This window comes from Notamacropus eugenii, chromosome 1, assembly GCF_028372415.1.
Source record: "Notamacropus eugenii isolate mMacEug1 chromosome 1, mMacEug1.pri_v2, whole genome shotgun sequence".
NCBI lineage: Eukaryota > Metazoa > Chordata > Mammalia > Diprotodontia > Macropodidae > Notamacropus > Notamacropus eugenii.
This window is the reverse complement of record NC_092872.1, coordinates 635,847,056-635,919,144: the sequence shown is the minus strand read 5'-3', so window position 1 is coordinate 635,919,144 and position 72,089 is coordinate 635,847,056.

Below are 72,089 nucleotides of genomic sequence, written 5' to 3'. Positions count from 1 at the left end.
AGAGACACAGAACGAGAAAGAGGCAGAAACAATCACACACACGTACACACAACAGGGAGAAACAATTTCTACCCAAGATTAACAAAAAGTGAGTCCCTTTGAACTCTTTTTTCACCATTCCTCTACCACCTTAATCTAGACTCTTAATCATCTCAATTAATTAACACATACTTGGAGAAATATGATAAGAGTATAATTTGAGGAGGAAATTTTGAGGAAGGGGGAATCAAGAAAGACTTCACAGAGGAGGTAATATCTGAGGAAGATCTCCCCTACAAAAGCATCTCTGAAGGTTCAATGCAAAGTCTTCATCTCTATGATTTTTCCTGATGATTTTAACCTATCCTGTTCTCCCTCCTCTCTACACTTCATTGGCATTACAGTAAACATGGAACAATTTAGTATACAATTATTATCTAATTTGCATGAGCATGTCATATACTTCTTCCAGATTGACTCATAGTATCTAACAGAGCATAGGTTACAAATAACCTGAATAAAAATGAACTGATAAAAAATAAGTGACATCTCTATACATACAAAAATATTCATAGTGGCACTTTTTTGCAATAACAAAAGATTTGATTCTCACCATTTCAGTGCATGGGGGAGGGATGGAGGAAAGGAGAGAACTTGTAAATAAAATTAAAACTTGAAAAAAAACTAGAAAAAAGGAGATATCTACATACTGGGGAATTGCTAAATATGTTATGGTATATGATAGGGAAAGGTTTGGGATTATACCTGTGATTTCATTGGTATAATGAACTTCCAGGTGAGGGAATCCCCTCTACCTATATAGGTGAGCACCTTCTTCACAATTTATAATATTATATGTTATATAATTTTATTATCTCATTTATAATATTGGAGAGTTGCATGGATATTCCACAACTCACATTGCTGTAAAGAAGGGAGGGAGATGCTTTTTCTCAACTCTATTCCAGAGCAAAATCTGGTCATTATAATCACACAAGTTTTGGATTCACTTGCTCTTGGGGTTTTTTCATTCATATTGTTGTGATCATCACACATGCTTGTCCTACATTTCCTTATACTTGGTTTATGTATTGATTGATTTTTGCTGAATTGCTTTTTTTTCCCTTTGTTTTACTTACTACAAAGGATGGCTCATTGGATAGGGTAGGAAAGGTTGCACATATTCAGAAATAAAGATGATATAGGAACAAAGACACTGGCAAATCTTTTTTAAAGAAGTGATATCAGTAATATACTACTACTACTAGTATTAATACATCAAATATAATTATATTATATGAATTACTCTATTAATAATTATAATTAATCATGTAGCATTAATATAATGCTTACTTACCAGGCACACAGTCTATATCAGAATAAAATCTGACATCTGGACAAAAAAGGGCTATTTCTTCGTGACTGCTGCCTTGATCATGTTGTGAACTATGATGCAAGAGAATTGTCCTCAAGGATTTTTTTCCAACCACAAAGACAGTACCTATCCCCTTTATCTTTATCATCCCCTCGCTTTCTTTTTGTGGAGTGAATGAACATTCTCTATACTAATAGATTTTTTAATTGACATTTATTATTTTTTAAAAAGGTAATCTTAATAGAAAAAAGTTAAACTTTTTGAGTTAGCCTATTTTATATACTTTCTATGCTAGTCTCTTCATAATATTTTCATAATTTATAAGACTGAATCTCAAAATAGGATTAATGAGCACTTGAGAAAGAAGATCAGATACTGGTAGGATTGGTAGGCAATGTGAGAAGAATCTGGCTGTGTTCAGTGTGAGATAATGGCTTGAGTGTGGAAAAATTAGACTAAACGTGTGTGTCTTAGGTGAATATAATATTTACGTTTCTATAGAATCTCCCTTCAGAAGAAGTTAATGTAATTCATGGACTCTGCCAATTAAGTACTGTGTTTCCACACTGAAATTAGTACTTTAGGCTATCAAGTCCAACATGGGGTTTGGTAGGGTGTTAGTGAAGGAAGGGATTAATACAAGTGCCAAAAAGAAATGAGGTCTGAGGATTATCTATGGGCTTGAGTCATACTGTCTCTATCCATTCTCCCAGACAACTGAAACTGACACACCTCACTTTATATGTCATTTAGCCAATATTTTTCCCTACTTATTACTTCTATAGAGGCATGCCATTTTGGGTGTGCCCTTGAATGTGAGGGATACATTTCCTAAAAGGTCTTGCTTGAGTGGAGATGCTCTTCAGAGTGAAGAATATTTGGTAATAAACAGCCCTTAGTGTGAATTCTGATGTGAGGAATTGCTTGAGGAGGGGCAGGTGGTGAAAGATTTGGGGGACTAAAGTAGGAAAGTTGAGTGGCAAGGCAAAGATTAAGTAGGAGCCAAGGTAAAGAATGTTCTAATTACTGAATAATTATGCTCATTTCATACACCAGCAAAGTTTTGCTTAAGATTCTGCAAGCTAGGTTTCAGAAATATATGAACCAAGATTTACCAGAAGAGCAGTCTGGTTTTTGAAGAGGAAGTAGAGACCAAACTGCCAACACCTATTGGATTATGGAGAAAGCAAGGGAGTCCCAGAAAAACAACTACTTCTGTTTCATTGACTATGCTGTGGATCATAGCAAAATGTGGCAAGTCCTCAGAGAACTGGGAATAATAGATCGCCTTACTTGTCTCCTAAGGAACCTGTTTGGAGGTAAAAAAAAGCAACAGTTAGAACCAAACATGGAACAACTGATTGATTTCAGCTTGTGAAAGTAGTACAAAAGGGCTGTATATCATCACCTTACCTCTCACTAATACAAGTATTCAGCTTCTCAAAAACTTGTATTCTTAGAAAATTGCCTGGGACACTGAGAGTGTAAGTGACTTGTCCAGGGTCACAAAACCAATATGTTGGATGTGGGACTGGAACTCCGATCACTGCAATGTTTAAAAAAGGAAGAGACTTGCCAGAAATGTTTGCTCCTGTTGCAGAGGGTGTCATACGCAAAATTCAAATAAAAGAGGGATATCCTAAAGATGACAGATGACTGCTGTAGAGGGCACTGTTTGTGGATAATACTGTATTGATTATATCAAGCACCAAAGCATCAAACAGCCTTTTCACTTAGATCTTTAAACACACAAAAGACATTTGCCTAAAAATCCAAACTGGATAAACTAAATGAATAGTCTTCAGGGTCTGGAAGCACACAGACTTTTCACTTAGATCTTTAAACACACAAAAGACATTTGCCTAAAAATCCAAACTGGATAAACTAAATGAATAGTCTTCAAGGTCTGGAAGACATACCTGTCTTCTAATACAATCACATTAACATTTTAATTCTGTTGGTATCTCTTCTTCAATATCTTGTTTCCCAATTCAGCAACCTCCTAAACTCTTATGATCTGGGATTTCATGGCATCTCAGCCACACAGAAGTGCCACCACCTTGAAGGGCCCTTTCAGATTTCTTCAGATGTTAGTACCACCACCACCCCTTCCAGATCATTATTCACTTATTTTGTACATATCATATATTTATTTATCTGTCAATATATTGCATCTCTTGATAGAATGAAGGCTCAAGGACAGGGCCTACTTCACATTTGTGTTTGTATCCCTAGGACCCAGCCCAGTGCCTGGCACATAATAGACACCTGATAAGAGTTTATTGATTGAGAGACAGAAGCAGGGGAGTGCTAGAACCAGCTCAATTTAATATTTTCAATGTTAGCATTTATACTACAGAAATCAGCAAAAACTACAAATCAGGGCTTGACTTTTTTTTTTTTTTGATTGCCTAGACTTAAGAAAGTGTGTGTGTGTGGGGGGGGGGTGGGGGAATGTTAATAAGGGAGATTAAGATAAAGGTGTACTGTGCATACATTTTGGCAGGAAAAGCCAGGTGTTAAACACCGTTTGGATTGAAGTATTCAAAAGAGGAATTAGATTTGTTCTGTTTGGCCCTGGAGGGCAGAACCAGGAACAATGAGAGGATGTGTCAAATTAAGGAAAACCTTAGAGCTCTACCCAAGTGAAATGGCTTCCTCAGAACGTCATGAGTTCCTCCTCATTAGAGGTCTGCAGACAAAGCCCAAGTGAGATCATTCACTCACTGGCTCTCTTCTACAAAGGAATCTTATTCAGCTATGAGTTAGAGTAGGACTCTTCCAACTCTGCAATTTTCTACAATTTCTGCACAGTGTGAAATGCATTTTTAAGGACACTTTATCTGGGTGGCATAATTGTTAGAAACTGGGTTGCACATCTAGAATTTTCAAAAATTCAACCAAAACCAACCTCCAATCCTTAGGGATTTCCTTCCACTAAGACTTTCTTATCTATGTGGATTATTTTCCATTTGATTGTCCCTTCCTCACAATAACCTAGGGATCCTGCACCAAGACCTTGGTCTTTGGTTGAAGAGGCAGACTTTCAGCAATACCTCATTTGGAACAAAATCCCAACAACTCACAATAGTTCTGTCCCTGCTGATGGTTTGTTGTTGCGAGGATTTTTCCCCTCATACTAGCATTGAGGAAAGTAGTCCCAAGCATAACCTCATTCTCCTTTTCATGCTTCTTATCTTTGGCAGCCTCCAAACCACAGAAATATCTGTACGCCATTCTGTTTTCTTGGAGAGAGCACTTCCCTGGGGCTTTTGCATTCCCATTGAAATAGTCCATTCTCTCACTTAGAAGTGAATGTAATCCCTTCATTAACAAAGATAAAGAAGAATCTCTAAGGAGATGCTGAAGGAGCTGGTCAGCCTGCTTGAGGCCATTACTAACTGTTAGTTTGATCAGATTCTTAGTAATGTTGTCTGGAGGGAGGCAAAGAATATTAAATTCCACACCTTGGTTTCTGTTTTATGTGAAATTTTCTTAATATTTATGGGCAACATTTTCCCAGTGAACAAAAATTAGAAGTTAACCTAGAGATCAGAGACAGCTGAGCAGGAATGGAGAGAGATAGAGCCAGAGGCAGAGACAGTCAGACAGATAGACGTAGAGAGACAAAGACAGAATAACCTACAGTGTTACAGATGTAATCCACATTAGAGAGCATATGCTCTAACTATTCTCCATTTTGAAGTGTGGAATCTGAAGCCCAAAGGATCAGGAATCAATTAAACAGCAAGTTGTATTCAGTGCCAGTCACTGGGCTAAATACAGGGCTTACAAAGAAAGAGAAAAGACAGTCTCTGCCCTCAAGGAGCTCACAGTCTAATGGGGAGACAATATGTAAACAGTTATATTTAAATAGGATACATTCAGGAAAATTTGGAGATAATAGTATTAAGTATTATATTATAATGCACTAGCTTTAAGTGCATTTCTGATGCAGTAGCATTAGCAAAGTCTTCTTGTAGAAGCTAAGGCTTTTAGCTAGTATTGGAGGAAGCCAGGAAAACTAGGAAACAAAAACGAGGAGGGAGAGAGTTCCAGTCATGGTGTCAAACAGCCAGTGAAAATATGTCTTATTTGAGGAGCCACAAGGAGGCCAACGTCACAGAGCACATGGAGGGGAGAAAGGTGTAAGAAGCCTGGAAAGGTAGAAGGAAGCCAGGATTAGGAAGGACCTTAAAAATCAAAGAGAGGGGTGGCATGGGAAGATCAATTGGACACCTGAGTGGAGGATACACTAGAGCATGGAGAAACTTGTGGCAGGGATATTGTAGAGCCCACAAGTGAAAAAAAAAAAAGAGCGATGCTCTGGCACTTGAAAGGAGACACTGGTGCTTGCTTAAATAACTCAGGGTTGTTTAAGAATGTCATGAAGTAACGTCGGGGCTGGTTTTGACCAATGATGCCATGTCTGGTGCGCCTCCTACAAACCCTGTTCCTGGGGGAGTCTGAGGCCTGTGAGTTTAGAAGTTCTGAGATGAGTAAGGTATAGCGCCAATGTGACATTCACAGCACCTAGGGCAGCTATGACTATGCCCACATAATTCTGAATTGCAAAATACAACAGTGGAAGACAGAATCAAAACATTTATTTAAACACCAGAAAGCCGAGTCCCAACACCAGAAAGCCAAATCCATCATAGCAACAAAGAAATCCATACATAATAATAAACCATTCCCAAAGCCTTCCCCCTGCTAGGGCCTTCCCACAAACAAACACTCACGGCTCACTGCCTGCTTCCTCTCTCTCCCTCAATTCTAACTGTTGTGTTCAACTTCCTCTCAGCTCTGCTCCACCCATTTGGCAAGCTCCTTCTACCACAGATTCATGTGACTCAGGCTTCTATGTGACTCAAGCAGGTCACATGGGCTTATTAATGGATGGGAAAGATCTTTCCATTATGCAAAAATGCATTAACAATACATAAGGTCAAAGCCAATCACTGTCCATGTACTGGTGCATATAGAGTGAGTCTCCACCAAGCTGCCTAAAGAGGTACAAACCAGCCCAGGCTGGAAAAACAGGCATCCATGACATTCAGTTTTGGTGTTGACTTGTGAGTGGCCACAACACATCGAATCTGGGTGAAATAGGAGACAGTCTCAAAAATAAAACAAACAATCAAAAAGAAACAAACCCCATAGTACCAGTGATGATGAAAGTGGTGTAAGATGGGTTTCTGACTCCTACAGCCCATTAGAATTTTGTGCCTCTAATCTCTTCTAGTTTCTCTTAAAGAAGATACAGCTGGGATGGGGAGAAGGATGCATATGGCTAAGACTATGCAATTTTGAACTTATAAAGGTTGGAGATATTTTTTAAAAATATATGGATGCCAGGAAGAAACTCTCTAGCCCTTAATGCTGGCTTAAGGACTGTCTTCTGAAGGCTTCTATCATAACCATGAGAAGATACTTTTTCCTATTTGAACCAAAAACTCCTCTTTTCATTTCTAGAATTGGGTGATTTTCTTCACCCTGAGATACACTGAGGTGCTTTTGAGCTATAATGTACTCATAATACCACTCCCCTTGAACTCTTCTGACCCTTCTACCTGTTTGGGAGATTCTGGGACTTGAATCATGGTACTTTACTAGAAAATGCTAGTTTTGATTAGCGGACTCTCCTCTTACTCTTTTAATTATGATTTTTAGAAAATCCATAGGGGAACAGAGGAGCCAGATGTAGAATGATGTGGGGCATGGAGCATCATGATACAGAAAACTTAAAGCACAGAATCAGTCATAGAATTTCTGAGTTCAAAAAGCATCTAGGCTAACCCATACCTAAAAAAGGAATTCTCTCTGCAACATGCCCCACAAGTCATTATCCATCTTTTGCTTGAAACCAAGGCAGCCCATTCCATGTTTGGACAGCTAGGATTGTTGAGATGGACTTTGGTTTCCTTGCTTGAGTTTTGCCTTTTTGTTACTGTTTGCTCTTTTGCATGAAGCCTAAACTTGCTTCTTTGCATCTCCATTGCTAAATGGTTCCTAGTTTTACCTTTTGGCATTAAAAAGAATAATTCTAATCTCTTTTCCATAGCCTTCCAAATGCTTACTATTGCTATCATATGTGCCTCCTGAGCCTTCTCTCCTCAGGGCTAAGTTCCTTCATATACTTCCTCTAGTTCCTTCAAATACAAACCCCTTCACCATTCTGACTGCAGTCTTCTAGTCTTCCGTAAGCTTATCAGTGTCTTTCCTAAACACCCAGAACTGAATACAAAATTCTAGCTGTGGCCTCACTAGGGGTAGAATATAGCAGGGCTATCACCTCCTTCTTCCTGGAAGTTATTATGCCTCTCGTAATAAACTCTTAAGTTTGCCTAAGTTTTCTTGAATGCCACATCATTCTCTCAGCTCACATTAGGCTTGTAGTCTCCTGAAGCCCCCAGATCACATTCAGACAAACTACTGTTTAGCCATTATCCTCCCCCTTCTTTTATATGTGAAACTGATTGTTGGACTGAGTATTAGACTTGACATTTAATCTAATAAAACTTTTGTCTAATTTAGCCAATATGCGATGCTGTCAAGACCTTTTTGAATCTTGATCCTGTCATCCAGTGTCATTTATCCTTCCCAGCTTTGTGTCATCTGCAGATTTAGTAAGCATGTCATCTATGCCTTTTTCCAAGTCACTGATAAAAATATTAATCAAAACAAAAATGTTAACAGCACAGATCTCTGGAAATATTAAAGAGAAAATTCATTGTAGAGCAGGAGTAAGAACTCAAGTCTCCTGCATATCAGGCAAATAGAAAAGAGATACACCTCTCCAATATATAACTAATCAGGTAGATCAATTCAGATGTTTAATAACTCCTGGAATAGGTATGAATCATCCTCCTTTCCACTCTAATTATATCAGAACTAATATGGCTCTTCAGAAACCTTTTGTGTTTGATTCCTTCAAGTGCCCAACAAACCACATTCCATTACTGTGCATCTATACCCAATGTGCACTGGATTTAAAAACCATAATTTGTAATTGATCTAATCAAAAGTCATGGATGACTAAAGTACCTTCTTAAACGACATTGGGGGAGGAGGACAATTTCATATGAATAGAATATCTAGTTAGAAACAGTTATGGTGGAAATTCTAAGACCCTACATAAAAGCTTCATGTGAATATGCTCATATTTTCTGGTGATTTTTCCCAAGACCATTCAAATAAATGGAGATTAGAAGGAAAATACTAAGGAAAAATGGAAGACAGATGTGAACTCTTTACCAAGAAGGAGTATAAATAAAAAGGCTATTACAAAGTGACTATGAACTTTTGAGGAAATCAATCAGGTAAGCTGGCTATAGAGTCTCATATCATCTATCACATGTCCTATAGACCTCATGAGCTCTAGAAGAGAACTAGGCCCAGACACTAGCCAATAAGGAAAAAGATCTCAGAGGTCATCTAGTCCTATACCCTAAAAAGGAGTCTATTCTACAATATACCTGCTAAGTTGTCACCAAACCTCTGCTTAACAATAATTCTACTTGCTAAGGTAGTCCACTCTACTTTAGGATGCTTCTAATTGCTGGAAAGTTTTGCCCACATGGAACTTAAATCTGTCTTATTGAATTTCAGCAAGGGGAGGGGGCAAGGAGCCATTGTCCTTACTTCTGCCATGTAGAACCATGTTACTTCTAATCTTTCATCCATATGGCAATCCTTCAAATACTTGAAAGTAACTATCTTGTACCATGTTTTATGGTTAAACATATTCATTTCTTTTAACTGATCCCCACGATGTCTAGTTCTCTCACCATCTGTCATCTGGGTATTCTCCTGTTTGTCAACGTCCTTCCTAAAAAGTTGGCTCAGTACTAGACGTAATCTGACCAGGGCAAACTACAGAGAATCTATAATCTACCTCCCCCATTTTGGATTTTTCATCTCTAAAGGTAGTCTAGGAACACATCAATTTCTTTGGCTGTCACATCACACTATTGATTCATATATTGTAAACCCTGGATATTTGACGTGGTTATGGATGTTATTGTTTTCGGATGTTATTTGCCCTCATCCACTGACAGAACTTGACTTGTTGAACCCAAGTGAACTTTACATTTATCCCATTTAAATTTTTGTCTTATTCAGATTTAACCCAGAGGTATGCTTATAAATGATTGACAATAATGATTATTAACCTTCTCTCCATCACTTTCTTAAGTCTAGACAATACAACAATAAATCAAGTCCTGATTTGTATCTTTTGCCCATTTCCAAGCTATACATGTTCACAATGAAAATTTGACAATTGGCCCTCATGATTATATACTAGATAGCTCAGTGGATAAAGCACAGAGCTTAGAGTCAGGAAGATCTGAGTTAAAATCTGGCCTCAGATACATACTAGATGTGTGACCATGAGCAAGTCACTTCACCTCCATCTGCTTGAATCCACTGAAGAAGGAAATTATAAACCACTCCAGTATCTTTGCCAGGAAAATCCAGAGACAGTATGGTCCATGCTTTCACAAAGAGTTGGACACAACTGAACACCACCACCAACAAGCCCTGATTTAAGTCATCATTCTACATTGTTGGGATACTTTTGCATTTGGACTCTGTCATCCAAATTGTTTAGTTATCCTTCCCAGCTTCAGGTTATCTGCAAATTTTAAAAGTCATAACTCTTATACATTGATTCGTTCATTAATAAAAATATTAAGCAGCACAGGACCACTCTACTCAACAATCCCAAGTTAATATCAACCCCTGAATGACTACTCTTTGATTCCAGTCATCCAAAAAATTCTGAATTCCTTTGTCTTATCATCATTCCATCTTGTCCACAAGGATAATTTTAGAGACTTTGCCAAATGTGTTGCTGAAATCTACGAAAACTATATTTTCAACATTCCTCTAGCCTGTCTGGTATAGTAGCCCTGTACTTAAAAAGATAGTGAACATTTCCTATTTTTGGTTAAATCATATTAGCTTTTATTGTAATAACCACTGCTTCCCTTACTAAAAGTTCATGAACTAACCCCTTTATTTTTTAACATTTTAATTTATTATTATTTTTAACATTCTTCTCTTTTTAAATTTTGAGTTCCACATTCCCTCCCTCCTTTCTACCCCTCTCCCACCCACTGAGAAAGCAAACAATATGTCAATTATACATGTAAAATCATTCAAACTACATTTTCATATTAGCTATATTTTTGAAAGCAAGAAAAATAAAGTGAGAAAATTATACTTCAGTTTGCACTCAGAGTTCATTATTTCTTTCTATAGAGGTAGATAGCATTTTTTTTTATCATAAGTCCTTTGGAATTGCGTAGGATCATTTTATTGGTTAGAGTAGCCAAGTCTTTCGTAGTTCATCATCATTACAACATTGCTTTTGCTGTGCACAATGATCTCCTGGTTCTTCTGACTTCACTTTGCATCTGTTCACATACCTCTTGCACATTTTTTTAAACCACCCTCCTCATAATTTTTTATAGCACAATAGTATTCCATTACAACCATATGCCACAACTTGCAAACCAGTCCCTTTAAAGTGGTATTCTAGAATTTTGTAAGGAATCGAAATCCAGCCTACCGGCTTCAAGTTTGTGGATTCTACCTTTTTCTTTTTTTAATTGATACATTTTGCCTTTCTTTAAAGTTCTGTAGTCCCTCTCCTGAGTTCTATCACCAACTATCTATTAGACCTTTCAAACTGGATGTCCTGTAGTCATTACAGACTCAATGTTTTCTAAACAAAACTCCTTATCTTTGTTCCCAAACCTGCCTTTCTTCTGAACTTCCCTGTTATCAAGGGCAACACCATCCTCTCACAGTTACCCACATTCCAAACCTCAATGTTATTATTAACTTTTCACTTTCACTCACCTCACATATTCAACATATAATGAAATCTTGTCACTTCTAGCTCTACAACATCTCCCATATATCTTCTCCTTGACAATCGTAAAGTCACCACCTTAATTCAGAACCTCATCACCTCTCTCCTGAACTATTGTAATAGCCTCCTACTTGGTCTCCTGCCTTAAAATCCTACCCATTCTATTCCATCCTCTACACAGCAAAGTAGTTTTCCCAATAACCAAGTCTGATAATATCATGCCCCACCTCTTAACAAAAAACAGGGTTCCCTCTTGCCTCAACAATCAAATATAAACTCCAGTACTTAGCATTTAAAGTTCTTCCCTTGCTACTTTTCCAGTCTTCATATAAATTGTTTGCTTGCCTATAGTCTGGGATCCAGTCATACTGACTGCCTGACTCACTCACTGTTCTACAAACACAACCATCAATGTCCTGTCTCTGTTCCTTTTGCACTGGCTATTCCTCATGTCTGGAATGGCTCTTGGAAATGTTGCTTTCCTTTGGGACAGCACAAGTGACACCATTCACATGAAGCCTTTTCTAATCCCCTAGCTGTTAGTACTCGTCCTTCTTGCGTTCATTTTGTATGTTCTATTTATACACTTAAATTTTCAGCTGGGTTGCTATTGTTGCAATTTTGAATGATGTAAAATTAGATTTAGTGCAAATTGTAAAATACCAGGTCAAATTTGAAGCGAACAAAAATTCAATTAATGTGATTCATGTGAACTAGTTGAGGGTTTTTAACATGCTGATGCATCATCAATCTGCATTTTCTTATCTGCAATAGACAAAATGAAGAATACTTCAGATAGAAAGACTTCCAGGGTGAAAGCAAAGGGGGAGGAAATAGAGGAGGAAGAAGAGCCTGAAGGAGAAAGGAAGAGAAAAGAAGGAAGAGAAAAGAAGGAGAAGGAGGAAGAAAAGAAGGAGGAGGAAGAGAAGGAGGAGGAGAAGGAGAAGAAGCTTGTTATTACATTAGGATAAAAATGTAATGTAACTGAAAAACATGAACCTAGTCATGGTAACTCTAATCAGATGAATTTTCAGAATATCTGAAACTCTAGCACAGAATATTACAGAACACATAGGCAAAATAAAAGAAAAAGGGAAATGTTGTGGTTTGCAAATAACTATAAGGAATAGACATGTTACAATAACAGAAAGGAAGAATTTTTTAGGTGTATGAATTGAAGATTGCAATAAAACTGCCTTCCTTTTTGCAGAACAGCCATTCAGACAACAGCTTTAAAGTTATTTAAGGCAGTGAGAAAAAATGGAAGTGAAGTGGATGGTGAAGAAACTTTTGCTGAAAGCATTAGTTTGCCAATTACCTTAAAAATAAAATTCAATTGCAGAGGACCCAGCAATTAAATATTCCAATGTTCCAAGGAAAATTTTAATCAAGGAAGGTGGATACACTGAACAACAAATTTTTAGTATAGATGAAAAAGGCTTACTCTGGAAAAGAATACTCCAGAACTTATATTTCTAAGGGGAAAAAAACTCAACCTCGATTTAAAGCATCTAAGGATCGTCTAACACTTTTATTGGGAGGTAATGAAGAAGAGAGTTTTATATGAAAACCAATGCTTGTTTATTGGTCTCAAAATCCTTAAACTCCAAGAGGCTACAAATATTGATCACTTCCATTTCTTTGGCAGTTAAATAAGAAAGCATGGGTGAATAAAGCTGTTTTCAAGTTATCTTAACCCTATTGTAGAAAAATGTTGTAAGAGACAATGATATTGCATTTAAAGCATTGGTGATTCTAGATAATGGTACAGATCTTTCAACCACACTTGGCTTATTGTGTGAGAATGTAACCATACAAATTTGCTGAGAAGTGGCTAAAAACTCTGATCCTACCAGCATACATATGAAGATTTTAAGAAAAAAAAAACACTCTTTAGTTTACATAGCTAAAAAATTAAAACAAAACTAATGATGTCTCTCTCATATCATATATGTTTGTTCTTAAGAATGCAATATTCGATAATTAATTTTAATTTTTTAGATTCAGTAATTTTTAAAATTTTCAGTAATTTTCAGTTAAAATTTTGCTTGTGACTATTCTATTACTTTGTAATAAACTTAAATCAGAAAAACTTTTTATCCTTTGTTGTTATACTACATTAATAAACAGATAACATTTTTTTAAAAAAAAATTTCTTTTCATAATTCCATTGACCTGGAACCAATGACCATATTTTACCTATAATTATAACTTCCAATAATGTGAATTTTAATAATGTGACCACTTCACAGTACTCATATTAGTTGATTTGACACTAATTGGCATCTAACCATATACAGCTTATCTCCCCCATTAGAATATGATCTCCATGAGGGCAAGGGCTATTTCACTTTTGTATTTGAATCTCCCATGCTTAGTACAGTGCCTGGTATATAGAATGTACTTAAATGTCTATTGACTTGTTGACAGCAACCTGACCTTTAACATTCTTCATGTATGGTTCATTGATTCATCTCCAAGTTCATTTCATACTCTGAAAGAGAAATAAAGAAGCCGAGACATCAAATTCTCTGACTCTTGAGAACAAAATGAAAATGTAACTAGGAAATACTTAACAAAAATGAATAAAAATACAATGAAACATAGATATCATTAATTTGTGGTTTTCTAATGTAACATGCTGTCCACGGGGATAACTTCTATTTCAGTTTGACACTACTTATCTTGAGAATGTGCTCCAAATAAATAATAAGCAGAATAATATATAAAGGACAACAATTAGATTTCCAAGTAACCAGAACTTGCAGAAGAAACAAGACAGCTGATTATAAGTACAATATAAATTGATGCCAGGTCCACTGTAGGAATTGGGAGGGGGTTTTGGAAATATTCATGACTAAAAACTGGAATGTCTAAAAAAAGGCTAATAATCCTATCATCCTTGACAATCTATTCTTATTTGTAAGAAACCTGAAGGCTAGAGCCCATGTCTAACCTAGTGAAGCTGTAGGCAATGGCAGTTAGGGAGAGAACAAGGGAAAAGGAAAGTCTAAGACCTGACTTCATCTGCATTTTTGCTGAAGACTAGCCTTGTAAACCTGCATAAGCACTACATTAATGTATAATGAAGAAAAACCCTACAAGTACCATAATAACATGAATTAACCATAGAACTCTTGGCAAGCATGAGAAGTTTGTGAGATTATTCCAAAAAGGTAAGTAAAAAGAGAAAAATTGGTGATTCTTTCTGCAATAGACTTTAGGGTAGGGTCTCCAGGATAGAAGAAAGAACAGGGGCAATCAAAATAATTGATATAATAATATTTGTCAAATGCTATTTTCCAGGCACTGTACTAGGTCTTAGAGGCACAACAAAAATATTATTGAAACAACTCCTGCTTTCATGGACCTTACATTCTATAGGGTAAAACCATATGAATACCCATAATTATATACAGCAAGTACATAAAAAAATAAATTCAAGGTGATGGGGTGAGGGAGAGTGGAGCATTTGCAGCTAAAGTCCTCATATAGAAGCTAGTGTTCAAGATGAAATTGGAAGGAAAATGGGGATCAATAGGCAGAGGTGAAGAAAGGACTCCTTTCCAGGAAAGGAGCACAGCCTGTACAAAGGCATGGAGATGAGACAGAATGTTATGTATGAAGAACTGCAAGAAGACCAGTTGATCTGGACTGAAGAGTATATACGTTGGAGAGTCATATATAAGGAGGCTATAAAACTAGTTTGGGGCAAGGTTGTGAAGGGCCTTATGAGTCCACAGGTAGAAGAAAATGAGGTAAAGGACTCCAAGAAATCTCTCCATAATATAGTAGTAAACCCTCTATAACACTACATAGGTGCAACTTGAATGACAAGAAGCACATTCTCCTTCTGATTTAGGAACTGGATGACAGAGATCTGGAACACAAACATCTCCCAGTATAATTTCTTTTCTTAATCCATCTTCATGTGAGATGCTAGTAGGCATACCTCTTTCCCCATGACTTGAGAAGACTCTCAGAAAGAAAGGGAGCATAACTAAGAGACTAGTCCTTCCTCTTCCCTTCGTAGGAACTTACACCACTGGTACCCCACTCATGTGAGAAATTGGCCCTGTTACCATCCCACTTTTGCACACATACAATCCTGACCCCACTCCAATCACAAGGCTTCGGGCAAATCATAAATATCTCCTCAGGAGAAGACTTACTCAGTTTGAACAACTTACAACTGAAAGATACTGGTACTCCCCACTATAGTCATTTTTTTTTCTTTTCCTCTTTCTTTTTTCCCTTCTTAGTCTTAATCTGTTTCTTTTCTAATTATTGTCCTCCAGTGCCTCTGCTTTAACCTTGTTAGGAGAGCCTGATTGCCTTCTCTAGGGATGACAAAACCCTTTTGCTTGCCCTTAGAATTAAAATGGCTCTGTGCCTTGCTCTAGAAGCAGACATTTTCATCACTGATTACTTCCATGATCGCAACTGTAAATAGTTTCTCCGAGATTCTAGATGCATTTCACAAGTCCAAAAGAAAAAACCCACGAGATCTGAATCCAGGTGGACCATGATGTTAATGAAAGCCCTACAACTCAGCCTGCCTAAACTGCCTAGCTATGCATAGAGATGTTAAATGGTGATTATTTAGAAGGTAAATGTGTTTTTTATTAAAGATAACCAGTTCTCACAGCTTGGAAGATTGCTTTTTTCTGCCCTCTTTTCCATCCTCCAATTTAAACTTGCATTTTCATGAAGGAAACCAAATTGCTGGCCTTTCTATTTGAGGAGGAGAAAGGAGAAGAAGCAAGTGATAGCCTTATTACCAAGTGACCTCACACTTCTTCTCTACCTAGTGTCTTTTAATGGAAAAGGAACAATGGGGAAGGAAAACCTAATTGCACTTTATGGGAAACATATCTGCAGAAAATCTAGCCAGGCTGTGATACTTTGCTTCTCTGCAGGTGGAGTCAGGGGAGAAAAAAGGTTTCAGGGACCTTGAACTTCGAGCGCAGTCTGTTTTTTAAGGATTTTGGATTTTGTTGATCGATGAGGTTTAGGAAGTGAATTGGACTAAAGAAATTGGACTACAAAGAAAATAGAATTTCTCCTAATCAAAAGATACTTTAAATTACCACATATCAAATGCAAATTCTAAGATAGAATCAAATGGGGCATCCCGAACCATCAAATCTTTCCCTTAAACTAGTCTATTTTATTCAGCATATGACTCATGGCCAAGCCTTGTAGCAGGCTTTTCCCTAACCATCTCTAGTCATGTCATGGATTGGTCAGTATTACAGAATGTAATGAAAATTTGAAAGTTGTGTGAAGTAATTGCCAGGTGTTTTAAGGGATAATCACAATTCCCACCCTTTAGACCACTACTTGACACTATACCTGATTCTTTCCCAACAGGTTCAAGGCAATCTTGGAAGTATGATCTGAAATTTTCTCAGGAAATATTTAAATGCAAACTTTCTTATTAATTAATTAGCTCTGAGCCCCCACTCTAATTTGTAAAAAGCAGAGAAACCTCTTTTCCCAAAAGCTTTCTCTTATCTCAGTCTCAAATCTGTTTCATAGGCTTAAACAATACTACTGGTCATATAATTAACAGTATCAAATAATTCCAAGATATAAATAAATAGTCATACAATGTATTGGATGTGAGAAAGGTCAGAGTCAGTACCTCTCACCAATAGGTGTAATTGCTGATTCCACCCAAACAATAGTCCAATAATTTAGTTCTCTCAGGATGACAGTTAAGGTCTCTCAGGAATTCTCTACTGAATATCTTCTCCACAGAATAATTTAATGTGGTTCTTTTATTATCAGGAATGAAGCATTTTAATTCAGTTCTATCAACAGATCTCTGTAAGACTCTCAAATATGAATTAACTCTGTAAGTCCTTTATAGATTTGTAACCTCTCACATACTTTTTTCTGCATAATAGTAAATTATGTATTTTTTACAGATTCTTTCTCCATGAGCTGTGGTCTCAAAATATTCTTTCTCCATGACAGTTAGCTCTTCAAGACATCTCACAAAATATGTTCTCTTAGTTCTGTCTGAATGCCTTACACAGACTCCCCAAAGATGAGCTGATTGTCTGGCCCCAAGATTCTAACTCCTCTCTCATAAAGGTATAGTAATGGTATACAAAGTACTTATCAGACGGGCTAGTCAAGCTAGAGTTATATAGTCAATAAAACAGACGAAGAAGAAAAAAAGGGTGGCCATTCTGGGCAATGTATCTATCTAACTCATACTCATTTTTCAAAGTCCAGTTCTAGTCCAAACTGTCCCTGAACAGTTCAGGCTGCAAAGGCTTACACATGAATCCTCTTTCCAATTATTGGACTCCTCTCCTACCACATTTTTACCAAAAGCTCCCCTACATTGGTGAGGTCACAGACCCTGATGGAAACAAGAACAAAGTGTTCACCAGAACCTAGGCAACATTAGGACAAAACTAGTCAGATCAGGGACCACATGACAAATAGAAAATAATGTCCCAGGTCAACTTTCAGGGGTTAATATCCTTTCAGGTTCAATACATTAAAAAAAGCCAAAAAAAAATCCCTAAGCCAAAAGATAGAGACAAAGGTCACAGAGTAGCAGCTATCAAGGGTGAGAACAAGATCCTGAGAGTCAGAATATAGGCAAGGCATTAAATGTAAAGAGATCCAGCTAACTACCCCAATTGCAAGGATGCAAGATTTGTGCTACCATAATTATGCCAATTGTAAGGTAGCAGACCATCTGAGACAACTACTGAGATATCACAGGGTTGTTCATGCCAGCATGGAAATATGTATACACACATATATATATATATATGTATATATATATATATATACATATATATATATATATATATTTGCACTTTTATATGTACATACATCTCAATTTATTAGGGTTAATTGGGGAAGTTTACTTATGAAACTAGTCCTTGGAGGCAAGAGAACTGATAGTGGATCCCTGCCTTTCTGTACCACCACCAGATTATTTAGAAATAGAACAAAGAAAGTAGTGTCAGGGATGACCCAGGGTTACACCTAAGTTTTCCCATGAACCAGCTGGAGCTTCTTTTGCTGTGTATATTCATTCAAGGTAGTTTACATTAACTGTGAAGTCATAGGTCACCTTCTCACACTCTGACTTCCACATACACTTCAGCCCTCATGACCTGCTCATAAAATCTTTCCAACAGTATCTTCCATAACATTCTCTCAGTGGTACACAAGTGGCTTCATTAACAAAGACGAAACAGAGGACCCTATCAATGAATTGCATTGGAGGCATAATCCATAATAGCAATACAAGCATAAGTAGGGAAATAATATAACCCACAAAATTTACTACAATTGTTACAATTTTTTCCTACCCTACCTCAAGGGAGATGAAGAAGCAATGTGATTTGGTGATTACTGGGGGAACTGGGTTTCTAAGCTTAACTCATTATAAACCAGTTGCATTTCTGAACCAAATTCAGAGACAAAGGAACATGGCTTGGGCAATTTTATGTAACACATTGAGGGCAATGCAGAATGGCATTAGAATCAATTGCAAAATGGAATCAGAGTCATTTGATCTCCCTAATCTTCCCCTTTTGGTCAAAGGGAGACTTGTCATAATTTTCCCTGACAAGTTAATGTAAAAACAAGACTGATTAATTATAATACAAATATATCTAAAATTATAGACTAGTTTAGAGGGGAAATTCACGTGACACCAAGATAATGAGGAGATTGATTCGCTGAAGACCCAATCAGTATCAATCAGTTTTATATGATTATAAATTCTATATATATTCTACATATTATAAATTCTATATCTGTGAGCTGTAGATGGTAAGATTACTTGTATAATCATGGAAAGCTGGCTGGAGACCCTCCAGCCTTGTTTTTCCTAGTCATGGTGATCAAGCCCAATATGGCAGAAGTGACCCAACTACATGGAAAGTCCTCCCAAATTATTTTGGTACCTCCATACAATTTTCTCTTGTCCAACATGAGAAGGTACCCATTTTATGAACATCTTATTGGAGTGGAGATATTCCTTGCTTTGCCCAACTCATGACCCTGTTGATTTTTTACTTATTTTAGCCTATATGTCATATGTCAACCAATGGAATTTTTTCTGTATCTGATATAGTTGTTCTTGAATGCTTGTATATTTAACCCTTTAAAAAATAGGGCCCTTGGAAGGAGGGGGCATCTCAGATCATAAGGAAGATTTGAGGTCCACTTCATCAGAGCAGTCTATAAATCCTTTAATAAAGTGCCATTAGCTCAGAACTTTGCCTCAGTTTCTCTTCTTGTAGGCTGGATAATTTTTATCCCCACAATAACTGAGGGAACACAGTATTACAGTGAAATAGAAAGTCAAAGTAGTATAATAATGACCATCAGCATTAACATCAAGTCTTTTGTATTTTAGTAACCCATTCCCAATGGCTATTTTATTCAAGACATTTATTTTGGATTCCAGATATCTCATGTCATTGTCTGGTCTCTGGAAACATTCTCTTGGGGCGCTCTGGAAATAAGTCTACAATGGTCTCCTCTTCAATAGATTTGCTTCTGTCATTCTAAGTAGAGGTTCATTGCTTCTGCTAAAATCTTTTACAAAACAGATCTCAATACAAGTTAGTACAGCCTTTCAAATTTTACTTCTCCAATAACTGGTTCATGTGATAAAAGCTAGCTTAAACTTTGTAGTTCTATTGTTATTAACAGTAAAGCTATAATAAGAACACCAAGTTAAGGACCCACAGTTCACTTGAAACTTCAGAGAATTTAGGTTTTTACATGACCCATTAGAATAACTTACACTTGATATATAGGATTGTTTGGTCTGGTTGCTTTCTCAACAATTTTTCCACACCAACCAATTCTTATTCCTTTGGGAGGATGAGATGCTATTAGGGACCTAATCATATACATGAAAACATAGGCAATAATGCTCTTTGTAGGTAGAGGCTTTCTATCCCTACGTTCAGTGGTTACACAAATGAATTTGCTTATAAGAGACTGAGTTCAATTGTGACAAAACACTTGGGATGGGATGTATAGATAAACTAAGTAACTAATTCCCAATCATAGAGAGAGAACAGCATATCAAATGAGTTGTCTGTAGTAAAACTTGTTCAGTTGTTAACCACATTCAAAGGGTATAAATATTATACAAACATTACTCTCCACTAAGGTAACTGATCACAACAAAAATCTATTCCTTAAAACAAAGAAGAAGAGGTTTCTGAGTTTCACTTCACAAATTAATAGATTCATATCTTTATTTCGCAAGCTTTTTTGTCCAATTATTCTCATATTCTGAAAGAGTGAGCTACTTCAGGGACTTAATCTTCTATTTTACTATATAGCTATTACCAGGCAGATGACAAGCCTAAGCACTAACCTACTTAGTTTGGGGTATGAAATGCCTTCACATTCAGATTGAAAATAGTAATGTCTTACATTATTGCATTGTGCTTGTATCTTCTACTGACCACTTGCCCTAATTATAGAAATTTGCCATAAAAGGAAAAAGCAGGGACGAGATTATGACAGCGTCAAACTGATCCTCCAGTCCCAAACCTAAGGATACATAATGACATAACATGTATACTAGGATAACGCATCTTTATTTGATTTCAGGTAAAAGCATCTATTTGATTTCAGGTAAAAATCACAGGTGACAACTAATCATGCAATAGCCATTCTACCTCATAGCCAGACTCAGGTTTAATCAGGTAGAAGACATCCCTGTTCAAAATGATGTAACACAATAAAGAAATTGAGTCAAAAGTATTCTACTTTTGGTTCTGTCAAGGTCACCCTCTTGGCCATTTACCAGATTACAAACCTCCACCTGTCACAATTCAGGGTCACACTCCCTCTAAGCCCCTTGGGGCATTTCTCTCAAATGATGAATTACTAACTTAATGATCCATCAGGCATTTATAATATAAATTACAATTCCACAAGCTTTTTACCTCAAATAGTAAGTTCCACTAATCACAGCTTAGGGCTAGGTACGATTATTATCACTCTCCCAGTGCTGCAATAAGCAATAAAAGTTTACCAGGACTCACATACATGTATACACACATACCCCAAAATTCACAATATCCTTTACTTATTCCTTCTCTTCTTCTCCTCCACTTTAAATTCATCCTGATGTAAAGATCATTATTAGAGATCACTTCTAAATTATACACAAACTTATAAACTCTCAGAACATCAATTTCATTCTTTAAGAATCTCTATAACCCAAACAAACTTTTTCACAGGGTTGATGACCTTGCCCAAATGGACGTTTTCAAGAAACCTGGCAAGTTTACACATCAGGGGATTCTACAAGTTCCTTTCCTACACTATAATCACCATTTTCCTTCTTTGTTCCATAATTTCTCTCATACTTACAAGTTGCATTGCGCAGTTATGGACCTGATTAATAGGATTTGTTCCCCAAGGTATACAGCTCATTTATTTGGGAGTTCTCAGGAAAGCTTGGGCTTGCTCCACCTGTTACCTTAATAAGCTTCCCTTTTTGTGGGGAAGAAGCAAGATAGTTCTTAAAATTCAAATTGAACATAATCTATTACAAAAATGGGTAGGAGTCATATAATTTACAGCAAAATTTCTAATCTCAAGACCAGTGTAAAAAGTTATTGTTTAAGTGGTCAATACTTAACTTTAGTTTGCAAGACGACCTAAGTATCTAACTAAATGTTCCAATCAAATCAATTACTTTTTGGTTGTTTCCTGATTAAATCCTTTCTCTTTTTCTTGAACCAGGAAAGGGTTTATAACAGGCAGGCAATTTCTAAGGACCAAATCTGTTCCAAATGATTAGGCCCCCCTCTCTTTATTTTTCTTCACTTGAAACTTTACTGACACTGCTCCCAAAATCTGCCTTCTGATAATCATGTGAATGTAGGCCATTTTCAGGTGGAGCTTCAAATTACAGGGTTAGGTACCTTCAGATAACAGAGTGCACAGGTAGACATCTACATAAGAAGGAAAGCAGTTGGTAGGGATGACACTTGAATCTCACTCATCTGAACTAGTCAAAGAAGGGAAGAATGTATACAAACATACATATATATATACATACATACACACACATATACAGAGTTGGTTACAGAAATCCATTTTACCCTTAGAAGGAAATTGGAAGTAAAAGGACTAAGGGAAAGGTAGTGAAAGGGAAAGGGTAGATTAAGAGAGGAATTAGTCAAAAGCAAGACAATCTCTTAAATTGGGGGCAGGGGAGAGGAAAATGAAAATACATACCATTTGGGACCCCGTCCAATGCCATTCACAGGGGATCCCGTAAAACAGAAGTGGTTTGTGAATTACCACAACCTAACTGCCCAATGGAAAACCAACCAAAAAGGACCAAACGTCTTTAAAAATCTCAATCTGTATTTGACTGAACTATTCAATGGAGCAAAGTAGTACCAAGCATATGTTAATTAATTTAGCTGAATTCTTATCAATGACTTTGCCTCACCTAGCCCCTGTAGTCAAGACTACAATCCAATAGATTTCCCCCTTACCTCCAGTATCAAATATAGCATCTTCTGTTTGACTTTTAAAGCCCTTCATACCTTGTCTTCCTACCTTTCCAGTCTTCTGACATTTTACTCCCTGCCATGTAGACTACAATACATATATACGTGTGTGTGTATTTATATATATATGTGTGTATGTGTGTGTGTGTGTGTGTGTATACATACATACATAAAACAAAATGATCCCATTCCTACCCCTTCCAGTAAAGTCTAAGCAGACTGTGAGCTGTGGGTGGGTACAGCCTCTAAGGGCAGAAGTCCCATCCTGAATGGGATCACTGCCATAGTCACTCCATGAAGAAGACTTCTGTGGGAAGCTTCCCATTCTGATTCCTTGTTCACAAAGGAGGAACCGCTCTCACCTGGGTATGTACATTCCAGACCGTCATCCCCATCAGTCTCATGAGAGATGATTAGGATCCTTGGCCTTGAGATTCCTTGCCTGGTGCATGACAGAATGGTTGCCAGAGGAAGGCTTCAAAGAATACCCTTTCTACAAAAATTCTTCCTGGGTCCTGCTCAGTGCTAGTGCCCTCTGAGATTACCTCCAAGTAATTTTGCACATATCCTGTATGTACATAGTTGTTTGCAGGTTGTCTCTCTCATTGGAATGTGAGCTCCTTGAAGGCAGAGACTAGTTTTGTCTTCTTCTGTATCCCCAGCACTTCTCTCAGTACCTGGTATATAGAGTAGGAGCTGCATTAATTCTGGTTGACTTGACTTGATTTAACAATGTTCAGATAAAGGCACAGATCAAGGAGCCAGAAGGCCAGCAGGATAGAAAGAATAAAATAGCCAAAGTTCAAGCAGACAAAGATCAAAAGTCTCAGACACCTGTTAAAACAGGTAAGAAATAGTTTCCTCAAACAGAGGCCCAGGCAACAGTACCAATTTGCAACTTCCAGAAAAGGCAGTGGTGGGTGGGCTAGGAAAGAACATTGAGAAAGCCAGTCATTGTGGTGGAAGTAACTTTTATCATGATCTATTCTTGGCCATATTCCCTTCAGGGGCTGGGAGAGGGAGTGGAATAACTTGGAAATATGGAGGTAGTGCTGTGAGGAATAGGATGGTAACACGCCAGGCAGGAGGAACTGACTTCAGCATGCCCAGAACACTTGGGTTAAGGGAGTCAGTCACAGCATCCCAAATTGTAGGCCATATTTAGCTGCACAGGAGGCAGCAATGTTGAAATACTGAATAACAAGCTGCATATACCACTCTAATCCTACGCCTGAATACCACCCAAGCAACTCCTCCTACTCAGGATCAAGAAATTATTTTCATTTTTCAGTTCACAAAGGCTGCCTAGCTCTAGAACTGGAAGGGAATTCAAAAGTCACTTAGTCCATCTCCCTCAGAAAGGAGGCCGCTTCTGACATCTTGGCTTAGAGACTCATGACTAAAATTTAGGCCACTGATTACAGTCAAAAGGAGAAATCTATGAAAGAGGAAAAGAGTTAAGTCTGAAACAGTCCAATTCCAAGGAAATTCAGCAAAAGCATATTCACAGACAAAACCAGTCTGATTTCACTATTAAAAAAAAAAACCTGAGAAGTAAAATTGGAGAATTTTATTCTCCAATAACTCAGCCTTATTAATATCATGTTGCTCACTTCAGGAAATTTACCCAGAAAAGATGAGTTTAAAAGAAAATGAAGACTGTATTCAGAAACAATAAAAGCACTCAAAGTTATGGGGATTATATCCTCCCTTTGATATATATATACATAACTCCCATTAGTGAATGGGAGCAGTAGGAAACTGCCAAATAGGGAAATTGGTTTCTAAAAAGTGAAATGTACCATATGTTCCCAGCAAATTCCCCATTAAGCTCCCACAATGAGGATACTTACCTGAAGCTGGCATGAAGGGGCGTGTCCTTGGAAATAGCTAGTATATATGATTTCAAAACCTAAATTAAGCTACTTTTATTCTCATTAGAAAATGTAGACAGAGCTAAAAGGGACCTTAGAAACCATCTCATCTAGCTCTCTCATTTTACAGATGAGAAAATGGGGTTCCATACGCGTGAAATGTCTTATTCAAGTTTTCACAGGTCTGAAGTAAGAGTCAGGATCTGAATTAGGTCCTCTGACTTCAAATTAAACATCCTTTCCACTATACCATACATTATCATTAACACATGAAATATAATCATCTTAGATTCTGACCTTCATAACCTTTCCAAATGGAAGTTCCATTTTTTTGTAGCAAAAAATAATTTCATGACTCTTTTTTGGGGGGGGTTAGGGATTTTCAACCCAGCATCCATGAACTTGCTTTTTAACATTTTGTTTAACATTATTTTGTGCTCTCCCATTTGCTCCAGAAAAAAAAAATATTCCTTAAAGCAGTAATCTCCTTTGTGTCCTGGACCTCTTCACAGTTGGGTGAATCCTATGGATCCATTCTCAGACAAACAGTTTTTGTTATTTTTGACTGTGTGCTCATTACCTCCCACAGTGCTCGGCACAGAGTTTTTGCTTGATAAATAATCTTTGCATAAATGGTAGGACCGTATATCTGTTGTCCTTGATGCACCTCAGCTTACAGTCTAGCTAAGGAGACATGATGAACATTTGTGACACAATTTGAGGAAAATGAAGGGAGAATTTGTATGGTGCTAGCTGTAAATGGGCAAGTATTTCAGAGAAAGTCAAGATTTATGTGGTCTGACATTATCAGAGAAGTTTTCCTGAAAGAGGTGGGGACTTCTCCAAGATAGGAAAGGGGACATATGGTGCAGATGGGAGGTGTCCCCTTAAGTGGGACCTGTAGACTAATCTTCTAAATCAAGCAGTTTTAAAACCTTTCTCACAGAAAAACATACTTATCTTTGGAATTTAACAAACCAAAGAGAGTCCATTTTCTTTAAAAACTGACAAAAACAAAAATGAAACAATCTCTACCCTCAAGGAGTTTACATTATGGTACAGGAAAACAAAACTTATACAATTAAGTCAATAGAAATCCACACAATACAATATAATGTACAGTCTACTGAAAGTAAACACAGCTCAGCACAGTGCTCGATAGCATCAGGTAGTAGGTAGCAGGTGCTCAATAAAAGCTTGATTGATGGTCTTCCCTTGTGTTCATTCCCTCTTGCTTGCTTCCTTTTTTCTACTGTATCCAAGTTTTAGGGCTACCAATGACACCCAGTAAGTGTTAAGTGAATTATTTCATCCCATCCATAGACCTCAGGGCCAAAGAGGTCACTGACCCTTAGTTTAGTAGAAAGCAATTATTGGGAGACAGTTACAATGCAGTTTCCAGACTCAAAGATGTAGCTTTCAGATTCATCAAATGCACACGTGGAGTATGGACCCACAAATGACATGCACTATGTTAATCTCTCCCAAGCACCAAGAAATACTTTCACTTTTATTTTGTTGTTGTTCAGCCTTATTCAGTCGTGTCTGACTCTTTTGTGACACCATTTGAGGTTTCCTTGGCAAGGTTACTGAAGTGGTTTGCCATTTCCTTATCCAGCTCATTTTACAGATGAGGGAATTGAGACAAATAGGATGAAATGATTTGCCCAGGGTCACACGGCTAAGTAAGTATCTGAAGCTGAATTTGAACTCAAGAAGATGAATCTTCCTGACTCCATCCAGTCCTTGCACCCTATCCATTGTGCCACCCAGCTTCCCCGCTTTTACTTTGACTATATTCTTAAACTTAAGGAATCACCTAAGTCAAAGGTGTCTTCATTTCCCTGCCATTCTCAGACTCTCCAATCAGAGATCAATGATACCACTTATAGCTTGGAACTCCAAATTAAGAACTATGACTTCTGGAAGTGTTATTGACCAAAACCAACAAATACAGCACTGTACTGGGGTGTGCTACATGAGGAAAAACAAACAGATTTTGGTATCCATTCTTCAAGCTCATTTTTCCAACTGCTTGGTGTATTCAGTGGTTCTTAGTAAAGGAGGCATTTACTTTGTGTGTGTGTGTGTATGTATGTGTGTGTATATATATATATATACGTATATATATACGTATATATATATATGTATATATATATATATATACACACTATGTGTAGTGAGGTAGAGGTGTTTTCTTCTCCTAAAATCAAGTTGAAAGTGAAAGTGAATATAATAATTCCAAAAAGTGAAAGAAAACAGAATTAACAAGATATTAGTGAAATGCAAAAGTCTCCATACTGTTATCCTTTTTTCAAAGCTTGAAAAGGTTTCTGTGATTTAGCTTGTCATTAGCTGGAGGAAACCTGGACATGCCCCTGGTGGTCTTCAAAAAACTAAGCTTGCTAGCCCTGGGAAGAATCAGCACATTTAAGAGCAAGTAGCCTTGTGGAGTGTGTGCCCCTGCAATGCCATCGAAGGACTTGGGAGGATAAATATTTCTTGTTTCCCTCTCCCCGTCAGCCGTGGTGTTAGGGAGCAGAGCTACTTGACAAGTAGAAGACATTGTAACCAGCAAGCGAATGGAGAGAAGGAAAGAGAAGGAAGAGAAGAGAAGGTGAGAAAAGGGAGTGAGGAGAGAGTGACAGAGGGAAGGAAAAAAGGGAGAGAGATGCACAGAGAGAGAGAGAAAGAGAGACAGAGAGAGAGAAAGGAACAGAGACAGAGAGAAATTGGTGCAGGAATCAATTTTAAAGAGTATGACCCCTTGAATTGGAACAGAGCCAACCATAGATTCAAAGGAGAATTAGCCCTGGAAGTTAACAGTTCAGCTGAGGAGAGGGGCAGACCCAGGGAAAATAGCTGAACAGTCTACATAGAAAACAACATACAGAAGAGTAGAAAAGGCATCAGAGCCCTGCAATATAGGAGGCATGAGCTGTCTTGGCCACATACCCATACAGGTTCACTGTTTATGTGACTTACTAATCAATGTATTCAAGGTTTGTGCCCGGTCTTGCCACTTATGCTATGCCTACCTGTAAGAGAGTGCACAACTGATTTATGGGGTATGACATACAGGTAGCAGCTTTATGAGATCATCTTAATAAATATCTTTATGTAAATTCCTTGAATTGAATTGATTCAAAGCCTGCTTGGCTTCCTGCCACACTAGTTCCTCCCCATTTTTGGTGGTCTTTGTTCTGGATCTGTGACTTCAGCAGTGTGAGGAAGTCAGTGTGGATCCCCATCCTCTGCCTCCACCAATGTAAACAAGCAACTCATCTGCAATTGAATCTGGTCAAAGTAAACCTAAATCTTAGTGTATTGGCCTACGAATCCTATAATTGTCTACACGTAAGTTAAATCTCCACAGTAGAATGCAAGTTTCATGCAGTCAAAAATGGTTTAATTTATGTCTTCGTATCCTCAATTTTGTAGCTTGTGGAATAAGAACTTTGATATACGTTTGGAAAGAAGAACACCTAATACTTATTCATCTCCTTTCCTATGGGAAACACTTTTACTTAGATAATGTCAGCCTGTCACATTAGCATAAGATAAAGAGTAGAATGCCTTGTGAGAGAGGCTAGGGATTTCAACAGACTTCCATCCAACTTGGCCTACAGAGTCTTCAGGTAACTCTAGAAACTGCTAGTTCATAGACTTCCAATGTTTTCCTCATATTTTGTCCAAGGGGCTTCATTGTTTGAATTTCACTGCCTTGTAAGCTTTCCATAGGATGCAAAAATCAATCAAGAATCCATTCTGCAAAATTATCAACAACTTTTAGCTTGAAAACCTCTAGTTATTGCAAACTTACTACCCCTTATGGCAGCCCATTTCACTTTGGAATAGCTCTAATTCTTGGGAAGTTTTCCCTTACATGAACCCTAAATCTGTCTCTGCAATTTCCACCTGTTGTTCCTAATTCTACCCTCTAAGAATAGAATAATTTAAATCCCTCTTCCATGTGGACAGGCCATCAAATAAAGGCTTGAAGAGTCATTGTGTCCCCCCTGAATCTTTTCTTCTCCAAGTTAAACATCCCAGTTTCCTTAAACTGATCTTCACAGGGCATGAACATATGGGGGCCAAGACTTCATCCTTCTAGTAATGAGGATATAGCAGTCACCTCACAAATAACTAATCAAGAACCATAAATATAAAAGTCCACTCAATCAAACAACCTCAATTTATAAAGCCCTTGACTCTAATAGGTGCTTTGGGGAAGATAAAGAAATATAACATGGAAGTCATGTGCTCAAGTAGCTCCCAATCTAGAGAGGGAAATAAAATTGACATCTATGAAATAATTCCTAGTGATACTAATTAGAAATAAACCAAGAACTGGCAGGGGGAGGGTAGGAGAGATAATCTGAAAGCAGGAACAACATTCCAGATTGGGGTTGAGGGGGAGGAGGAGTTGGGGGGGGGGGAAGGGACAGAGCAAAGCTAGGTCCTAAATCTAAGAGTGATAAATCAACTCTCCCCATTACATTCAGCCCACCAGACATATTGATCCTGAACTAATCAAGTAGAAAGACCCATTGGAAAGAAAAATAACAGCTTTTAAATAAAATAAATAAATCCACTTTAAAAGATTACCATTCAAAGCCTTTAAGGAACTGCACACAGCTGCTCCAGAGCAACAGACCTCATGGAGGTATCTGGCAAAGCCAGTTTGGGAGGTGTAGGGAAAGAAAGGAACCATAGGATTATTTGGAGGAAATGCAGAGCACACAACTGTGTTGTGTTGTTGGATGGTTTTTAACCTATATTCACTATGCACAGTCTCCTATGCAACATCTGGATGTGGTGCTGCCTTGATTTAATAACATATTGGCAGCCGACGTTTGCTGCATTCCCACAACAGCAGTAAATAGTGGCACAGAAGAAGTATGCCAGACCTAATTTTCCCCTTTTTTCTCCTTGGAAAGGTGCATTAATATTTAATAGAAGAAAAATAATTCATGCAGATTCAAAGGAGAGAACCATGAAAATCAACATTAAAAAACCTGGGGGAAAGCAGGTCTGCTTTCAGTAAGGCTCAATTTTCCCCTTAAACATACTAAAATTCATGATTTATTCTCATGGAAGAAACCAGGCAAATTCCCCCCACCTGCCTCCTTCTACATTAGGGTTGCCTGACTGGAGATGTCCCATAATATCCTAACCAGGCCTGGTTTTCTTACTTCTTCAATCTATTTCTTCTTCCATCTCTAGAAGCCCCTGAAATGACAATGGAATTTCATAAGCAGGAGTTCCTTGAATCCAGTGCTCTAAGGTAGGAGTTAATCATTTGGCACTCGTTCAATGTATCCTGAAAAGTCTCTCATAGCACTCTTGGGTTTTAGGCTCTAAGTTTCTTGTTTAATCACCTAGTATTAACCACAGGTGTTTTCTCCTACCTCATGCATTGGAAGGTTAAAAGGATGAGCTATTTTGTTTTAGTATCCCTAATAAAGGACTCACTTCTCACTATATCTGGGCCTTTCTTTTCTCCTTCCCCAATCTCTAGGTGACCAGTGGCTTCAAAATGACCTCTGGCTGGCCAGAAAGCCTGCTATGACATCATCAGAAAGGGTGTTATCTTCTAATATCTTCTAGTCAGGCTTTATCTGTTCTGGGCCCCATCCACAGAGTACTGCTCTTTGTTTTAAAAGGTGCGATAACTAATGCATATGATAAACAAATTCACTCTCAGTTTTTCCATAGCCACTAGTGGACAAATGTATGATGTTGCCTTCTGGGTAATACATTTGCCTTGTCCGTCCTCCTCTCAGACACTTGGACTCTGACCGTGAGTCCCCTGGCTTTGATTGGTGAGCTTTTGTCCTACCTCATTGGGGAGCAAAACTCTCTACACCATTTTCTATCAGTAGACACCATCCTGCTCACTCTCTGATCGTCCTCTCTATCCTTCAAGAACCTTGTACTCTGCCCAGAGTCCCCCTCTTCTTCCTGGGAATTAGGCCTTCAGACCACTTTTGGCTCTCTCTTCACTGCGCTGTAGGAGGTACCCCTCACCTCCCCCCAGCCCCTCTCTTTTCCAACATCTCTTTATGTGTTCTCTTCCTTCACCAAAATGTAAGCTGGTTGAGGGCCTACACTATCTTCCTTATTTGTATTTGTGTCCTTAGTGTTTAGCACAGTACCTGGTATATATTGTTGTTTTTTATTCGTTCGTTTCAGTCATGTCCAACATTTCATGACCCCATTTGGGGTTTTTTTGGCAAAGATAGTGGAGGGGTTTGCCCTTTCCTTCTCCAGCTCATTTTAAAGATGAGGAAACTGAGACAGAAGGGTGAAATGGCTTGTCCAGGGTCACACAGCTAGTAAGTGTCTGAGGCCAGATTTGGACTTTTGTCATCCTGACTCCAGGCCCAGTGCTCTATCCACTATGCCCCCTAGCTACCTGGTACATAGAAAATGCTTAATAAGTGCTTTATTTACCCAACAGAGGTTTTTAACCTAAACAAGAAACTTCACTAATGGTCATTTCAGACATGTTAGCAGACTGGCAGGGCAGATATTTGGAAATAGGCAGGCTGTGTTGACCTCAAATAATACTAGGCAGGTAATCCTATTTGATCTACGTTCAGGGAAGGGTATGCTTACATTGACCAATTCTAATAATATCTAAAAGGTGTAGCCAAGGGACCTCACAATATTTTTGCCTATGGGGTTTATTTCACCAAAATATACCTCTATGAAAAGCGTTAGCAAGACATGATTCTCTAGTCAGTCCCATATATAACCAAGTATGTACTACTCATATACACATGCTCTATTCTCTGAACCCCTTGCACCTCATTTCCAAAGTTTGATGAATGAAGCAGAGTGAGGGCGGTGATACCCCAAATTTACTGTTCCCTTTCTTATAAACAGGTAATCCACATATAATGCAAGGAAGACTGCATGGAGGCAGTGTGGTAAAGAAGGAAGGACACTGGCCCTAGAGTCAAAGAACCTGAGTTCAAATTCTGTCTCTGACACCTCAGACCTTTTTGATCTTGGACAAATCATTTAACTTTCCAGGACCATAAATGAGGAGGCTGGACTTACAGGTCTCTTCCATCTCTAAATCTGTGTTCTCCCCTGGACCAAAAAACATCTCCAGTGCCTCCCACCATTAGCAAGGCACTCATTCTCCTAAAAAAATATCAATCTCTTTGATGCATACATTCAACACTGTCTAACACTATGGATTGGAACAGCTAGATGGTGCAGTGGATAGAGTTTGGGGCTTGGGATCAAGAAGATTCTTCTTCCTGAGTTTCAATCTGACCTCAGACACTTACCAGCTTTGTGACCCTGGGCAAGTCACTTGACCCTTTTTGCCTCAGTTTCCCCATCTCTAAAATAAGCCAGAGAAGGAAATGGCAGTCCACTCCAGAGTTCTTGCCAAGAAAACTCCAAACATGGCTGAAACAAAACAACAGCAACAACCCTAGGAATATAGTATGTGAAAAGAGAAAGCAGGCAAGGTACTTGAATCCATTTAGGACCTGGCAAAGAAAGATGGCGAGTAGAAATGGAATGGGTGAAGGAACTGTATGTAATGTACAGGGCATGAGAGAAACCAGTTTACCGCTGCTTATGCTAACTCATACAATGGAATCACTAATGAGACTTATACTTCTCAATGCTGGCGATCAAATTTTATTAATCAAATGCATGCAAATATAGGTTCATATTCTCTATTAAGCAATGCACACAGTAGCCTGAAAAAACCACCGACCTGGTTTGCTAGGGCTTCCCAGGAAGCATTTTATACTGGTACTCAATGACAAGACTCCTTCTCTACACAGCCAGAAGCTATGTATCTTAGTCCAAGGTGGTGTCCTAGTCTGCAAACCTCAGTCAATTGGCACTGCAGTCAAATGAACAAGTGAATATGACTGATGTTGAGTCTGTTGTGCTAGAGGTGGGGGGTGGCGGAGAGAAGAACACAGGAGCTGCCTTGGATATGACCCAAGGTCAGACTCAAGACTGGGGGGGTCTCTGTTGGATTTATCATAGCTCCAGCTATGGATGTTGACTGGTTACATCCAAATTTTTATTGATGGTCAATGACCTAATTTGTTTACCAATTAATTTGATGGATGCCTGTTGACACAAACTAATGACGAGGTTGTTTATTAAATTTACCCATTAGTGGTCTATCCTATATGCAGGTCTCACATATTTACTAATTATTTATCCACATAAGCATGTTGTTTATTAACCTATACCAAACATATGCTTATCTTAATATTAAAAGACAAGTTGTGAAAAACAAGCATCAAAATACAGGTATACCTCAGAGACGTTGCGTTTGGTCTCAGACCACCAAAATAATAATATAGCACTATAAAGTAAGTCACACAAATATTTTGGTTTCCCAGTGCATATAAAAGCTATGCTTACACTATACTGTAGTCAATTAAGTGTGCAATTGCATCAAGTCTAAAAAACTGTACATACCTTAATTAAAAAATACCTTATTTCTAATAAATACTAGCCATCCTCTAAGCCTTCAATGAGTATATTTGAGAAGCTCAGTAAATTGAAGTACAGTAAAACAAGGGATGCCTAAATTCACAAAATGGCAATCTAATATAAAATGGAAGCAATTATGGCGAAGCAACAAACTTATTCTCACCATCGTGGGAAACAAATCTTACCAGGTTTAGTGACAGAAGAGCCTTCTGGGTACACCTGGGTATACCTTCTACCTTTGACGTACCCAGCGTTGATTCTGTCTAGGGCATCATAACCTCTCTCCTAAAATACCCAGTGTTTACTACAGCTTGACACTTTATTAGCCTCAGTACATTGGTATTTAATCATTCTGTTTAAAAGTGGATAAGGGTTTCAAAAAGAGTTCAATTCAGTTCATTTTTTAAAAAAAGCATAGCTATAAGGCACTGACCTGGCATTCAAAGGCAGAAACAGAACAGTTCCTACCCTCAAGAAACTTATATTCTAAAGGGGAAAACATGTACAACAGTCCAAAAAAAAAGAAGAAGGAATTTTGTTGGGATTGAATATGGGAAACCTAACAAAGAGGAAGGTGAGCAAAGGTTTCACTTAGGAATTAGCATTTGAACTAAATCTTGAAGGGAGCTAGGAATTACTCCAAGAGATGGAGGTGAGAAAAGTTAGCATTACAGGCACAGGGGACTGCCTCTATGGAAACACAGAGGTGAGGTATGAGATTTCAGGAATAGGGATTAGCAAGGAGCAGCTCCCTCCATACAGTGACTAGAGGCAGATGATGAAAGGCTTTAAATAGTAACTAGACACGTTCCAATTTTGTTCCAGAGGAAACAGGGAACCAGAAGGTCCCAAGAAAGGTCATGACATGGTCAGATGTGCCCTTTACGAAGATCACTTTGGCAGCCACATGCAAGATGGAGTGGAGGGAGGAGATATTGAAAACAGAGAGAACAGTTAGGAGGCGACTGCCAAAGTCCAGTCAAGAGATAATTAGGGCCTGAACTGGGGTGGAGTATGGGTGAGTGGAGAAAAGGGTTTGCCTTTTTATGGTACCACTATATGTCAGCAAAGCTTACCCATAGTACTCAGCCTTTCTCCAAGAGGTTAAAGTAATTCCCAGGGTTCCCTGGCAGCTTTTCATTTCACCCTATTTTGACTAATTTCCTTTCAAATCGTTATTGCAATAATTTAATGTGTCAGAGCTGAGAACAACACATCTCCTTCCTCTCCCTACCCCCACCTCCCAACTTTGGGCTCCCCTCCCATGGGAATGTAACTGAGACTTAAGTGTGGGCCACAAGCATTTAATAAATTTAAAATAACATGCACTTACATGGTGAATGTGTGACTACATTTTTCCATGTAAATAATGTAATATTTGTGAGGAAGGGACCTCATAACTTTTTAAAAATGAATAGATCCATTATATGCTGCACCTGACCTGGAATCATTTTAGGTGGGCTCTTTTTCTACTTTCCTGAGATTTCTATTAAACAAATATTTTATGATGCTAAATCACCAAAAGTTATATATTATATCACTCTGGCTCAGATTTGGCTCAAAGCAAGTCCTATCCATTTACTAGGATCCTACTTGGAAATGTCCCCCTGTGAAGGTTTAACTGTTCCAAAAGTCTTTTCAGATCTTGGATATAAAGGAGAATGGTTTGGGAGAAGTCTTGAGAAAGAAAAGGAAAAAAATCTAGTTCCTTCAGAGTTTCAGCCACTAAAATAAAGCTTATTTAGAATTTGCTTATTTTCTTAAAAACTAACAGGAAAGAAAGAATTACATCAACAGCATAGGCTGTTCTCCAGATCGAGACCCAGTGGAACAATTTGCAGGGAGACTAGGTTAGCTCAGACCTGTCTCTGTCTCCAAGAAAAATACTCGGGAGAAAGCTAAAAAAATCTCAAGGGGGCAATATCAGCAGATAGTCATGAATGGAAACTGATTATTAATTATTTCTTCCTGCATTTTATATTTCAGATTTAAGATACATTGGAAAGCCAGACATTGATAATAATGACAGGAAATATTCTTATTCAATTAAATCACCAAAAAGACAGACTTAACATCTGTTCTGTGAACCCTTTAGAAATCTATGGCATTAATTTTTAATAAAAAATAGCCATTGTTGGGATTTGGCAGCCTTTTCACATTGTTCTCATAGGAAATTCACTTTAGCCTTTATAACTCTGAAGATTTTAGATGCCCCTCTCCTCCTGGGAGGCTCCACCCCCCAAAACTGGGATTTCTACATGTGGGAGAGTCTCTACTTTTATTTTTATTGGAGCGCAACAATACCAATCATTATGAATTTCTCAGTAGTACAGAGTCAATCAGGCAGCTTGTATTCTCTTTCTAAATTAACACAGAGATATCTTAAAAACCTAATCCTCTTGGAATGGAACTTCTTCCAACAAAGCTGATCTGGGCCTAAAAAGTTGGAGTAGAGAAGAAGAGGAAGACAAAAAGAAATTATTCCTGTGACGAAGGAAAGGGAATATTATCTAAAGATACTCCTGCAGACTCAGAGCTTATTAACCAATTTAATTTTTAAAAACACATGAACAAAAGATGGAAGTGTTAGAAGGGATCTCTGAGGTCATACGGTCCAATCCCCTGATTTTACTCCTGAGGAAACTGAGGGTCAGAGAAGTTAAATGCGTGGCCCAATGTTGCCCGAAAGTAAATGATGAAGAAATGATTTGAAGTCTCATTCTGCCATTGAAAGCCCACGTTCTCTCCACTATACCACAGGATGCAGGACCACCATTTACAGCTCATAAAATGAATTTTGCAAGCTCAAAATACAGGAGGTGAGGCTGGATAATAATAGGTCATCTGAAAAAAGATCTGGGAGTTTTAGTGGACTATAGTCTCAATATTAAAAAAACAATGTGAAGAAGGCAAATAAAAAACTAGTATAATCCTAGATTGTACTGAAAGGCATAGGGTCAAGGATTAGGGAGGTAATAGTAGCCACACTATTGTCCATTCTAGTTGGACTATATCTGGAGCATTTTGTCAATATCATCACATTAAAAATTTTTATTTATTTATTTTTAGTTTTCAACATTCATTTCCATGAGTTTTAAATTTTCTTCCCCTCCCTCCCTAAGGCAACATGCAATCTGATACGGGCTTTACACATACATTCCTATTAAATACATTTTCACCTTAGTCATGCTGCATAGAAGAATTATAATGAATGGGAAAAAACCATGAGAAAGAAAAAAGAAAACATAACAAAAAGGAAAATAGTCTGCTTCATTCTGCATTCTGACTCCATAGTTCTTTCTCTGGATGTGGATGGTATTTTCCATCATGAGTACTTTGGAATTAGTTTAGGTCCTTGTATTGCTGGGAAAGGCTAAGTCTGTCAAAAGCAGTTCTTGCATACTGTAGCTATTTCTGTGAACAGTGTTCTCTTGGTTCTGCTACCTCACTTAGTTTCAGTTCATAGAAGTCTATCCAGGATTTTCTGAAGTCTGCCTCTTGTTAATCATTTCTTGTAACACAATAGTATTCCATCACAATCACATACCACAAGTTATTCAGCCTTCCCCAATTGATAGGCATCCCCTTAATTTCTAGTTCTTGGCCACCACAAAGAGAGCAACATCCAGAGAAGGGTAACCATAAAGGGCCTAGAGAAAATTAGGCCAGGTAATAAGGCCTAATTACCAAGGCTTAAATATCCTGGAAAAGGAGGTGTTCCCTATCATGGTCTCCAAATCTCTGGATAGAGGGCCTATCCTCTAATAGGGTCATACAGGCTGAGAAGGCCAGGAATATGAAACCTGCTCTGCCTGAGGAAAAGATTTAATGATGAGAAAAACTAGAGAGGGCCTCGCCCAGATGTGGCCACAAAGAAATCCACCATCTGATTTGTGGTCCTATGCCTCCTATTATATCTACTTTTAGGAACAAAGATCCTGTCCATGAAGTGTATCACTGGAATGCATCTTTTGAAAGAGATATTACTATTCTCATAAAACAAAGTCAGACTAAAAAAATCTCTTCACACTGAAGGAAGGGTTTTGGTCTTACCTCCCCAAAGAGTTGTCATAGACAAGAAGTCACTTTCACTTGCATTGTACTATAAATGGTATGGGTGAAGAGCCACAAAAACAAAGGGCTGGTGAGAAGGGGACATAGAAAGAAGCTGGATATGGGTGGGGATAAGCATGCTTTTAAGTTTCTAAAGCTTATTAGCACCTCGTAGTTATCTGTACTGACTTTACTTATAGCGTGAAAAGTAGACAAACAAATGCTACATCTTGAATAGAGGTTTGCTTCAAATACTGGAATTCCATAAGGATTCTTCAATATCATCCCTCACAAGTGCCTTCTCTATGCAGTGATGATATTGAATTTCGCTAATAAATATTTCTAATATTGTTAGATAATCTGAATTTCCTCAATTCATTTAGTTACACATCCCTTTTGGAATATTGCATGGGTAATACCTCAAGCCTCTCTCTGGATATAATCTAAAAGAGTAAGAGTTTCTAAAGGTAATTCTCTCTCTTTCTTTTCGACAACAGAAAAACTCATCCTGATATATAAAATAAACCAAATGGTTTCATAGATGCTACTTGATAGGTTCCCTAATAAATACAAAGATACGACAGTTTTTGTGCTGGGTATATTTTAGACAACTGACCATACAAGCCAAGTGAACTTATTCTTATGTAAGGATGAGGTTCCATACCTAGCCCCAATAAATCATAGAGAACCCGGACACCTAGACTGAATCAATCAAAAGTGTAAACTAGGTATGAAATAATCCTTAGTCAGTATGAGATTATAACGTTTTTGACTTTTGGATGAAGGCAAAGAGTCAAGGATATGATGTGCCAACCAAAAAAATCTTCTGTGAATTTTGGGAGGGAGAATAAGGATCTGCAATTTGATCAGTATGGAGAAGTCTCAGTGTGGGAGTTATACATCCCTTCATAATGGTGAAGATAAGAAACTGTAACTTACAATCTTAGAGTTGCCTAAAGCAATAAGAAGTTTAAATGATTTTCCTATTTGTCCTACTTCTGGTGAGTCTCAGAGACAGAATTTGAACCAAAGTAACCTTGACCCCCAAAACCAGTTTCCTATCCTCTGTATCACAGTGTTTCTATAATGTGATCATAAGCTATACCAATAGGGAGATGATGTCAAAAATGAGGCAGGTCACACCATGTATGATTATACCATGCCCTTTTGGGTTACATCTGGAGTGCTCTGTTCAGTTCTGCTGCTACAGATCAGAAAGTACACTGACAGCTGGAGGGCATCTAGAGGAAGGAAGTCAGGATCTTGAGCAGACTTGAAATAATGTTATATGAGGATTGGTTTGAAAGAACTGAAATTGTTTACCCAGGAGATTTATCTTCCTTGACTCAAGAGGACAGAAATATAATGGAACCAAGGTAGGAGTTGCAAAGAGACAGATTTTGACTTGGTTTTAGAAAATTTTCCTAAGAATTTTTGTTCAGTCATTTTTTCAATTGTCTCCAACTCTTTAGGACCCCATTTGGGGTTTTCTTTTTCTTAAGTGGTTCACCATTTCCTTTTCCAGCTCATTTTATAGATGAGGAAACTGAGGCAAACAGAAATAAGTGACTTGTTCAGGGTTACACAGCTAGGAAGTGTCTGAAGCTGGATTTAAACTCAGGTCTTCCTGACACCAGGCTCTGAGTTCCATCCACTGCTCATTAGAGCTATCCAAAAGTAGAAGGGGGTTGTCTGATATTGAATTCCCTACTTCTGGAGGTCTTCAAAAGGTAGTTAGATGGCCAACTGTCTGCAATATCATTGAAATTCCTGCTTTATATATATCGATGGGTCACTTTCAACTCTGAGAGCCTATGTTTTCATGAAGCGTTTATCTTCTGGTATTTTGACTATTTCATGACTTTGTATTGAAGTATTTTCATCACTAAACTAGAAGTCTGGCTTCTGAAAGAATCCATGAATGCTTAAAAAAACGATCTAATGTCAGAAATGGGAGGAAACAGACACTGTTTTTTTTTCTCCCTGCCAAAGAAAGAAGGAAAGAAGCTGGGAGCCTGAACATTATTCCAAGTACCAAATCTCTAGTGGGAAACTCAAGAAATTGTTTAGTTCATTTCCAGAAACCTTTAGTCCTTGAAATGCTTAAACCCATCTACATATGGTTCCATAGAACAATTCATTTAAATGCAACGTAGCATGTTACACATGGATATAATAGCATGTGATTTTCTTTCCAAATTCAGTGGGTGAAATAAAGATAACTCCTAAACAAATATTTAAAACAAGATGCTGCAAGTTTGCAAACCATTCCTTATTCCCAGTTGTACCCATCACATTCCTGTATACATGCTCTGTTACTCATTCCTCCATCAGTATTTGGAGGCCTAGACCTTTTTTCCTTTGAGTTACCTTTGGAATTCCCCACTCCATCAACATTGCAATTACTAAAAACCTCTTTACATTTTAAGAATCAGATCTGAAGTCTCTGTAGTCTGCTACTTTAATGATGCTTTTGCTTAAGTTAGAAGAGAATAAGCCTCTGTGAAAGAGAGCGGGAGAAGTATCAGGTAAAGAGAGTAGGTTTTTCTCGGCATTTCTCCAAGTGTTAATTTAATAAATTTATGTCAGTCTCTAGTCTCTCTGTGCCCTTTCTTTACTGGTAAAACAACTTGAAGTCAGTGGTAAGAATGGCCCTTAGCAATAAGAGATGTGCTAGGAGAAGTAGAGGCATACGATGGTATGTCATTAATTTTATTTTTTACTTTATTTTTTTTTAAATCTATAGCATTTACCACAGTGAGAAGCCCAAGAAGGCCTGAAGACATATAAACCTGAAGTAGGTAAATTATTGGATCCTTAACTATGACAGAAAGATGACCAATGATTGGCCCTCAGGTGCATCTGTCAACTTAGGTTGGCCAATAGTAGCAAACTATAAGGGACACTCCTCCCCCCCAACAAAAGTTTAGGAATAGAACTTATTAACCTTGAAGACTCAGTCATGCAATGAGGAGGTCAGATTTTAGCCCATATGGCACAAATGAAAGAGATAATTGCATTAGCTGAGGAATAAAGTAGTTTGACTAGATTGCCTCAAAGGTCTCTTCCACTTCTTGGATCCAATGATCCAGAAAAGGTTAAAATGGCAAAAAGATCTAGCTTGTATCATCTGCTTCAGTGGGCCAACAAGAACTGAGATGCTAAATAAATGAACAGTATCTGGTTGTGATACAGCATATGGACTTCTGAAATAACACCAGGGGTACTATGATGTTTCCTGACTTTTGGTAGTAAAGGCCATGTGCTGTCAGTCATCCTCATTTACTATTCCCACTGCACTTCCCCTCCCCCCTACCTCTCCACATACACATACTACCCTATGAATAACTTCTAAATTCTCTCTGACTCCCAGAGCTGCCTTCCTCATTGCTCTGAGGTTGGCCCCTTTGTGGGCAACAATACTTGTCCCATTGGTTTTAGGGTTTGGGATGTATTTACCAAACCACATTCTTGGCTCAACCCCCATTCCACTAGGAAAATATTCTCAAAGAGGTGACTGCCTATCTCCTCTTAGCTCCACCCCCTCATAGGTGGTGACACCTGTGCCTTTAGTCTAAGAGTTTGGTGTGGTTTTACCCAATCAGATTCTTGGCTCAACTCCCAATACCCTTAGGAAAAATTTTTTACTCCAGCTATATTTTAAAGTCAATCATCCTCTCTTTGTGGTTGGAATAAATATTTGTAATCAAAGTAATGAAACGAAAAAAAGACCTGATGAAACTTAGAATTAACTTTAACCTACCAACCCCAAGTCACTTTGCTCTACCTCAACCACCAAGCATGGTTTGGAGTCAGGGGTAAACCTAACTAGGACTTGGAAGAAACCAATTGCGTCATTACCATAGTCAACACAGAACTTCATCTTGTACAGCTCACTAGCCCCAATCCTTGATCTCTACTATGGTTCCTGTTTCTACTTAATGCTGTAGTTCCTGCTTCTAATCTGAAACCTTCCTTAGTTTTTCTCTGTCCATACTTGAGGTGTATGTGGGAAAAAAATGGTTCCAGGCTGTGTCTATGTGGCAACAACACGGCAGTCACAAAGTTGTCATCTACAGTGACAGCAGGAACTGGTGTGGGTCAGTTGTTTCTATCTCTAAGCTTTTCCCTACCTCTCCTCCTATTCTCTCATCCCACTTAGAAAAACTTGCATAATAGGATCGTGCATTTTATTGCACTTTATCAATTCCTTTTTAAAATGCCCCCCCACCACTCTTGACTTCCTCCATTAATCTGTGCTCTCAGTAGGACTTGTGTTGGTCTACACTATACCTCCTAATAATTAGAGTCATGCAGAAATAGTTGGAATGGGGGCCTACCCAACAGATTGGGGTCTTCCTCTCTAGATCTTCTGCTATTCCTTGGCTATCAGCAGATAACACAGGTTTTGCATCAGTTAAACTTCATTCTTGCTTCCTGACTAACCCACCTTCTTTTTCCAGTCAAACATCTCTCTGATGACAGGCTATATACCCAGTCCCTTGAACAATTCCTTGTTGGTAGCATGTTGTATCCTACTTACAACTAACATATAGGAACCTCTCCATTGCCCTCTTGAAACATACTTACCTTTAACTCTTCAGTGACTGTAGTATTCTGTGACTTGCAGCCCTATGGCATCACAAGAAGAACATGGGTGTCATCCATGGGGGCCTTTGTTTCAGAGAACAGCTTTTAAAAAATTTTAATCCAGCCTGCTTTCTTTCACTTCCTCAGCTGTGAGTCCTGCTCATTGTCCATTCTCAGTATCTGTCCAAACTAGTTCGCTGTCAGACTAGTCCCATGATATCTTCAAATTATCAGAGGCCTGAAACTTGCTGGCAGCATAGGTCAGCCAAAATTGGGATTTTTTTGTGTGGGTAAAAATTTGTAGAACCCCAAGGTTAGGGACAGCTTATGCCCTCCTAAAGCACCATGAAGCTCAAGAACTGAGAAACAGATATTGATGAAGGGGACTGGATACATTGGGAAAGTCCTTTCATGGATCCTTAACCTTCTTAAAGGTGAAAATGATTTTTGTTCAATTGGAGAAGGAAAGATGGATTTGTTAAGCACCTACTATGTGCTTATGATTTACAGTTATCATATTTAATCCTCAAAACAATTCTGGAAGGTAAATGCTCTTATTATCCCCATTTTACAGTTAAGGAAACTGAGGTAGATAGAGCTTAAGCGACTTGCTCAGGAACACTTAATTAGTATCTAAGTCAAGATTGGAATTTAGGTCTTTCAAAGCCCAGGACTAGCACTCTATCTACTACTACAACTAGAATTAATTCACTATTCTATTGTCTTAAATTATTGTACTCTGACCGGGGGCAGCTAGATGGCACAAGTAGAGAGAGCAGTCTGGAGTCAGGAAGACCTGAGTTCCAATCCAACCTCAAACACTTCCTACCTGTGCAACCCTGGGCAAGTCATTCCGTCCTGTTTGCTTCAGTTTCTCATCTATAAAATGAGCTGGAAAAGGTAATACCAAACCACTCCAATATCTTTGCTAAGAAAACCCCAAATGGGGTCACAGAGTTAAAACAACTAAAATGACTTAACAACAACACTGTGGCCTTACTCTAATACAAATAGTTTTGGAGTCCTATACAATTGGACCAGTTAGGAAAATCATATTTTCAAAATCTCAGATCAGCTGTTAATCATATTGGATTTGTTTATTATATACTCATTTATGGCCATAATGTGTCTCCTGATAAAATGTAAACTGATGGAGAGCAGGTACTGTGGTTTGTTGGGAGTTGTCCTATTTCCAGGGCCTACCTTGGTGCCTAGCACCTAGCAGGAACTTAGGGAATACTGTTGAATCACTGGTTGAAATTAGGCTTTGGTTATTTGTTTTTAATTAAAGATTCATTTAAGTTTTTGGTGCAATTAAGTATTTTTTCCAGCTGCCTCTTCCTCTTCCCCCAAAATGGATGTTCTATACTATGGGAGCATTGTGGAAAAGCATGACACTTTTTAGAGACGGTGAGATACAGGAGGGAAAGAAACTCTATAAATCAAAAAGAGGATGGGACCAACCTCAGGCAGGGCTAGAAAAAATTTCAAAACTGACTACCAGATTTTTTTCTCATTTTACTGGGTTACCTATCTGAAATTTCTCCCCAAAATGCATCTCAACAGAAGACAAATATTCAGCTTAGCAAGTCAGGTGTGAAAGAAGCATTTTGCCCAAAAGCAAGACCCTTCCCAGTGTCTTTGAAATCACACTACATAGGTAGCCATTTACTTCTTTTATAAATACTTTTATTGATTTCTTGTTTTTGCATCACCTTTATTTCCAAATATGTTACTCACCTTTTCTCTTCCCAAAGAGTCATCCTTTGCAACAAAGAAGAGAAAGAAAAACAGTTCAGTAAAACTAACCAACACATTAGCCAAGTCTGGTAGTATGCTCAGTGTTTCATATCCATAGTACCCCACCTCAGACAAAGAAAGGAGGAAAGTTCGTTTTATCTTTTTTTTTTCTTCAGGTACAAGTGAGATTATTATAAATCTGGGGAGGGGGACTTAAGAGGGAAGGTGGTTTGTTTTGTTTTTCCATTTGGTTGTGGTCATTATTTGTTTCCTGTTTTTGCTCACTTCATTTTGCCTCATTTCATAGAAGTCTTCTCATCTTTCTTTGCATTCTTCACATATCCATTGGGGCAGCTAGGTGGTGCAGTGGATAGAACACCAGTGTAGGTGTCAGGAGGACCTGAGTTCAAATCTTACCTCAGACACTTGACACTCACTAGCTGTGTGACCTTGAGCAAGTCACTTAACCCTAACTGCCTCATCCTGGGCCACTGGATTCAGATGGCTCAGGAGGAGAAAGTGAGGCTAGTGACCTTCACAGCCCTCCCTCACTCAAAACAAAGTTAAGTGCAAGTCATGTTATCATTTCCCTGATGGCATGGTCTTCTTTGGCAATGAAGGACGAACACACACACATACACACACATATCCATCACTTTACAGTGCAGTAAAATACATTATATTCAAGTGTCACAATTCATTTATCTATACTGAATCAATGGGAATTTACTTTCTTTCCAGTCCGTTGATACCATAAATAGTATAGTATGCTACTTCAACACTTGTCTTGCTCTCTAGACTAACTCACAATAATGCAATTATTTTTGTGAAGTGAATCTTGATCTAATAGTAATCACCTAATTCCAGTAAAAAAAAAAAAGGCTCAGTAGCAAATCTGAAAAGAAAAATCACAGGGGTGTCTATATATATATATGTATGTATATGTTAGAGACCAACAAATTAATATCCATAGTGAGCTAAAAATAATTACCAATGCCATGCATTGTCCATCTGTTTAGTTTTCTAGTCCCAAAACTAAATGTTATTTTAACAAACATGTTGGGGAGTTCATTTTAAGTGTATCCAATAGAACCTTGCATGGGCAGGCCCATGGTGTATAATGGAGAGAATTCTGAACTTGAAGTCAGGAAAAGAGAATCACAGAAACGCAGATCTGAGAATTGCAAAGGAGCAATTGTCAAGGGGCTGTGAATTTCTTGTAAAGCATCTTAGAACTTTATTTCAATATAATTGGTTTCCTTTGCAATCCTATGGACTTTATTCATCTAAAAATATATAACAGAAAATCATTAAGCAACTTGTCCAGGATCACACACCAATGTGTGTGTGTATGTGTGCATGTATGTACGTATATATGTGTATGTGTGTATATGTATGTGTATATTTATATATATACACACACACACACAGAATATATCAGAGCTCCCCAGCTGCTCTAAAGATGTTTAGGACTCTTCCCCTCAGGATATATCATAGTACAGAGAAGGTACTCATTGCTCTGACCTGGATTAATGATAGTCCTGACCAGACAACAAAATCATTCTGAGGGGTTCTTGGGTTTCACCAGACTGACAAAGGGTCCATCACACAGAAAAGGTAAAGAACCTCAGTCTAGCCCAACCTATACCCAAATGGCATCATTAACAATTTAACATTCTTACATGCATATCCATATAAGTGGTTATTTAGCCTCTGCTAGAAGACCTCAAAAGAGGAGAGCACACCACCTCTCAAGGCGGCTCATTCCCATTTTGAACAGAGAGAATCAACCTGAGTTTGAATTCTATCTCTAATACTTACTGGTTTTATGACCATGGGCAAGACACTTAACCCAGAAATGCCTCCATTTTCTCATCTATAAAAGTAGGAAATTCAATGATATGATTTCTAAGATCTTTTTAAAAATGTAAATTATTTATATGATTTCTTCAGTAGAGTGCCAGGTCTGGGAGTCAGGAAAATCTTAGTTCAAATTCAGCCTCAGACACTTACTATCTGTGTGATTCTGGAGGCAAGTCACTTAACCCTGTTCGTCGCAGTTTCCCAATCTGTAAAATGAGCTGGAAAAAGAAATGGCAAACCATTTTAGTATCTCTTCCAAGAAAACCCCAAAGGGATCATGAAGAGTCAGACACAACTGAAAAACAACTAAACAACTAATGATCCTTAAGGGTAGGGAGTTCCTATTGAGGAAAATACTGATTAATTCCCAATGCACATATTTGCCTTCTATACAATAAACCTATAGTCTTCGAATTCTTCTTGCTTTAGGCACTGAGAGATTAACCAACTTGTCAGGTAACACAACCAATATGTATCAAAGGTCCCTACCAGCTCTAAATCTGTTAAATTATGCACAGAACACACATAGACAGTGTGTGTATATGTATATACACACACATACGTGTGTATCATGTGCATCATATATCATTTCATCTTTACAACCATATTGAACATGCATGCATACACATAGACACACACACATTAAATGAAACTAACTTAGACTGGATTTTGCTTCTCCTTTAAAAAGATTTCTTCTGTAAACTTTTTTTTTAGTTCTCTGGAAAGGTAAAAGATGTCAGGGGGAAAGGGGACCAGAAGGGGAAAGTTACATTCTCCTTTGACATCACGAATACCTATCTTTCACTTAGCAGCTGAACCGGCATTAGACAAATGTGAATTCTCTCACATTCATCTCACTAAGATATTTGCTTCAAAGCCTTCTTGATACCCTTAAAGGATAATGCCATGTGGGCCAGAAGGGAGGACTGGAAAAGAAAGACTTTGACTTTAAGGGGCCTGCTACAAATTCAAAGGGGCCTTGAACTTCCACAGAAAAAAACATCCTTTCTTATCTTGGAACTGATCCCATATGTATTTCCCATAGCTCAAGAGGATACAAAAATCTAGGGAGGTTTGAAATCTTCCCCACAAAATACGATTTGGTACTGAGAAGACACTACTTTGTTGTGACATGGATTAATGGTAGTCCTGACCAGAAGGGGACAAATAATCTCAAAGTTCTGTCTGGTCTGGCAGGTCTTTGCTTCAACAAAGTCTTGGCCCTTAATGTCACGTCTCATGTGACTTTGGTCAAGGTTGAGACTAGAGCGCCAACAGTCAGCCAAAATAGGCATGAATTATTGGCAGGCATGAGATCCTTTGAAGAGTCCCTTCCTAAATGACATTAGGAGATGTCCAGAGCATATGTTGTAGTAACCTCACCACCAATCAGAAGGCAATTCTTGAGATCCAGAGGGGTCTGACAGAACTGTTGCACAAGGTGTGGCTTGACTTTGCTAATGATACTCCTCATAGATTCACTTTCAAATCAATACAATAATGTATTATTTTTTAACAGTTTGACATCATGGTTATCTTTCAATAATCAAGAATACATATATGAAATCACCAATCAGAGTCTTGCCCACTGACTCATGTTTAAGGTGCTAGCACAGTATAGTGGAAAGAGCCCTGGGCAGGTATTTCATTTACTAGCTGGGTGATAATAGATATATTACTTCACCTTTCTTAGTTTCATTTTCCTCACCACTGAAATAAGAAGGTTGAATTAGTTCCTTTCTAAGGACCCTTCTAGTTCTAATATATGATGATCTATTTTAAAGATATAGCTTAACTCCCAAAGAGAAGTAGTTTTCAGAGTAAAAGAAAAAAGAAAAGCCATGAATTACATAGTTATTTCTCAGATGACAGCCAGAATCAGTCAATCAACTCACATTAATTAAGAGTCTACTACATGCCAGGCATGGTGGATGCTAAGTGCTAAGGATACAAAGAAAGGCAAAAGACAATCATTGTTCTCAAGGAACTTATGTTATGTTGGGGGAATAACTCCTGAATTTTAGACAGCATGGGGCAGAGAATAAATTTTTCTGGGTAGTGAGTAGCAAAGAATAATTATTTCTGGGAAACAGAGACCTATATAGAAAGAGTAGAGAAATCAAAGCAACAACAGCAACCAAAAAGGTTAAATAATCCTTTCCCTTGTAAATCACAAACTATCACTGCTATAAAGGAACTTCAGTATCCAATATTTAGTCAAATCTCTTCGTTTTACAGATGAAGCAAAGGGATTTGCCAAAGGTCACACTCCTAAGTGGAAGATCTGGCAGTTGAACCCAATTTCCAGATGCCAGGAAAATACTCTTTCCAAGATATAACACTGCCTTTCCGGACTTAGAAAATCTTCATTGATCATTCAGACATCTCCCTGCCAGGGTTCTGGCCATATTTGGATCAAAGCACATCTGTAAAGCTAATGACAGGTTAATTCGCTATTGGCAGAAACGTGAGGGATTTAAGAAGAACAAATATTCCAACAGGGTGTAAGTGCCGGGTCTGTAGCACATTGTTGAAACTGGAAAACACCTCTTATATTATGAAGAGTCATCATCGAAAGAGGGAATCAAAAGTCCCTGCTTACTTCACATTCAACTTCTTCTGAGGCTGAGGAGGTTCCCCAGAATCAACATCTTCCAAATGTACATCTGCTTTCATGATGGAAAAATAATAACCTGGTCTCTGATGGTCTTATAGCAAACTCATTTTTTCAAAGAAAAGATTTAAAAGCTTAACTGATAAAATACAAAAGTCAAGTGAGTATCACATGAGCTGTTCCTTTCATCTCTCCAATGCAGACAAGGCCATATTCCTTGAAATCTCATGAGATGTGTTTTCAGAACTTTCCCAGCCCTATGAGCTATAATTTGGTCTTTAAGTCCTTATTTTGCAAAGAAAGCGAGAAAGAAGCAATATTCATATTGGAGGTAATTCTACCATCATGCTGACGTTTGAGGTGACCCATCAGATTTTTCAGCTAGCACTTTGCGTAGAGAAGGAATCTAGCATAATGGAAAGACAAGCAATTGAGAAATTGCAAGGTCTCAGTTCAAATTTTGACTCTCTCTTCCTAAGTAAGCTTGGACAAGTTAAAGTCTCTGGGTCTTGTTTTCCTTATCTATAAAATGATAATCACTAAGATCCTTGCTAACTCTTGGGATCATGTGATTCTCTAGTCCAACTAAGGGAGTGATGGAACCAGTGGAATTTTTAAAATCATTGAATTTTTAGTGTAAACATCTACACCTGAGAAATTGCCAGTGAGGAAAAACCTGGGGTTGATTTATTGCTTTTTGATTGTATGTACTTAAGTGATGAAGAAAATGTTAATGCAGATTTAAGTTTAAGTGTGTCATGCGTATGTTTTTTCCTTCCCAGAGGGCTAGTTGTTAAACATCTAACATCATTACCCCAAATTTAACCCTTTTATTTTACAGGTTAAAAAAACAATCCAAAGAGGTTGTGATTTTTCCAACACATGTCATCTCAGGACCTATTCTATTTTGACTTAATATATCTGGAAATACTGACATTCTCCTGAAATATCATGAGGGAACCTGTGGAGACATAAAAAGTGAATTTATATATACAAGTTACTTTTGATAGTTGGATCTTTGGCAATGGACAAGTCACCTAATGTCTCTAAATGTCAGTTTCCTTATCTGTAAAATGGAGATAATTAAACCTGTGGTATGTGTCTCACAGGGTTGTTGGGCGAATCAAATGAGACAATATATTCTAAGCACTTTGTCAAGCATAGAGCAATATATAAAAGTGAACTGTTATTGTTATTATTATCCTGAAACCTCCATCACTTTGTTAGTTTGACCCTGGATGTGTTTATATGGTTCCCATCTCCAAGTAGAGTAACTTTGCTGTTTTCTAATTCAGAGAGACCCAGAGTCCAGTTCTAAAGTGACCCCGACACCCAGCAAAGATGTATAATCTTGGACTCAAAAGCTTCAGGGTCACATAGCTAGTTAACCACAGAGCTGTGGCTGAGACTAGAATTCAGTTCATCAAGTATGAGACACCATAGTATCCTGAACCCCAAGCTCAGACCCACATGACCCCAATCCAAATGGGGGTTCAGTTTCCTGATGTAACACTTTATTCTCTAGTGTTCTCTGAGGCTAAAGATCATGCACACAGAAAACCACAATGAAAACCATAAGGCAAAGCATTTTTATAGAGGTAAATAAAAATTTATACAAATCCACTATTAACAGTATTGGTCAGGGTGGGGGAACCATTTATAAACAGTGCCCTGTAGCTCATGTCCGCCTTCCAAAGTGTTCCCTGCCAATGTTATTAATCACAGTTCTCAAACTCACTTTGCTCCTCTGCACCTCCTCTGGCCAGTAGTCCTTCATTCATACAGATCCTGGCTCTCCAGGTGTCAAGGTCAGTTTAAGATTGAACCCTTGAGAGCTGAGTACAGCCCTGCCGCAGCCGCGGCACTGAGAGGAAAAGATCCTAGCGGGCTTCAGGGACGGGATCTCCAGCGGCCACGTGGGTCCCTCCACCCACAGGGGACGGGGGTCGGTGAGAGAGTCTCTTTGGCGGGTCGAGAGGGGAGTGGGGTGCCCCCATAATTCAGGCCCCCCCGGGAGGTAGAAGGTGAGAGGCGGCTGCAGACCAGGGCTCCCCAAGCTGGCGGGAGCCTGAATCCATTGTGGAAGGTCTGTGCATAAACCCCCTGAGGGAACTGAGCCTGAGAGGCGGCCCTGCCCCAACCTCAGCACCTGAACATAATCTCATACTGAATAGCAGCCCTGCCCCCACCAAAAGCCCTAAGGCTGGAAGCAGCATTTGAATCTCAGACCCCAAACGCTGTCTGGGAGGATCAGGAGGCGAGGTGGGTGTGAGGAGAATATTCAGAGGTCAAGTCACTGGCTGGGAAAATGCCCAGAAAAGGGAAAAGAAATAAGACTACAGAAGGTTACTTTCTTGGTGAACAGGCATTTCCTCCCTTCCTTTCTGATGAGGAAGAACAATGCTTACCATCAGGCAAAGACACAGAAATCAAGGCTTCTGTGTCCCAGCCCACCCAGTGGGCTCAGGCCATGGAAGAGCTCAAAAAGAATTTTGAAAATCAAGTTAGAGAGGTAGAGGAAAAGCTGGGAAGAGAAATGAGAGACTTGAAGTCAAAGCATGAACAGCAGATCAGCTCCCTGCTAAAGAAGACCCAAAAAAATGTTGAAGAAAATAACACCTTGAAAACTAGCCTAACTCAATTGGCAAAAGAGGTTCAAAAAGCCAATGAGGAGAAGAATGCTTTCAAAAGCAGAATTAGCCAAATGGAAAAGGAGATTCAAAAGCTCACTGAAGAAAATAGTTCTTTCAAAATTAGAATGGCACAGATGGAGGCTAAGGACTTTGTGAGAAAGCAAGATATCACAATACAAAACCAAAAGAATGGAAAAATGGAAGATAATGTGAAATATCTCATTGGAAAAACAACTGACCTGGAAAATAGATCCAGGAGAGACAATTTAAAAATTTTGGGACTACCTGAAAGCCATGATCGAAAGAAGAGCCTAGACATCATCTTTCATGAAATTATCAAGGAAAACTGCCCTGAGATTCTAGAACCAGAGGGCAAAATAAATATTCAAGGAATCCACAGAACACCGCCTGAAAGAGATCCAAAAAGAGAAACTCCTAGGAACATTGTGGCCAAATTCCAGAGTTCCCAGGTCAAGGAGAAAATATTGCAAGCAGCTAGAAAGAAACAATTCAAGTATTGTGGAAATACAATCAAGATAACACAAGATCTATCACCCTCTACATTAAAGGATCGAAGGGCATGGAATAGGATATTCCAGAAGTCAAAGGAACTAGGACTAAAACCAAGAATCACCTACCCAGCAAAACTGAGTATAATACTTCACGGGAAAAATTGGTCTTTCAATGAAATAAAGGATTTTCAAGCATTCTTGATGAAAAGACCAGAGCTGAAAAGAAAATTTGACTTTCAAACACAAGAATAAAGAGAACCAGGAAAAGGTCAACAGCAAAGAGAAGTCATAAGGGACTTACTAAAGTTGAACTGTTTACATTCCTACATGGAAAGACAATATTTGTAACTCTTGAACCTTTTCAGTATCTGGGTACTGGGTGGGATTACACACACACACATGCACACACGCACACATACACAGAGACAGAGTGCACAGAGTGAATTGAAGAGGATGGGATCATATCTTAAAAAAAAAAATGAAATCAAGCAGTGAGAGAGAAATATATTGGAAGGAGGAAGGGAGAAATTGAATGGGGCAAATTATCTCTCATAAAAGAGGCAAGCAAAAGATTCATTAGTGGAGGGATAAAGAGGGGAGGTGAGAGAAAAACATGAAGTCTACTCTCATCACATTCCACTAAAGGAAAGAATAAAATGAACACTCATTTTGGTAGGAAAACCTATCTCACAATACAGGAAAGTGGGGGATAAGGAGACAAGCAGGGTGGGGGGGATGAGAGAAGGGAGGGCATGGGGAGGAGAGTGCAATTCGAGGTCGACACTCATGGGGAGAGATAGGATCAAAAGAGAATAGAAGTAGTGGGGGACAGGATAGGATGGAGGGAAATATAGTTAGTCCTATACAACACAACTATTATGGAAGTCATTTGCAAAACTACAGATTTGGCCTATATTGAACTGCTTGCCTTCCAAAGGGAAGGGGTGGAGAGGGAGGGAGGTAAAGAAGTTGGAACTCAAAGTGTTAGGATCAACTGTAATGTTCTTGCCACTAGGAAATAAGAAATACAGGTAAAGGGGTATAGAAAGCTATCTGGCCCTACAGGACAAAAGAGAAGACGGAGACAAGGGCAGAGAGGGATGATAGAAGAGAGAGCAGATTGGTCATAGGGGCAATTATAATGCTTGGTGTTTGGGGGGGGAGGGGATAAAAGGGGAGAAAATTTGTAACCCAAAATTTTGTGAAAATGAATGTTAGAAGTTAAATAAATACATTTAATTATAAAAAAAGAACTTAAAAAAAAAAAGATTGAACCCTTGAATCTGGGTTCAGCCTCCTTCTTTAGGTCTTTCTCTCTTTTATGAGCTTTGAACAAGGTACAAATCTACCCAGGTTCATTCCTGGACAATTCATCCAAATCAGTCTGAAAAGGGATGGAGAGAATGGGATGGGACACATGGGCACAGACTACAATTTGGAGGAACTATCAATGTGTTCTTTCAAGAAGTAAAGCAGACTGAAAGAGCTACTCTCAGCCAGCTTCTCCTATACTTGGTTATCAGAGGCAAAGCAAAGGGAATCCCTATTAGAATAACACCTGTACATTCCTAAAGTTACTCAGGATGCAGATGTCATCCCTTTCTCCAAGTCAACTTAACCCCATCATAAATAACCCTTTCTTCACCTGGACAGCCTTGCTACCCTGGATAATGTTGAAATGAAGGCCCTGTGTATTTTTAGCACTCGAGTGCTTCAAGGGAACTGAATCTTTAAGTCAAGTTCCCTGATAAATTATGTTGATTGCCATTTTAGGGCCTGGCAATTTAATCCAACAGACTTCAGGGCAGGGAGTCCTCCTACAAGAGAGAAAGCCAATTAAGCATCTCAGGTAAGTACAGCTTCCTCAAGTAGAGTGGAGAGCAATGATTCCCCACTCCTACCTTCCTGACTCTGAAAGCTCAACATTCTTCTACCTCCCACTATATGGCTAGAAGAAGGAATACAATGGAAATGTTAGATAAAGTCATCCATCCCTGGCGATAGTCTTTTGATGTTGTTTTCAATTTTATTGATCCCTTTTGTACCACAAATATTTCCCAATATCCACCATCTAAGAACTCTACTTTCTTAAAAGAAAAATATCTAAGAAAAATAATCTTCACGTCTGAAAGAATATGCAACATTCATCAACCCACAGATTCCTCCCAAACATGAGTGATGAGAAGAAGGTAGATTTCATCTGTCCTTTGGAAGTAATATTGTTCATTGCCTTTCATCTGAATTACTCCCCTTTGTGTATTATTTTCATTTGCATTGCACCATAGTCATTCTGTATTCATCCTTTTCCCACTCTGCATCAGTTCGTACAAATTTTCCTATAATTTTCTGAATGCCTCATATTCATATATTACAATTTGTTTAGCCAGGTGATGTACATCCATTTTTTGGTACCACAAAGTATCACTATTCATTTTTTTTCAGTGTAGCCAATTCCCTTCCTCTCTGAGCAAGTCTCATTACCATTCTTGGAGACCACATGGAAGTTTTGGGTGTGCCCATTTTGGATCATGCTGACTTAGGGGTCTGCAATGAGAAATGAAGAATCTCCCTGACTGGCCTCAGAGTCAGAAAGGGTGTTGATCCCACAAGGATTTGGAATGAAAGGTTGATAAAAGCATTCCCTAATTGACTACTGAGCATCTGCTCACAGGTGTACAAAGGGAGCAATCCACTTTCTCTCTCTCTCTCTCTCTCTCTCTCTCTCTCTCTCTCTCTCTCTCTCTCTCTCTCTCTCTCTCTCTTCTCTCTCTCTCCTGAATAAGTTGGAGGAAGGAAATATGTCCTTATTCCTCTGGATGCCACTGCTTCTGCTGTACTCATGGGTAGTGCTACCACCACAAAAGCAGTACACTTCCAGACCTTTCAAAACTCACAAGGTTACCTACATATTTACATTGTCAGATATTAATTCACCTGTAATCCAAATTAAACAACCACAAAGAAGCAGAAGTAGCTCTCTGTTCAAGGCCATCTGGGGGGCCAGGGGAAGAAATGGGCCAAGCTGCAAGAGGGAGAGGAACAGAGAAAGAGTGGGAAAGGGGGAGAAGGGAGAAGAGAAGAAGAAAGGAAAAGGAGAAAGGGGGAGAAGGAGAAAAGGGGAAGGGGTGAATGAGAGAGATGAAGGAGGAGAGAGAGAGAAGCAGGTTGCCCTCTTTGCAGATCCATTGAGTTCTAAATAGTCAATTGGAGAACTCCTTGTTTGTTGCCCACCCCTGAGTGATCAACTTTGCCAGTTCAGCGGTCAATAAGGTTGCAAGCCCTTAATTCACACATAGGCTCACTCCAAACTTCCACATGGTCACCAGGAATTGCATATTTCAAGGAAGAAAGATACTTTCTACATTGGTATATGCAAAACCTTTCTGTCCTTGACATCCTTCAGGGCAAATATAGCGTTTCATGGGAGCAAGCTCAAATTGACTGGCAAGAATTATTGTTACATTTTCAGTGTGATCATTTATACCTCAGAAATCAGCAAGCACTACAAATCAAGGCTTGGTTTCTTATTTTGTTGGTTGTCTAGTTTTAAGAACATGATGGAAAATGTTAATAATGCAGATTAAAGTTAAAAGTATGTTGTGTGTGCATTCTCTTCCCAGAAAGCCAGTAGTTAAATATTTACCAGTATACTCCTAGCTTAGTAGTGGGATAATTGAGTCAAGGGGCATAATGTCACTTTTCTCACATAAATCTAAATTGTTTTCAAGAAATGCCGAAATAATTTGTAGGTTCCAACCACGGTCTGTTGGCGTGCCTTTATTCCTACAGACCTTCCAACACATTTCAAATTTTAATCATCTTTACCAATTTGATGACTGTGTGATGAAACTTAAGAATTAGTTTTATCTGCATTTCCCTTATTATGAATGATTTAGAGGATTTTTTCCCATAAGACCTACGGATGATCTTAAAGAGTATCTCTTCAGTTGTGAATGCCCAACCAATTAGCAGAGAAGGAGAGTATCTGGCACCTGAAGGAAATATCACTTGAGCTGCCATGACTGAACCTGGCAAAGAAGAATCAAATATAACCTCAAATCCAGCTTAGGAGTCATTATGGTGTCTGAGAAAATGTTCCTTGCTCAAAGCACCAGGGTTACTTCAGCAATATTTTTGCAGCATGAATAACTTTCTGGAATTGTTTAATTACTTAATGAGGTTGGGGAACAGTTCTCCTTAGGGATCATTAGTTAAGGCTTTAAAACATGACACTGCAGTAAATTCTCATTTGCAAGAGTCAGCAGATTCTCCCTCCATTAGATGACCAAGAACGGGCCATTACATTGTATTGATGACATGGGGCCACCAGTATGGAAAATGTTAGTTCCCAATTCTCAACCAACCAGGCTGAGTGATTGGTATAAAGGACGCAGGTTCTTCTACCTTCCTTTGGGCAGGGCTCAGCTGCCATGGCATGTCAGATTCTAGTTCAACAAGCTGCCCCAAGGAAAGTATATCTTAAACATTCTGATGACTAGTTGATTGTAGGAATCCAACATGAACTTTTTGACCACTGTAGTAATTTCGTCTATTCCTTAAATACCTTTATAATCCCACAAGTAAAGTTGGATCCCTAAGAATATATTCTAGAGAGATGCAAAGACATATGGGAACTACAAGCCCAATTTCAGTTCAAGGGACTAGAATTTAGAAGTCAGAAGATTAAAGAGGTAGGAGAACATAGTCCCAACTCATCCCTCCATGGATACACATTACACATGTGTTCAGACTTTTTCAACTGGGGCAGCTAGGAGGCACAATGGATAGAGCACTGGAGTTGGAATTAGGAAGACTCATCTTTCTGAGTTCAAATCTGGCCTTAGACATTGTGTGACCCTGGCCAACTTACCTCACCTTGTTTGTCTAAGTTTCCTCAACTGTGAAATGAGCTAGAAAAGGAAATGGCAAGCCACTCTAGTATCTTTGCCAAGAAGACTCCCAAGGGCGGGCAACAAAGAGTCAGACATGACTAAAAAATGACTCAACAACAACAAAAAAAGTTGGGTCCAAAGTCAAGCCATTGAGAGTCATCTTGTGGATCTCTGACGATAGAAAGGAAGGAACCAGGTATCTAGTACAGGTTTTTCTAATGAGAAGGATCTGGAGAGTGGCATGGTGGTGGGGGCAAGGGAGAGATTGGCATCAAGAACCCAGGAAAGGAAGAATCAGCGACATACCCTGCTTTCTATAAGCATATAGGAAGTGTAGTATGGTAGAAAGAATCCTAGATTTGAAATCAGAAGACCTGGGTTCAAATCCCAATTTTGCTACTTATGAGCCATGAGACCTTGGCCAAGTCATACAACTTCTTTGGGCCTCTAAGGCCCCTGTGAATCTGAACCTTATGATCCTAGCTTATAGAAGATACTCAGGCTGCATTTTTGCAGGCTTCACCTACTATTTCTGCTTCCATTATCCCTTTCTACCTGTGAGAGCTGACAGCAAAGTCAAGAAAACCAGCAAAAGCTGACTGAGCATTGAGACACAGGTAGCTTGGTGGATAAGATGGTAGGACGAAACAAGAAATGACAAGATGAATATTTTAGGTTAACTTTAACTTTCTCAAGGTAGGTACAAGGTTCAAACTGCAGTGGGGTTCTGGGCTATCTCTAGTGAGGATGAGGGAGGTCAGCAAGTAGCTGACAAATGTCCAAGTGCCTGGTGGAAACTGGACAGTGGGAGCTGAGGTGAATGAGGGAAAGGGCTTATTCAACTGAATGATTTCCTAAGTTACTTCAGGTCTAAAATTCTGTGATTATTTGACCACATATTTTTTAAATACCATTTTTGACTAAAAATAAAATAATCTTTTTTATTCAAAATAAAAAATTAATTTTGAAAAAGAAAATTAATTAAAATTATTTTATTAAGCAGAAGAGTCTCATCATGAAGTCAGAAAAACCTGGGTTCAAGTCCCAAACCTGACCTAAGCAGATTTTTGTGGTCCTTGAAAGTCACTTGACATTGGTGGTCAGATAACTCTAAGGCTATAAATAGAAGAGCAAGTGCTGCTTTGCCCAGTCCTTCACTGAAAGCTCCCTAGATCAATGAAATTACAGGTCTGTTTTAAAAACAAATTTTAAAAAAACTTGACAGATATTAATTTTCACCTATCATAAAACAATTAAATACCTAATTATGATACCTATGGAGTTTTGAAATATCTGTTCTTTCAGAAACACTAAAAGTATCAGCTTTAATACTTTTGGGGTCTGTATTTTTCTGCATGAGGATTATATGGAGGAACTGGAGAATGAAACAGAAAGGACATGAGAGGTGCTTTGAAGAATCTGAAGGATTGTCACCCGGAAGGGGATCAGACTTGTTATGTTTCTCACAAGAAGGCTGAATTAATAGCAATAAAGGAGAATTGAAAAGAGGCAGTTCCCCAAATAGGAAAGAAAAACTGCCTAACAATTATATCCATACAAGATTAGATGGGGTTTCCATGGGAAATGGAATTTCCTTCATTGGAAATCTGACAAAGACTAGATGACCACTTGGTGGGTTATGTAGCAAAGGGAATACTTTTCAGGTAGGGGTTGGACTTGGCAGCTACTAAACTCATTTACCACTCTGAAATTCTATGATTCTGTGTAATTTTGGGAACTTGAGTCTCTCTGGACCTAGGTTCCGTCATCTGTAAAATAAGGGATTTGGACCAGATGATTTCTAAGGTCCCTTCCAGTTCCAGCTCTCATGACATCCCCCAGCGAAGCCACAGAGGAAATGGAAAGAAAAGTTAAATTTTTAAATAATAGCAAAAGAGAAAATATGTCCTTGCTTTTCCATTAGTAACTTCCCGTCTGCCCCCCACCCCAACCCCAACCTTCCCATTGAGCCTGATTCACATCCTTAGTAACTCTCTGGGATTGAGAGAGGAAGTGAATTGGCCCCAGATGGCTCCTAATAGTTCCCTAATCCCCAGTGCTCATGTTTAGCCCAGAGTGTGTCATTTCTTGTTCCTGGGTTTATCTCCAAACCTCTGACTATGGCCTCAACCCTTTCCTCTAACTCTTAGGCTGCCTTTCTAACTCATGATGTCATTCACTCCAGCTCTGGCTGTTCCCATCCCAAAAGCTGCCTCTTAAACAAAGCAGCTTGACCTGCTCCAGAGTGGTAGCATATCAATAAAACACAGTAGTTCTGTTTTTCAGGTTTCATTAAGCTTTTAGAGACTCTTGCCATAGACAGTTAGTAAAAGAAACAGAGAAAAGAAATGATACACTAGCTCATTAGGCCTGCAGCAGTGCATGGAGCTAAATCTTACTTATTTAGAAAGGTTTGGTTCGGAGTCTTATAAAATCAGGTAGTTCACAAATATAAAATGTTTTTCTTCAAATGTTTGCTAGGAAAGTTTGCCAGTGCATTTAAATAAAGTGCACGTGGTTCCATGCTAGCATTAAGATGATTTAGGAATAATCAGACTTGTCCTAAAAGTGTAAGCCTGCTGATTTGCCAGCCTGTAGTCACAGAAAGGGTGTTTTAGGCCTGGTAGGATCTCCTTAGCAACCCAGGGCTGATATAAACATCTCCTGGAAAATTCTCTCTGCTCACCTGACACTACAAGCCTCTTTCTCTTTTTCCTTCTCCAAGGAAGGTTGCCCACACCCCAGGCAGAGAGGAAACATGCTTTCTGGAAAATAGCAGTTATTATTACAGAGATTCCTTTGAGCAGACAAGGCAAGGACCTGCTGTGATCTAAAGCCGCCCTGCTGAGGAGCCACTTGGCTCCAAGACAGAAGGTGAGGACCTGTAAAGACAGAGTGTAAAAAAATCCCCTCCCCCTTCCCCTTGCTGACTAGAAGAGGGAACACCAAATCCCACCATGCTTCAGCATCCACTGGCGGATCAGAGGAGAAGAGGGAGGCCCGTGGCCCAGGGGGTCATGAAGCATTTGGGTTTCCCTAGGGGTAAAGGTGCAAAAACCAGTGAAAGTATCAGGGGAGAAATAGGGCAAGATCAGGGCACCTCCAGATCAAAGCAGACCACCATCCCCTTCATCTTTTTGAAACAGTCCCCTAAAGAGATTTAAAAAAAAACAGTAGTTAACAACCACCTTGTTAGTTAAAGGCCTGAGGGACTCAGAGGGGGAGGCTCATGCTCTAATACTCTGTTCATTAACTGTAGTAACAACCAATTTCAAGGTGATTATTGCTATTATAAGCTATGATCAATTTTTTAAACATGTTTCCAGGTTGGGTTTTTTTGGTTTGTTTTTTATTTTTCTTTTCTTTTTTCTTTTTTTTACCTAAAGCTGGAACCTTAGAGCAAGGGGAGCAGCTGGGTTGAGAATTAGTCTTTTCCCCAGTTTAATATCTGATCTTTCCATCAAAGAGAATACAGGACATATTCTGTTAGGTTTCTAATTGGAGCTACCATAAACCTCCACCGCAGCGAAATTTGAGCACTAATAATTTTTAGTTTGAACTTCCTATACATAATCCATCTGAGTAGATGGTTTTGAGCAAAAGCAGTTAAAGCAATTTGTTTCACTTACGTAGATGAATAAATCAGTGCTTAATTATCTGAGGTTTATTATTAACGGCGCTGGCAATCTGACCATATGCCATGACTTCATCTTCTTGCATAGGGGGAAAATATGAGAACATGCTGATTTTTTTTATTATGCCTTTAAGCCCTCCCCCAAGAAGGGGAAAGAGTATTTCTTAATGAGCGACAGCAACACTGAGCATTTGGGGTAACAGGCTTGGGGAATGCTTTGGGTACCTTGCCTCTCAGGTCTTCTTTAGATTTTGTGAACTAAAACCCCAGTCCACATCTAGTCTTCATAAGAATCACAGTGGGCTGCCCTCCTTCACCATGACGTAGAAAGAAAGAGTAGATAATAAGTGCTGTGGGAGACTGGACAATGAGCCCAGTCCATACAAACGTGTGCACTCTTCAGATGATGTAACATCCCTACAGATTTTGGAACATGAATGAATATGCTATAAATGGTTCTCACTTACCAATCACACAATGGATGGAAGTCTCTTTGGCTGGCCGCATAGACAATGGACGTGGGGGGTGGGGGAGGTATTCGGAAGGTCAGGGTCAGTCCTTTATACTAACTTCTTCATGCCTTTTAGTGCTCTGGTGATAAAAGAACAAACTCTGAGACCCATATTCACAGGTCATCCATTGATCTCTGACAGGAGGGCTTGCCTCTTCTCCCCTTAAAGTATTGTCTGTCTTATTATGGTTCAGTGTGAGAAGCGGCCGCCAATCCCCTCTTATGCTGACATGAGAGGGTCAGAGGTCTTTATGTTACAGGTTCTCAAAAAACTGTAAAGATTAGCGTTGTAATAATAAAAACTCCTTCCATTTGCTCAGGACCTTAATGTTTGCATTGTGCTTTCCTTACTATGTCCCGCAAAGTAGTTAGACCAAAAATTGTTACCCCATTTTTCATATTACAAAACTGAGGTTCAAAGATGTTAAATGGCAGCCACACAGCAAGTGATGAGTGTGGAAGCTAGCACTCAGGTCTCCTCAATCTAATCAACTTTTTTTCTTCTATAACACACTGCCTCTCATTCTATCCTAGAGGTATGGATGAGGGTGGATTAATATATAAGAATACAGCTCAGGTCTGAACATGTATCTTCTCCATCTGCTTCCCCAACTTAATAGATTCCAATGGCTCCCTATTGCCTTCGGGGTCAAATATAAGCTTCTGTTTGAATTTAAAGTCCCTTACAACCCAGTCCCAACCTACTTTTCTAACCTTATTAAATATTAATTCTCTTCCTTCCCTTTCCGGTCCAGTCAACATGGTCATCTTGTTCTTCACATAGGACACCATCCCCTATCTCAGTGCCTTTCCACTCACTAGCTGTACCAGTGGCTGGAATGTACTCCCTTCACTTCTGCTTCCCAGAATCCTCTGTTTCCTTCACAAATGTATTGTCTCCTTCTTTCCAGATGACTCCCAGCTGCTGGTACCCTCCCTAGCTCTCCCTCCCAAAAAAATCACCTTGTATTTATGTCTTACATATTTTGTACACATTCTCTTTTGTATACATCATCTCCTCCAGTAGTGTGTGTGTGTGTGTGTGTTCGTCCTTTGTTGCCAAAGAAGACCACGCCATCAGAGAAATGATGACATGCCTTGCACTTGACTTTGTTTTGAGTGAGGAAGGACTGGGCAGGTCACCAGCCTCACTTCTCCTCCAGAGCCATCTGAATCCAGTAACCAGATATTTATCAGGATGACTGGAGATGACCCAGGGTGAGGCAACTGGGGTTAAGTGACTTGGCCAAGGTCACATAGAAGAAAAATTCTGTTCCAAGATCAGCAACTGCAACCTTTATCTAGTTACCTCAAAAATGTAAGCTAATGACAACAAAATTAAACACCAGATGTGCCCCTCTCCTCTTACCCCCACCCCTCAACAAAAATAATATGTTGTCTGTGTATCCTCGGAGCTTAGTACAGCCCTTGACACATAGTGGGTACTAAATAATTCATATTTGTTTTTTCCCTAAAGAGTGATGCATTCCCTAATTGATAAATGGCAAAAGGATATGAACAGGCAATTTTCGGAAGAAGAAATTAAAAATATCTATAATCATATGAAAAAATGCTCTAAATCACTTTTGATTAGAGAGATGCAAATCAAAACAACTCTGAGGTACCACATCACACCTATAAGATTGGCAAACATGACAGAACAAGAAAATGATAAATGCTGGAGAGGATGTGGGAGAGTTGGAACACTAATTCATTGTTGGTGGAGCTGCGAGCTCATCCAACCATTCTGGAGAGCAATTTGGAACTATGCCCAAAGGGCTACAAAAATGTGCATACCCTTTGACCCAGCAATATCACTACTAGGACTATATCCCCAAGAGATCATAAAAATGGGAAAGGGTCCCACATGTACAAAAATATTTATAGCAGCACTCTTTGTAGTTGCCAAAAACTGGAAGTCAAGGGGATGTCCATCAATTGGGGAATGGCTGAATAAATTATGGTATATGAATGTAATGGAGTACTATTGCGCCATAAGAAATGATGAACAAGAAGACTTCAGAGAGGCCTGGAAGGACTTCTATGATCTGACGCTGAGTGAAAGGAGCAGAACCAGGAGAACTTTGTGCACAGCAACGACCACAGTGTGCAAGAGTTTTTTCTGGTAGACTTGGAATTTTGTAATAACGCAAGAACTTATTTAAAAAAAAAAAATCCCAATGGTGGTTTTCTAAGGCAAAATGCCTTCCACACTCAGAGAAAGAAATATGGAAGTCTTTCGCAGAATGTAGCAGATCATGTTTGTGTGTGTGTGTTTTTGTGTATCATGTTTTGATTTGTTATATGATTTCTTTCATTTATTTTAGTTCGACTACATAGCATGACTATAGTGAAAATGTACTCAATAGGAAAGTATATGTAGAACCTATACAGAATTGTTGCAGTCATGGGGAGCGAGGGGGGTTGTGGGGGATAGGTGTGGGGGGGATAAAAATCTTAATTTTATGGCAGTGATTGTTAAACATTAAAAAATTATAATAAAATAAAATTTTAAAAAAAGAGTGATGCAAATGAAAATTCTCAGATGAAATATCTGCCCTTGATATTTTAACACAGATAGCTAATTTGGGAGGCAATGAGTCTAGAACTAATTCCCAACTTTTTCTTAACCTTGACGCACCCTGAGGCAAGTCAGTTAATCTCTCTGAGTTTCATTTTTGGCTCTGATCCTGATTTATAGAAAGGACATACCTGTACCTTGTCAACCTCATACAAGATGCTATAAGGGTGACATGATAGTTCCTATTTATAAGAGTAATAGTGACTGTTAAATCAGAAAGGTGACAGGCACCACACAAAGAGATAAAATGTGCAATCCCCAAGGGATTCTTCAAGAACTTAATTTAACAATCCACAAAGAACTCTGGTAAAACTTTGCACTAGATCCATGTGAAAAAGACAGGATGGGGGAGGGGGAGGTGAACCTTTTTCAGGGGAAAAAAAAACACAACTTTATAAACGAACCAGTATGTTTCTCCTAGGAGCTTCAAAATACAGGCTGTCTCTTCACAAGAGTAGAGTTGATTTAATTCCATAACTCTGGTCTTTCCATTAAATAACCAGGTCACCTTGAAAGACACACCTTTCTTGGGGTTCCTGGCTTAATTGACTCCATGCTACAAAAGCTTATGAAGTCACTAGCTCCAAATAGAACTGGTTTTCATCCAATGCCAGGGCAGCCTTAAACTCTCTGCTAGACACTACAGCAAAATAAAACTTTCTTGAAAATATTAAGGGTTGATGAACTGGTTTGGACTCTCTCCAGTACTCCAGCTTCTTCTGCCTTCCAATAGATCTGAACTGAGCCAAGGCTCTTTGAAATGGAGTTTGCAAAGCTTTGATTTGGGGTTGCAAAGCTCTGATTTATCCAGGAGTAGATGCCTAGATTTTTTAAACCAGGGCAAAGGTGGGGGCTTATGTAAGCATTCAGGGCATGGACTTCAGCGCTATCAGACAACATATTCAAGGAAGTAGAGATGGCCCAATTCCAATAAATGATTGTTGAGTATTAGACCACCACACTCAAGCAAGTCATTTGACATTTTTTGAATCTCAGCTTCTTCATACTTTAAATTAGAATATTTGCCTTAGACTACTCAAAGAGTTTTTGGGAGGGAAAATATTTTGTAAAGCTTGAAAGCAGACCAACGACCCTGGGGATATTACTCCCCTGGTCATTTAAGAAAGGAGACAACTAAGACAAAGAAGGAAGCACAGACAATCTCTGTGGACTTTGACAAGGGAATTGATTTCATTCTATGACATTTCCTGAAAGTTCTGCCATAGTAATCTTCTCAGCTAGCTGATTCTAGCTAGAGGGTGATATTCAGCAGGTCATTATCCATTATGATGCAGGCGTCTACTGAATATATGCTTCAATGAATCTACAAACTCATCAAAGTAGGTATTCTCTCTTAATGCTAATCTCCTGAAAAGTGTTATCAAATGATAGAGAATTGAACGAGATGAGGAGCCTTATATAGTGGACTTGGAGTGAGGAAGACCAGGATTCATATCCCATCTTAGGCACTAGCTAAGTGATGCTAACCAAGTCATTTAGCCTCTCACTGCCTCAGTTTCCTCATGTCCAAATTGCATTTAATGACCTCTAAGGTCCCTAAATCTAAATCTAAAATTCTGCAGATGTTTACTAAGTCCAAAGCTTACACATAGTTTTATTATATTGTTCATACTTGAGAGAACTAAGACTTAATTCAAGGAGGTCTTATCAAATTGGAGAAAATGTCCCACCAAAACAGAGGATCAACAAAGAGCTACAAGGTAGAAAAGCATAATATTCAGTTCAAAGAGCACTGCCTTCAGCAAGCCTTCCTTCATTTTCCCAATCAATAGTAGTCTTCCCTTCCTGTAGAATTTCCATATTTTTAAAATCTCCCATGCACTTATGATATTCTCTTGCACTCACTTCTGTACATTATTTCACTTATTAGATTATAAATTCCAATAAGACAAGATCCACGGGAAACTCTTTTTTATCCTTGGCAGCTAACAATTGGCCTTGTGAAGAGCAGGAATTCGAAAAGGCTGCAAAAGTATGAATTCACAGAGTATTTTTCTTGAAGTAAGAAAAGCTAAAGCCACCACACTTAAGCAAGTCATTTGACCTTTTTTGAATCTCAGCTTCTTCATACTTTAAATCAGGATAATTCTATTTGCCTCAGACTACTCAAAGAGTTCTTGGGAGGGAAAGTATTTGCAAAGCTTGAATTGCCATTGAAACCTGACATTTTTATTGTTATCCTTGAAAGACTACAGAATGGAGACTTCTGATGAACCCAGGGAAAAAAGAGATGTGAGAAGTATTTGAAGTCAAGCTGAGTTGAAGTCCTTAGAGATGACTCAACAAAAACCTTAACAGGCTCATGAGTTGTAAGTATTGGGCAATAATCTCTCCCCTCTGTGTCTTTATCTCAAAAATTTTGCTTGAGGTCTGAAGTCTTCCCTGAGGAATCAGGGTTGTTTTTGTTTTTCTTTTCATTGAGGTCCAAAATCCTTGACTTTATTTCCTGGACCATATCCTAATGATTATTATACTGTGCTAGAATATGTAATAATGAGTGCTTAGGGTGGCCAAAAAGCCAGAGCTTTTTTCTATTCCTTTTAGATACCCAACTGTTGACCTTGATATTAACTTGCCTCCTTTACTAGTAGATTAAATATTTCTTTATGCAAAAGTATTTTTTCTGTTCATTTTCAAGACTAAATCACTCCATATCAAAGGGCAGTCCTGTAAAGGGAGAGTACCTTGCCCATAGATAGACATGATTTATGGGTTATGTTGAGCTGTTAGGCCCTACACTAAATGGACCCAGATTGCACTGCCTTTGTAGTTCCTCTGTCTGCTTTTTATATTTTTCTGTCATTTCTGTCATGTTCAAAGTGTCAGTTGTCCTTCCTTGGTCCCATCAGTGTTCTTTCTTTTGTACCTTTTCCCTCCCCCACCTGCCTTTATATTCTGTGAACTGAGAAATCATGGGAGGCCACAAGGCAGAGTAGAAAGGCTATCAGGCTAAGAAACTAGGTTCTTATCTTTACCAAAAACTATATGTATGACTTTGGGCAAGTTGCTTAATTTTTCTAAATCTCTCTGAGCTCTACTTCCTCATCTGTAAAATAAATTTAGGGGCTGGGATTAAATAGTCTCTACAGTCCCTTGTAGTTTTAAATTTCTATGATTATATTCTATATTGACTTACTATCTTGTTCATTTGGTTACAAGAGCTGGGTGTGCATAAGGCAAATTCATTTGATTAAATTGGGGATACAGGTACAGTGACCCAGAAGACTGTCCCAGCATGGTCCAAGCCATCCCTGGTCAGATTCATATGGGAGCAACTCTAGAAAACCTTGAGGAGGCTTCAACAGAAAAAAGATCGTCCTCTTCCTCTCCTTTGTTGTGATCTTGGGTCAGAGCCCCATTCTCTCAGGGCAAGTTATAAACATATTGGATAGGTCTCAACCTTAACATGCTTGGCAAAGGGAAAGCACAAGAAAAGAACTTCATTTACATTAATTCATATAGTCTCTGGAAAATGCTAGGATTACTTAAAGGATTACTAACAATATTTTAGATACCATAAGGCAATATAACCTGTGACACCTACTTCCTCATATCATGTGATATGCTTGAAACAGATGATGAGCTTCACTCAACATCAGGCAGAGAATTAGCACATAGAGTGAACAAACTATTGGAACTTGGAGTCATAAACACCTGTGTTCAAATCCTAGTTATGTAGTAAGGACAAGTCACTTTCAGCCTCAGTTTCTCCAAATGTAAGAAAAAAAGATATTAAATCAGTTAGCCTCTAATGTTTCATTGAGATCTAAATCTATAATCCTAGGATTACCACATGACCCCAAAATCCATCATCTGCATCTGACTTAGAGTCATCACAATTCAACTATTCATGTATACTACTAGGATCATGTGATTATAAATTTTAAAGATGGAAGGAACCTTAGATATCATTTACTCCAAGCCATTCCTTTTTGATCATCAGCATGGTCTAGAACAGGGCAATTCTGGAATGATCCAGTTTTATCAAACGAGAACTCTCTTCCCTGGCCATACTAAATTTTTATCTCCAAGATCAGAGTAGGGAACATATTAATCTCTCCTGTTAATTTCTTCTCTTCTTCTTAATTCATACCATCATCACCTTTATGAAACATCTCAATGAATACCTATGGTGTTCGGAGATAGCCCTGGAAATACAAAGAAATATTAAACAGCCAACAGTTCAGTCTAATAAATAGTTACGAAACACCTACTATGTTTAAGGCATGGTGCTATCCCTTGGAAATGAAAAAAAAAAAACTCACCACCAGCAACTCTCCCAAAAAAACAATCCTTGTCCTCAAGGAGCTTACATGCTACTGGAGGGTATAACATGTAGTCAAAGAAAATGTAAAATAATATGATAGAATACAAAGAAATTTCAAGAGAAAAAGAATGCAAATTGCTGGAGGAAGGAAGCAGAAAAGGGGGTGGATAGGGGGTGATATCTAAGCTGTATGTATAATCTCTAGCCTCAGAATATTTAGGTAGACAGGACACTAGCATCATACGGGAAATTAGAATCAGTAACCACTCTTGAGGGCACAGGAAGTGCAAGAGGTCTCCCAGAGGAAATAGATTCAATTAAGCTGCACCTGAAAGGGAGGTTAGAACTCTATTAATCTGAGAGAAGGAAGAGAGTTGGGGGTGGGGGAGGTAGGGAAGGATGACATTCGTTATAATGCAACAGGATTGCATGCAGATAAGTGCTTATAAATAATACATTCAGCTATCAATAGCTATAGGAAAAGAAATGTTCCAAAGCATGAATAATTAGGAAAATGCAAACTAAAGCAACACTCTTGAGATTCCATCTCACACCCACTGAATTGTCAGTGATCAAAAAAAAAGAAAAGAAAAGAAAATGACAATTGCTGGAAGGACTGCAGGAAAACAGGCTTATTAAAATTGTAAATTGGTCTAGTCATTCTGGAAAGCAGTTTAGAGCTATGCTCAAAAAGTCACTAAACTGTAGATATCCTTTGACCCACTGAAATCCTTTCTAGGCCCTTATGCCAGAGAGATCAAAGGAAGAGAAAAAGGACCTATATGACAATAACATTTACAATAGCTCTTTTGGAGAAGCAAAGAATTGGATTCTGAGGACTTTCATCAATTGGAAAATTGGTGAACAATATATAGTATCTGAAAACAATGGAATACTATTTGTCTGAGAAACCTGGAAAAACTTATGTGAACTGATGCAGAGGGAAGAAAGTAAAACTAGGATAATATAGACAATAATAACATTGTAAAAAAAAGATTTTGAAAAAATTTAAGAACTCTTATCAATGCAATAGCCAGCCAAGATTCCAAGATGATGAAACATGCTGCCCACTTCTTTAGAGAGAGGTGATGGATTTGATGCAGAGAATGTGACATCCATTTTTGCACATGGCCAATGTGGGAATTTATTTCACCTGACTGTATGTTTCTTACAAGGATTTTCTTTTTCTTTTTTCAAAATGGGAAAGGGAGTGGAAGGGGAGAAAATAAATGCTTGATAATTGAAAAAAAATTTTAAATAACATAATATTAAGTGGCAGTGGTGATGCTGAAATTAACATAATTAATTGAAATAAATAAGATGGCTCACTAGATTAAACTCTGAAATATTTTCAAAGGATACCTCTTTGTGACAGAATAATTCCTCTAGAATGAAATAGCAACCTTACTTTCCCAAAATCATATTTCTCAATCTCCCAGAAGGAGTTTTCTTGTTTCCAAGGGAATGATTCCTATTTCCCCATCTTTAACCCTTCTCAACAGTCATATAGTAAGAGAAGATACAAGCCATAAATAATTTGTGAATTTCATCAGTAGCCAGCATAATGGCAAGCGGTATAAAGGAAAGCCCCCAGCATAGTGGACAGATTCCTGTGAAGGATTTATGGAAGGACTTGGACATTAGTTGCACAAGACAGGCAAGGATAGATGGATTCTGATTTGCCTCATCAAAGACAATACCTACATGGTCAGATCAGAATGTCAAAGTAGACTTTCTGACCTTCTAGGCCCTCATCGCATGTCATGATCTAGAGATTCATGGGGAAGAGATATTCTCTCCAGGTGGGCTCCCCTCTGAGAAATCTTTCCGTGGGGGCTTAGCCAGGAAAAAGAACCATGACCTAGAGCCCTGTGCTAATTATCTGGGAAGCCAGAGGTTTAACACAGACTCTAAGCTCCAAGGTCCCCCCTTACCTCTGGCTCCTCATTATAAACAAAAGACCAGCACAGGAGGGTCAGCATCCACATGCATTTTGCCTTCATTGCTTTCTTCCATCTGCACAATCTTGGCTCAGGCTTCACTTTCTTCTCTTGGCTCAGGGGGGTCTTGAGTTTGGAGAGAGATGCTTCACTGTATGATTCAACGTGTTTTGTTTCTCCTTGAGGGAGAAGGAACGTTGCTATACTTGGAGACCAAGTCAGAGCTTATAGATCAGAGGAAGGGAAACTAGGGGAGGGAGGATAAAATGTGAGATGCTCTAGCATGTTAAGTAACAGTTTTGCTTTTAATTTAGTAGAATCTGATCATCCCAGTCTCTTTCTAAATGTTAAATATCAACCTAGAAAAAAACAGGTCATTAGATTTGACATAGGGAACCAATAGAGCAAATTCTTGCTGGGAAGTAAGTACCTCCACAAGCCCTGAATTAACCTAACATCTCTCCCTTAGGTATGAAGATTCAGAATCCCTCACACTTGTATCAGCAGATTTTGGCTTACAAATTCTTCAGCATGTATCCTCCAGGTTAATAATAATAATAGCTAAGACTGATAGAGGGATAAGATAGGACAATAATAAAAGTCAACACTAGGTTAAGATTTGCAAAGTACTTTACAAGTTATCTCATTTGACCTTCACAACCACCATGTAATATAGGTGGTATTATTATCCCCATGTTAGGAAAACTGAGGCTGAGAGAGATTAAGTGATTTATGGGTAAGTATGAGGTAGAATTTGAACTCATTTTCCCAGTTCAAATCCAACACTCGTATCAACTATACCACTTTGCTGCCTTTCAGATCTCTTGATGTCCCTGCCTCCATTTACCTTCCTGATTCCAGGAATGCTGTTCACTACATCTCCTTGACGTTACTTCCCGGACCATGTCCTAATGATGATTATGCTGCACTGGCATACATAAGAAAGAGTGCCTGTGATGGCCAAAAAGATGAGTCCTTTTCCTCTTCCTTTTAGGTATCAAACTGTTCACCTAGTAAATACCTTATATCCTTTACCAGTTGATTAAATGGCATTTCTTTCTACAAAAGTCCACTTTATATAGGGAAGCTAGGTGGCACAGTGGATAGAGCACCAGCGCTGGAGTCAGAAAGACCTGAGTTCAGATGCATCCTCAGACACTTACTAGCTGTGTGATTCTGGGCAAGTCACTTTACCCTGTTGGCCTCAGTTTCGTCATCTATAAAAAGAGCTGGAGAAGGAAATGGCAAGCCATTGTAGTATCTTTGCCAAGAAAATCCTAAAATGTCATCATGGAAAGTTGGACATTACTGAAACAATAGATTAACAGCTATTTCTGCCCCTATTCAGCACTGAACTGCTCCGTCTCAAAGGTCAGTCTTCTTCTTTGAGATCGATTTGAGATGGTAAGAGGGATATGGCTGCCTCTGAGAAAGATCTTCTTTTGCCATTACATATAATTAGATACCTCTTCCTGGAATACATATACGGGGTTACTGAGCCCATTATTTATTATCGGGCTAAGTGAGTCGGGAGGGAAGCTGAATAAAATCCCAAATCCTCTTTATTTATGCTCCAAATGCATTGGGAGTGGGGGGAGGGGGTGAAGAGAAAGGGAAGGTTGAGCACCAACCTTCCCCAGTGATAAATCAAGGCTATGTCACTATAGCCTGGATCACCACCAGGCCCCTCTACTTTCAACTAATCTCTTCCTCTCCTATTTCCTAATTGTAGTCTTACCAATGAGGATGGGCTCTTTTTCACAGTACAGTAAGCCTTGCTAAAAGCCTCTCCATTCACAGGCTCCCACTAAAATATGTCTTTGCTTCCAAGGGTAATGAACTCTTTTATAATAAACGCCTCACTCTAATGTGAGCACTCCTTTGCTTCCAGGAACTGCCTTATAATTACACGGCTCACTATTGCATGTCAGAGGTTTGCTTCATCTTTAATATTTTATGAAGAAACTCAGATTTTGACAGTAAAAATATTTAACCCAGAGGACCTGAAACCCAGACTATTATTTTGTAAAGTAGCCATCTAGCTGCGCACTTATACACCACCAGCATCCCTGGTGCATACTCACACTCTCGGATACTCTCTAAGTAGACACAACCACATGCTGTCCAGATGGAAACCTGGCTGCATCATTACATTATATTGAAATAACCCAATACCACCTGTTTCTGCCGGGGCTCCTGCCAACATTTCCCCATAAAACATTTATTTTGCTAATATTTTAGTTGGTCACCACAGAAGGACACTTGAAGTTAAAGATTTACCATGTGTTGCAGCCACGCAGATCAGAACAAGGCAAAAAGCCTTTGAAACCAGGCAACAGAACTCAAGAGGAGCAAATGTCTATTGTTTCCAAGGTGGATGCTTCACCTGCCATGATGTCATCACAAGCAATAGTGAGATTTGAAAACAAAGCACAGCGTTTTCTTGGCAATCTTTGGGCATGAATTAGCTTAATTGGTCTAGTCTTCCTCTTGGAATCATTAAAAAAACAAATAAAGCACTTTCCGTTTGTGGGCCTGCTATATTGGGATCCTTCTTATTAGCCACATTATCTTTTTCTGTATCATATCAAAGATGAAATATTTTCCTGTTCCCTGTCCCCGAATTTCAGCATGCCATCTCCCACCTTTGTGGGTTTTTTTACAGACTGTCCCTCCTGTTCCCACCCTTATACATTCCCTCCTCCACTTTGTTTCTTAGCATCCTGAAGTTCCTTCAAGGGCCAACTCATATACCATCTTACCTCCCCAAAAAGAGAAGACCCTTCTTAGTGCTCTCTCCCTCCTCCCCAAATTATCATATTTGTTTATATGTCACATCCACCCGGGAGAATGCAAACTCTTTAAAGGCAGGGATTTTTCTTTTATCATTTCACCTTAAATTTCTTGCACAGTGCTTTACATATAGGAGATTTTTAATAAATGCTTGTTGGATTGAATGAAACCATTCTATAGAAACAGAAAGATTATTTGGTGTCAGTCAAAGAGCATACAGGTTGTACATCCAGTGCTGTCCTGACATGATGTTTGAAGTAATTAGACCCCCTTCAGAAGTAGGAATGATGTATCTGTGGCCAAGGTAGCA